At 35.4% G+C, this 70,443-nt stretch overlaps 5 protein-coding genes across 6 annotated transcripts; 4 read left to right on the top strand and 1 right to left on the bottom strand.

Annotated features, from left to right (window-relative positions):
* Window positions 1-9,737: 9,737 nt before the first annotated feature.
* LOC114357071 (uncharacterized) lies at window positions 9,738-18,093 on the top strand. Its single transcript, XM_028310518.1, has 9 exons — window positions 9,738-10,046; window positions 10,615-10,831; window positions 12,167-12,460; window positions 12,925-13,077; window positions 14,120-14,312; window positions 14,998-15,099; window positions 15,648-15,785; window positions 16,055-16,138; window positions 17,370-18,093. Exons 1-9 carry the CDS (start codon window positions 10,000-10,002, stop codon window positions 17,678-17,680), a joined length of 1,539 nt encoding a protein of 512 aa, XP_028166319.1. The 5' UTR covers window positions 9,738-9,999; the 3' UTR covers window positions 17,681-18,093.
* Window positions 18,094-20,535: 2,442 nt separating this feature from the next.
* Window positions 20,536-21,247, top strand: LOC114357029 (proline-rich proteoglycan 2-like). Its single transcript, XM_028310446.1, has 2 exons — window positions 20,536-20,709; window positions 20,880-21,247. The coding sequence occupies exon 2, from the start codon at window positions 20,881-20,883 to the stop codon at window positions 21,130-21,132; it is 252 nt and encodes an 83-aa protein (XP_028166247.1). The 5' UTR covers window positions 20,536-20,709; window position 20,880; the 3' UTR covers window positions 21,133-21,247.
* An 8,001-nt stretch (window positions 21,248-29,248) lies between these two features.
* FaMeT7 (putative proline-rich receptor-like protein kinase PERK11-like) lies at window positions 29,249-38,364 on the top strand. 2 transcript variants are annotated; one of them, XM_028310525.1, is made up of 6 exons: window positions 29,249-29,357; window positions 31,633-31,830; window positions 32,305-32,388; window positions 32,485-32,696; window positions 34,068-34,217; window positions 38,042-38,364. In XM_028310525.1, the coding sequence occupies exons 1-6, from the start codon at window positions 29,348-29,350 to the stop codon at window positions 38,132-38,134; spliced, it is 747 nt and encodes a 248-aa protein (XP_028166326.1). In that variant the 5' UTR covers window positions 29,249-29,347; the 3' UTR covers window positions 38,135-38,364. The 2 variants fall into 2 exon arrangements, with proteins under 2 accessions (XP_028166326.1, XP_028166327.1); XM_028310526.1 differs by lacking the exon at window positions 32,305-32,388.
* Window positions 38,365-47,406: 9,042 nt separating this feature from the next.
* Window positions 47,407-52,465, bottom strand: LOC114357045 (rhodopsin-like). The gene is made up of 3 exons (XM_028310473.1): window positions 52,314-52,465; window positions 49,822-50,162; window positions 47,407-47,788 (listed from the first exon to the last, which is right to left on the bottom strand). Exon 2 carries the CDS (start codon window positions 50,137-50,139, stop codon window positions 49,843-49,845), a length of 297 nt encoding a protein of 98 aa, XP_028166274.1. The 5' UTR covers window positions 50,140-50,162; window positions 52,314-52,465; the 3' UTR covers window positions 47,407-47,788; window positions 49,822-49,842.
* Window positions 52,466-63,163: 10,698 nt separating this feature from the next.
* LOC114357058 (lysozyme) lies at window positions 63,164-64,660 on the top strand. Its single transcript, XM_028310500.1, has 3 exons — window positions 63,164-63,359; window positions 63,832-63,990; window positions 64,360-64,660. The coding sequence occupies exons 1-3, from the start codon at window positions 63,227-63,229 to the stop codon at window positions 64,497-64,499; spliced, it is 432 nt and encodes a 143-aa protein (XP_028166301.1). The 5' UTR covers window positions 63,164-63,226; the 3' UTR covers window positions 64,500-64,660.
* The last annotated feature ends 5,783 nt before the right edge of the window (window positions 64,661-70,443 follow it).

The following is a 70,443-nucleotide window of genomic DNA, read 5'->3' on the forward strand; positions in this document are numbered from 1 at the left end:
AACTAACTATTATGAAGAACTGACTGATCTCTAATGTTTCTAATGTTCAATTATAGTGATTTTGTAAGAGAAAGTAAAATTTTGAGAATTATGTTGATAAAAATTTGAATTTCGTTAATTTTGATAAAGAACAATAAAAATAAATATTATACATCTAAAATTATGTTTAAAATAACCTATTATTTGTAGTATATTCTAGATTAACCCGCAAAAAATGGCTATGTCCTTTACGAATGACATTTTGATTAAATACCGTTGTCCTTTATAAAGGACATAGTGAAAAACAAGATTTTCCAATTTAATAATTTTTTATCTATTTTTTTTTATACTATCTTACCATAATGTAGTGCACTACAAAAATTTCATAACGCAACTCCAAAAAAAGTATGTCTGGTACTCAGGAGGTTAATATTATTAATAAAACTTATCAACTGTTAGTGACGCAGAATCAAAAATATTGCCAACTTTAATTTATAATTCATTTCTTAGTAATTTCTGATAGATGCCATAGAAAAATTTGTTAATGAGACTATACGGAAAAAGTCTTTTGAACATTGCTTATCAAAATCACCTAATATAGGCCGCGTATTGCTCAGCTTACTCAGCCAAATTGTTAATCAAGTGATAAGATTGCAATATCATTTCAAGACAAAGGATAAAGATAATCACATCGTTGTTACTGATCTTAACATGTCGAAACTTAGGCCTACCTTTACGTTTTCTTTTCCTTCGTTTTCTTCTTCGTCTTTGAATATTGTATCTAGGTCCTGCATCATCAGTCTTCACCGGTTCATTGTCAAAGTAGGCATTCGTAACAATTTCTATAACTTTGGCAATAACACATAGAACTAAACCTATCATTTTGAAAACACTAACTTTATCAAATTTATTATCACACAAATCCACTATATGAGTAATCAATGCATCTACGGTCTTTTCTTTCGCCTCTTTGTGTTATGTTTGCACACCTTCTTATTAATCACTTGTCTATTGTTTTTAGGTTTTATCACTTCTGGAAATATTTGCGTAACTACACATAAATTCCACATTACTTTCAGCGTGTGTTGAATGTTCACTGTTGTTGACTATAATAGACGTAAAGTCTTGATAGTGCGGTGCCTTTATCGGCGGGTTATCATCGCAAGTCAGAGTAAAGAACTTGTAGACTCAAAGGAGGCGGTCTTAAGACTGCACGACCAGCTGACACTCCGGGAGCCTTGACGTGATTTCTAAATATGGATGTAAATATACACCACGTGTAGTTAATAAGTCTAGCCTCACACATTTAAGTTTTCTATTACAATAATGAACGTCGAACGACTCTCGTCGAGTACGGACTGTCTTGTACTGAATTTAAAAATACATTGTCAAGTACAAACAATTGTAATTCAGATTTGATTAGATATATCTGGGAAAACGGGAACATCCAATATGTTTAAACGAATCGTCGATTTTCTAGCTCGTTTTCATGTTACTAGGTTCAGACGATGTAATAATACGTAACGTGGACTAGACATAACTTTACTGTATTCATAATGTACTTTTTCTTATGAGACTAACTGACTCTATCAAATGGTAAGACTAAATTGTAAATCACAAAGCAGTAAGTACAAATTAATGAGGTTTACGTTTATAGGTTGTCGTGATATATAACTGTAGTAAAAAACTAAATAGTGCACCAGCAATACAGTTAAAATACATTGAAAAATAAATTTTATATAAATATCGTTAACTCACCCAACATCCTATTGACTTCTCCTTTTTCAGTCATGGTCGTCGTCGATATCTTTCATGGTTTCCCACTGAAAATAAAAAAAATGTGGTTAAATGTTTGTTTAGAAAGACAAACGAGGATTTTCATGACAATAAATATCTTTGTTACAAAAACTACGGCAATAAATGGTAAATCTACAAAATTTCAAAATCTGTGTCCCTACGAGCCTTTAACTCGAGTTAGGGCGGATTTACTTGTACCTAATTTGAAAAAGGAACGCGAATTAAAGTACCGAGTTAAGTACGTTTGAAGTTGATGCTCATTAATTTGGGATTTTACAACATGAAAATAAATAAAAACTAGTATTACTAACTAATCTATCGGTTTACATAAACACACATTAGCTCGACCTCATAAGTAAAGATTCTCATCAGAATTATGCAACAAATCGCGACAAATTGGTATCAATAACTAATGAGTAGGTATTTCTAAACATTCTAATTAATGATTTTCCATACCTTTGTATCCCTGGCTCTTTCGCCACACCACGGTAACAAGCACAACAAATATATCACTAGGCACTGAACTAAACGACAGAAACAACAATTTGACTTTGATATGAAATTGAAAACTATTATTCACATGTTTTTTACACAGGAAAGGGAAATTACGCGGAAAATAACGGAAAATATTGTAAAGATTTTTCCGACTGTAGCGGAGGCATCTCGCCAAGGGTTGGATGGCGGACTCACGGAAATGCCCGAACCTACCCGACGAGAGCCGAATGCAAATTTCGGGCAGGGCCGGGCTCGGTGCAGTGACCTCTTTTTAAAGTACGATACTTGAAACCAGCTCAATATGTCTTTTAAATCGAATTACTTAGTATGACTTTTAGCACCTACTCATCAATTTCATAAGACCGATGAAAATGTTGTACTGTCATATAAACGTCTTCCTTAATTTTGATTTTTCTTTTTCCCATTTCGTTTTCTATTTTCATTTACTTTTCTTTTCCGATTTTCAAACACATTCTTGCACTATAACCGTTCTGTGACCAAATATTTGAATTAACGAATCAAGTCCGGGATTAGAGATTAGAGAATTATTGAGGTCAGTTCAACCCTGTAAAAACAACCACCCTGCAGTGAGGTCGTCGCCATGTTTTCTACGCATGCGCTCTAATTTTCTCGTACCGAGCAATCACTACGTCTACATGTTAGATGCGTGTGTTACCAGCATAAATTAAGGCTATTTTATATTTCCATATTCTCCTTAGTAGTACGTGTAAATTGTGTCAACTGATTTAACTGTTGTAACGTAAAAAGTTTTTAAGCTGGAGAGTTGCCGATTTTGGCGAGAAATAAGGTATTTCTTGAATGCGTGCGCATCTGTGACGTAGTAGAACCACAGCGCAATGACAGTGAACAGAGATCAATATAATGACGTCACGCCATTGAGACTGGCTGCATTTCCTGTTAGCCAGCGGTATTGCTTCGCTAAAAATAGATCTTTTCAATTTCATCGTATTTCCGATCTTACTGGCTCTTCATTAGACCAAATAAATGATCTAATGCAGTCTAGATTACTATTTGCTTGATGTATATTCTCATAAACTGATTTTTTATTTTTTTCAGTTCATCTCACTTTACTACGAAATAACGCACTCTATCTCTGTTGACGGTTTTAACATTTAATAATAATATTTTAAAGGACAAGCAAAAACATTCTATCTATAGAGATAACTGTAACAATTGATCCAATTCTAAGAAATCTTTCTTTTATAAAACCTACATTACTCCCCAAAGCAATTTTTACCAGAAACACGAATCTCGAGGGGATGATATAGTTTTATATAACTGAAACGAAATCGAACCGAGTCGCGCAACTATAAGCAGCGTCATCGCACTCTACCCTACTCGTTAAGGGGCTTTCAGACTACCCTTTGTGATATATTAGGCAGTTGAAGTGTGACTCACATATTTAATTTTGTATTCAGTTGCGTGCGTAGTTATTATCTGTGTACCTACCATGAGTTTACGATAAGTGTGCCCGCTAGCGAGTACGTCAAAAATCTCTATGAAGATTTTGTTTCTTGAAAGTAGCCGCTAGGGGCGCTGAACAATATGTCATACAAGTAATGTCATTTTTTTACGCAGTCGCTAGCGAGCACACCTAACGTAAACTCATGGTAAGCACACTGAATGATTTAGGGCCAAAACAAAATTTGTAATTACATAATATCGTGAAAAATAATATGACAAAAGACGAAATGGCTATGTCTACGTTAGAGTACTTTAAGTCACTTTATTTTATCGCCAGCTGAAAGATAATAAGGGAAAAACGTCGATGATTTGTTTGTACAAATTGAAAATTTTCTAATGGCAAAGTCTACATTTTTTAGATTCTATCAACAAAATTCTGTAAAATAGCCATTGAGTGGGCACCGTAGTCATGCTTTAATTAACGTTATTTATCATGGCAGATTATCGTAGGTGCTGTAAACGGTGCGCACCTGAAGGTCAAGAGTGTGCGCGTAGGCACACAATGCCTTATGGATGACTCTTAGGATTGATGTAATCCCAGCAGCTGTGTCATATTGAATTAATTAATAAGAATACGAAAATGTAGGGATAAATACGAATTGATGTTTTCAAAAAATGTTATAAAAGGTATTTTAATATAATTTAAACGACTCTTGTTTATAGAATTTGGGAATTTTCACGGTTCCTTAAGTTTGTCCGTCCATCACGAGCAATTTTCACAGAAACTATTCAATAGTTTAGTTTCATTTATGGATTTATACTATTTTGTTGTTTTAAGACAGCCAATTGGTTTCATGGTGCCAATAATCATCCATCAATGTCGGCCGTTTGGTGTAGTGGTTCAGAACGGACTACTATGCCGAGAGCTCCCGGGTTCGATTCCCGGCCGGGCAGAAATTGAAGTGATGAATTTTAATTTCTGTGACGGGTCTGGGTGTTCCTATGTATAATATGTATGTATTTAAAAAAAAAGTATACAAGTAGTATATCCGTTAAGCTAGCACCCATAACACAAGCATTAAGTTGCTTACTTTGGGGCTAGCTGGCGCTGTGTGAAATTGTCTAAAGATTTATTATTTATTATTATTATCAATTTAGCAGTTCTAGAGACCATTATGCTATTATAAACTAAAATCCTTTGAGACTACGACTCTACATTCGATATACTTAAGGCTCTGCCAAGGCCGGTCAGCAGACCACATATGGACAGCGTTGTCATTGAATGTTAATACAATCATTGCGATGCTCGTGCCCAGGGACTGAGCATTGTGACAATTGTTTTTTTGTCAGATATGTTGTGTACAGTTTTCTGTAGAGTTTTTTTAAGTTTAAAATCAGAAAAAAAGACCACATTTGCAAACTTTGAGCCATGTTTGAACACTCGTAGCTTTCTAGAGCACATAAATCAAGGTATTATGATTCAGAAGGCTAAATTAATGAGTCTAGTGGTTCGATCGTAATTATTTTGTTAGATACGATTAGTAACCAATGCAAAACTAATTTGAACATAATCATTAAGATGGATTCGTCTGAGACTTAGACTTGAGTAATATTTCTTTTCAAACCACACCCCAGATATTTCAGGTCAAGAAGATTTTGCTGAGCAGGGTCTGACACATATCGAATGTATCCATCAGTGGGATGTGGGGTAGATTTGCAATTGTATTCTGTCGTCGTAAATCATCGTTTTGTCTGTAGAAAGATATAATATTGGACTCTACCCATTTGATATTCTGCTTAGGAAAAGGGAAAGAGGTCACGCAGTTCCTAAAAGTATATTTAAAAATTCATGGTATTTATTTTTAAATTCCATGCCCTTTCCCTCACGTTCTACTTATCTACCAAAACCTTTTATTTACAGCTTTGCACGACAGGAGTCCTTTTAATAAAATATTACAGTAAGTATAAGTGATCATTTCAAAGAATCTTTTGAAAATCTACGTGGTTGAACGTTTCTGAAAAAACCTATGTACTGATTTTTAGATTTTACATGGTTGAAAATGTTGTTAAATGTGAAAATTTTAACTAGGGCGAATTACAGTGTAATCGTTAACTTGAAACTAGAATATTCATGGCTCATGCTATTGTTCATTCACCGGTATTATAAATAATTTATGCATTTTATTCAAATAAACATTTAGGTCTTCATCGTTTAATTCATTGGACTTTGTATCCGGACAATTTTTTATCAAGATTAATTTTGTATCATCAAACAACAACCATCGTTACCTAAATTTAGTTTTATTCGTAGATTTTAATACATTCTTTATATGTACAATAATGACGTTTCTATCCTTTACTTAGATCTACGGATACGAATGAAATAGTGAAGTAGAAGAGGTAATAGTTATTGTTACATTGCCTTAATTTGTCTGTCTTATATTATGTGGATCGTATTTCACAATTTATCATCACTTTAAAGATTTTCACAATTCACCTAAGTTTCACACTTTGTACACTTAAAAACTTTTTGAGGCATGTACCGCCTGTAACAGAGTACTCTGTGCCAACTGAACCGATTAAGGTCGTTTTGTAAGACTGAATTCAGCACTCTATCTGTAAAAAACGACTCTTAAAACATACAAGTTTAAGGTTTACTTTCGCTTGCAGATGAACTTCCGCCTGAAACGTGGGTGATTTCAAACTAGTTTTGCAGATAGCATTGTCTAATTAACGCCACTGATTAGTCATTATGGACATGCTGAACATAAACCAGGTAGAGTCAGTCTGTCGAAGAGCTGAATAAGTTAAAATGATGTCAAAATTACCAATTAATTAAACAATTGATTTTAATGACGCTTTTATTGGCCTCCAAATTATGTACAACAGTCTTTTCCTTTGAAAAGACTATTTTTCACAAAAAAATATTGTCAAAAATTAAGTCCTGTAGCTTTATCAACATTTCGAGACTATTATAAGTATAGAAACTGTTAGACTTGATATTTTTGGCAAAGACTTGCTATCGAGCTGCTCTATACAAACCACTTTATGTATTTCTTTTATTCATTTAATCACTCATTTCATGAGTTAAGCAAGTATGTTTTTAAATATATACCGTAGCGTGCCATCCTACTGAAAAAAAGATATTCCGCCGTCAAGTTCGTATTACCTAATACTAGTTACGATTACGAACAAATCAATTTATTGCTCTAGAAAATGTAATAAACGAAAACGCGAATTGCCGCGCAGTAATATTTTAACTTGTTTCACACCCAGTTGATCAATTCAACGAATAATTTAAACAGCTGCAATTGACGTATATTTTTCCATCATAATATTATTATTTATACTTTTTTTAAATTGTTTTGTTTTATTTTTGGTACGTCACTACTTTTTAATTGTTTCACATGAGCTAAGTTGTGTTTTCTTTTTGAATCAAAACTTAAAAAACAATTGAAGAACAACGTTCCATTTTAAAAACAGAATTTGAATTTCTAAATTGTCCGAATATTTCAGATGTCACTTGTTTTTTAGAAGCACTGTTTACGTAGTGTTGTATCCAAACTATGTGATCTAATTAATACGCAATGATTACGTGCAAACGCGTTACGCGAATTGTACGCGTGTAGACGGCCAAACGAGATACTCAACTGTTTTATTTTAGACCTACCAGTACGCTCGGCCGTGAAAATATTGCAACGCCTGTACACCAGAGTACTCGTAAAGACAATGTCGTTCATTGACTGCAAATGATGCCTTGTCACTCTGTCCAGGTATTATAAATCGCTACAATTATCTTCAAATGAAGACAAAGGAACCGTGAAACCAATTTTCAGGCCCATTTTGGGTTTAGAGAATAGAAAGTTGGAATATTAAGCAACGGAACGCATTTATTACGTTCCGTGTCAGTGCAAGCTGTAAAGTTTTGTAATTAAAACAAAAATTATATGAATGCAATATCCAGGTTAACTCAACACAGTATTTTTATTTGTTTTTAAAAAACTGAAAAAACATATGTTTAGTTTATAATATTTATCATTTAGGATTAAATCTGGTCGACTGGTCGTGTTCAGGTGAATGTAATTCTTAAACGCAAAGGTGAACATAAATGATTTTTTACCTGTTTCTAGAGAAGAATTAAGGTATCTACCCAATTTTGTCAAATTTTTGTGTCACTCATAACTTTTTGAACACCCCTCGTATATTACTGTTATAACGTAAATAAGTTATTTCGTTATTTCATGATCAGTCATTTGTTCTTTTCGAAAGCTTTTGATTGCAGAAATTCAATGGAAATGAAAAACCATGAGCCATTTTTACGCACATTTAATTCAAATCTAAGTCCTTTACCTCCTATACATAAAATACTTTCCTTCCTATACATAAAATACCTAGTTACTTTCCTATTTTACGTATAATGAGGTAAGGGACTAAGAGGATGCTGATTTATCTCTATAAATAAATGATTACATTATTGTCTTATCTGTCACACGGTCCATTTAATCAGTTTAAACCACTGACTAACTCTACTTTTTAAATACAAGTTGGTAAGGTAGATACATGTTATCTTAATAATTTTTCAGATATTATTGGATCTAACAAACAACTATTTTACAACAGTTTTACGGCAGTTTTCTTTTCATGTTTATTAAGATTAAACTATAAATCAAAATATGCATTTCTAGTCTTCCTAGAACCAGTGAATTTGGCAGACTTTGGTCCGTTCCAGATCGTTAGATAGGGTGGAGTAAGGCTGAGTTGCACCACCTAACTTTGACCGTAACTTTGACAATAACCGGTCATTTTGTATGAAGTTTATGATGGTGCAACCCAGCCTAAGTGATAGATGGCACAGACTGTAACTTGATAAATAAACCACACCCAAACTCCTGAGTCATACTCGTTTTGTACATTTGAACCCTCATATTATCGTATTAAAATAATAACAAAAAGTCATCGCCATGATAAACATGTTTTGTGTTTAAACAAGCAGATCCCCAGAGCATCTGAATCTGTGCAAAGGTTTTTCCGTATTTTCACTCACCATGTGGTCCCTATATTATAGCTTTCATTTATTCTTGTCTTTGCGTAAAAGGGATAAATACCTATTCCTGAAAATGCAGAAGTCGATGCCATGTTTTAAACCTAAGGCGTCTCACACCAGTGTGACACCAGTACCCGAAGACAAAACTAAGTATGACATTGATGGAAACTGATAACTAAGCACATTAATAATTTATTGTCCATTGTGTAGCACTTATTTGTCTACAATGATCTACATTGTATTATACAAACCAAGGGTTGTGAACCCAGTTTAACAAACACACATGACTGCAGAATTTCTTTCTCTTTTATTCTTCAGGCCTGAAACATTTCTGCGAAAATCGGCTCCAAAGTCTCTATTGTTGAATATTTAATTGTTAAGATGATGGAGGGTTTTCTGGTCCAGCTTTTGGTCTTTTTTAGCCCAAGGCAAGCTACAAAAAAATAAATAATAATAATATGAACCTCGCTAAATATTCTGAGTTCTCTGAATTCCTTCAGCATTTTTTGCATGCGTGAATTAGTAAAGTATTTTCGTCGTCGCCGGGTGGTTTGACGAGCGCGGCGCCCGCGCTGTGTATGTGATTTCCATCACGTAGCGACCGACTATGACTCGGGTAAAAGATTAATATAATGGCTAATATTTTAAAATTAGTCTCATTGTGAATACAAATGAGATTTCAATAAACAAATTAGTAGTTAGATTTTATTTACAAGTAAAAAAATCGTTAGTCTTATAATTAGGTACCATCACTTTAACGAGTTGGTTGAAATTACTATGTAATCAATATTAAAATGTCGGTGTGTATGTTAATTTCACTGTCTAGGTTATCTTTACCCTACCTAAATAACGCGTTTTGTATTTATTTCCACCAAATACCTATCTTTCATTACAAACTAACTAACAAATAGCAAAGGATTCAGTTTACACCACTTTTATCTTGTGTCCTTTCTACACTGATAACAAACCCACTATCATGTCACCGAATCATTTAAAATTGCCTGGAGTGGAGTGAACTTTAACATCGTCGGTCCAGTGTCGTTATCGGGTGCAGGGTATAAGCATGTGCGTCCACAGATCACCATTAGTGCATTTTATCTGTAGCGGCAGTCATCACTGTGTTGGATGTAGATAAATATCTAATTCGCAAATATATCTTATCAGGCTATTAGTAAAAGTAGTCCATCGCGAGACACACGTGTTGAACGGTCGTGTTGTGATGTAGCTTTTGTTTTGTTTCACTGTTTTTAACTGTTACCATGACTGAGGGATCGGTTTTGGTTTTACATGAGCTGGAAAAACTGAGGTACGTATTTTTTACTTATTCATTTTTTCAATTAATTGTACGTTTGAATTATTTTAACTGTAAGTAGAATTATTTCTGAATTGTTTAATCAATATTCAAACAATGTACCCACCTATGCTTTTTTAATAAGTATTTCATACAAAATAAGAAATATTTCATACATGTTAAGAAGGAAAACATGTGAATTTTCATAATTAATAACTTGTTTGTGTAACTTCAAGGTAAACACTGAAGTACACTTAATTGTAGTGCGATTCTTAAACTATACTTAGTAGTTGTAATAGATAGTTACAATTCCTTAAAGGCTCTCCAAGCCATTATTTACTTTTCGTCGTTATTTTATTATTTACTTAAAACTATTAACATCGCAAGTAAAACTGTGAAAATTTTCAGATAAAAAATCAATAGGATATTTAGAAAGTTCTGTAGCTTTCAGAGTTTTCACTAATCTCACCAAATCTTAACCAACGTAACTTACTTACTATGGACGTAACTTACCATGGATTAATTTGTGCTAAAGCAAACTAAAGCAAACACTAATTTAATTTAATATCATTAACAATTCCAGCCCAGACTCCCCAAAGGATACCGAGCCCCGAAAGGAGGAGGATAATCAAAAATGGCAGATCATTCTAGAGCCTGTGTTTTTGGGCTCCATGATGGCCATCACTCTAGGTCAGACCTCGCTACAGAACTTCTACCTGAGGACGGCGTGCACGGTCGACTTGGGGAAGAACCACAGCATCTGCGACCGAGGGGTTGGAGATGAATTCCGTGCCGCTGAGGTTGGTGGCCCTGGTTGGCCCTGTATTTTCTTGATCAACTTGATGAGAAAGGCCCGCTCTATACGTTGGCCCCAACATTGATCCCAACTCAACGGTGCTCGTATTTTCTTGACCAAATATAATCTGTAAGGCCGGCTCTACACATCGGCCCCATCAAAAATTTCAATGCCAGCACTAGTTCAACGTGTGGATCTAGAAAATATTATTGGCACTAACGGACATCTTTACGTTGGTGACAGTTCACGAAATTAACTAACCAACGTTGGTACGAGCGTTAGCGGCATACGTGTGGCACCGGTGTACCCAGTAAATAAAGGTGCTCTCTCACTTGCAGCTTTTGCCAGTAAAGTAACGTCAGAGAGTCGCGCTGTGAAGGAGGCGAACCGAGCATTACAGTGCACATCCTGTAATTTTACAGATTCGAGCATTACAAGAGGAAATATTAAGTTTGAAGCTTTTCACTTCACATGAATTTTAGTCATAAAAGTTTGTTCATTACAAAAAAATACATGAAATATTATCACCCGGAAATAAGTAAGTAGAGATTTAGGTTTTATTTTATGAGTAGGTGGGTGTTATCTCATCATTACATTCAAATAAGACTGCTTTTATTAGATAGAGCAAACATGACAATTAACTATTTAATTAATATAATACGACATTGTAGCATAAGCAGCATGCAAATATTTTACTATTTATCTTATACTTACAGTATACACGTACTGAATTGTCAGACATTTTTTAAATTGTTTTAAAATTAAATTGGTTCAAGTGAACAAACTTTATCCTCTAAATTGAGTTTACAAAAGTTTAATATAAAACTTTTACTCTTACCTTGTTTTGTATTATTTGTATTCCGTTGAGACAATTTTAAGAGTTTTAATGCTTCTTACTTATAGCAAACTTTTTCCCCTTAAATATACAATGTCTGGTGTATTGTTGAGTACAAATGTTCAAACTTTCGGGTTCCGTTCTCTAACGGTATCTAGGACATCACCATCACATTATTACCTACGAAGGAACTTCATATGCACCTACTTTGTTTTTTGTCGCGGAGAAAATGCTTTGCGCACCGTCATCATTGCCGGGGGATATTGATGATAAGATTGTGTGTTACTGTATCATCATTTTCTATTTCGTAAGGGCAACCAGAAAATAATCTTCAATAAAACGATTTTTACTTCTATGTATTCAAACAAACTCTATCTTTCTTCACTGAACCTCAATTTAATTTATTTAGTAACATGTATGTACTTACCATTACCATAATGTAATGTGTACCATAAAATATGCATATGTATAAAGATTCATAACCCAGAATGTATAACGTTACAGGCAGCAAGTCAAGAAATAGTGGCGGGTTACAACGTAAGCAGAACTTTCGTGGGGTGTTTCATCTCCACGGTGGTGCTGATGTTCGTTGGCCCTTGGAGCGACTGCAGCGGGCGTCGGAAGCCGTTGCTCATCATGTCTTTGGTCGGCATGAACGTCATGACGCTGACCATCCTCCTGCTACTGACGTTCCCTGGAGCGCCCACTTGGGTGGTGCTGTATGCCGTGCAGCTGCCTTTATCGATGGGGGGAAATTTTGGTCTGCTGTCAGCAGCATCGTTTAGTTATATTGGAGATGTGAGTATGATGAGTTCTTTTTACCGACTTCAACAAAATGAAGAGGTTCTCATTATAACTTAGCATTACCTCTAAGCTAAATATGTGCACGCAAGGAGTGGATTCTCTTAATAAAATATTATCTTTATTATAATTACAAAAATTATTTATCTCATTTGTAAATTCTGTAGCTTCTCTAACCTTCTGACTTTGTTAAGTCAGTTGTATTGCTGTTGCTATTCAGCATTCTTATGCTTACGTGGTTTTGAGAAGGTCCTCCTTTTCAAAATCACGTCACTGCGCGACTGTAAGTCATTCGCTTAGTGCAGAGACCATTAATCTAAAACTATCTCACAACACCTCTCATAAATGAAATACCCAAAATAATCATTACTCATCAGTTTTTATGTGACTTGGTCCAGCTTCGTAGATCCCATAATATGACAGGAACCTAACTAAAACAAAGATTTTGTGTATATCTCCAGGTGTGCCACTCCACAAAGCGTGACGTGACACGCACCATGGGCGTGCACCGTGCCACACTGCAAGTGGCCCAGGTGGTGGGCTCGGTGAGCGGGCCGCGCCTCTACCGGCACCTCGGATTCTACGGTGTGTTTCCCCTTGTTTTAACACTGCAGGTACACGCTCTGATTACTCGTTCGTTCTGTTACAGGTAGCCCTCGCACCCTTTATTGCACACTATCCCATTCACCTTTTGCCCCACTCATCACTTTCCACCCATAGCCTGCGTCCCTCGCATCCAGTCACCAGTCTCATCTTACCATCTGAACTAGACGACTGTCTCAATCTTATTATCGAATTCCATTTGTTTAAAAATCTAATCCTATTCAGACTCATAACAATTCGTTTCAGCCAAATGACGTCCAATGCTAGACAAATCCTCCCCCAAGGAGTTCCTGCCCACACTTCGTCTTCGTTTATTTAGCAGAAACAACTTGAAAAAAAAAATAGAAATCGGAACCTATTATAATGAAAAACTGATACTAAGAAAGTGTGTCAAAAAGATAGCTAGATGATCGAGTTCTAGTAGACCGAGCAAGTCATAAATTAGCAAATTGAACTTCTGTACATCAATCTTGCAATTCTAATTCAATTAACTACAATATCTAAAGGAACAATAATTGAGCGAGAGGTTAAGGTTCTATTCTCAATTGAACCAATTTACAAAACCAAATTGGATAGAGCTTGAAGACTGTTTTTTACTCAAATTTCTTTGTAGTCTCTTACTACACAAAATAAAAATCATAATATTTTTATATTCTTTGTGGATGTATTTTTAATATTTTTTTTTTTTTTTTTTTATCCACTACGAGGAAGCTCTTGGCCTGTATCTCACCTGATGGTAAGTGACGATCAGGCCGAAGGTGGAAGCGAGCTTCACCCGGAATCCTCAACCACGGAGGAACTGGCTATCTTACCTCTAACTGCCGGAACACAACAATGCTGTTAACATTGTTGTTATGGCGACAGACTTAGGTAAGATGGTGGTAGCTAGCCAGGCGGACTTAGAACAAGCCCTACCACCAACCAAACCGAACAGAAAAATCTGCCCCCACTGGGAATCGAACCCGGGACCTCTGCGTCTGAAGCAGGTGGTCTTACCACTAGACCACAGAGGCGGTTAAATTTCTATCTTAAATTCTTATTTAAAACTTTCAGTTCCTGTCTCTAGTGTACGTCATATGGGTGGTCAAGGATGTGAAGGTTAACAAGGAAAATTCGGTTTCTGTGCTGGACTGGAGACTCCCCATCAACGCAGTCAAGTGTCTGGTGCGGAAAAGAGAAGGGTATAGGAGAACCATCATAATATTCATGATGATCGTCGCATTGTGTGACAGAATGTATATTTCTGGTAAGTTTTATTCGCAACGTAATTTGAAATAATGCAAAGTTGATCCCTATTGGCCCTAGTAACTTAATAATAACCTTACTATACGATTAAATATTTTTTCGTGACATTTCATTGATTTTTAGAATACCTTTATTTTTATTCATTATTTTGTCGCCCAAAATCGATAATAAAGTCACAAAAAATGTTTTAAGTGTTGTTTGCTAGCCCGGCTGTTGCCGACTTAGAAGTACCGATATAATCATGCCGATTAAATGATAGATTGGTCTGTGATACATAAACAAGCCGCTTTACACTAGGAAAATGATAATGAGATGATTGCTAACAAGTGGTAGTCAACACAGCCATTTAAAATGTTATATTTTATGAGCTTGTATGGCAACAAATTCATCGTGACCACTCTGACAAGAGTGTACTGACTGAGAAGAAGAATGGCAACAAAAACATACCACATCATGTCATGACTTAGACTTATTCGCATATCTTTTGAGTCTCAAATACCTACTATATTACAAAGTTAAACTAAAATAAAAGATTTCGCAGGGCGAACATGTTGAAGCCAACTACAACCTCGGAATTAATGTATCATTTCGAATTAAATCGTGTTTAAGCCACCCAATTACTATTAGATACAGTTTGAAGCATCAAAATTGTAACATAGTAATAATACTATCCATTATTTTTCCAGCGGACACGTTGCTCGGCTACATGTACTTTAGGTACAAGTTCCATATGGATGATATCCTATATGGTTCTTATTTGGCCTACAAGAACGTCATTTGTTTTATCGGTAAGTAACACACTACTACTATCAATAACAACAAACTACATTGTATTTTCAAATATTTACCTACTTATTTACTCACGAAGACAATACCTGCAAAAGAGACATGTGCAGCTTAAATCTAACCAGCTCTGTTGACATGTGAATTGTGAATTTATGCATCAATAAGATTTATAAGCACGCAGACAATGTAACGAATATAATAAGTACATTATTTATATTCCTAAGTATTATAAAATCGTTTGCATTTGAATTTATTATTTGATTTACTATCCTAGATTCCGTCTACAGTAGTTTATTGTTTTGTCTTATTAACAGTCAATGCATTATACCTACTCGTAACACAAGTTTACCTGGTGAACAGGACTAATTAATAATTTGTTTTTACCAATTATTTATATTTTACCAAAAACCGTGATTTGAATCCGACTACACGCAGTAGCAGCAGGCGTCTTAGCGTGCATTTCTGCGTGCGGTCCGTCGTCTGCTGCTGCTACGTAGAGTCAGCTACAAATTAATATCTTTAATAAAAACTACTTATGGTTTGCTTTTAGGTACTCTCCTGATTTTGACGGTGTTAAAGCGGCGGCTCCGGCTGTCAGACGAAGTGGTTGGAGCCCTAAGTTGCATATCTCTTATTATCTCCCAATTTGGGCTTATTATAGCATCATCAATAATCTTCGCATTTGCAAGTAAGTATCAATATACTTAGACTAGGCGCAGACCACCGTTTTGTCGATCTATCGGCCTACTAAAAGTCGGTGGTCTGCGCCTAAGTATTTATTATTTTCCGCCTATTGATTTTCCGACCGAATTTCTCTGTTTTTTTTTATTACTGTAATTCAATTAATTAAAGTAAATCTAACCTAATATGTATCGTCTTGTTACATTTGACTTACTTTTTAGATTTTGTCTCTTTTCTCAAAAATACTATAATAATACTTTACTTTGTTTTCTACAGTTCCTTTGGTGGGAATTATATCCCAGGGATCGCTAGTAGTGCACAGGCCTATAATCAACAAGCAAATCCTGCCAACAGAACAAGGTATGTACCAATAATAACACCACATATTGTAAAACATAATAATATAGGTAAAACAAAGTACTCCTTCCAATAACTACTGAACGAATTTTCATGCGATTTTCATCAGTAAATAGAGTGACTTTAAAAAGTTTATTTATACCTACTACAATTTGTCAAAGAGATTTTATCCCGGTTTTGAAAAAGCGACATGCACGATATACTTACGACTTTCTGTGACATACCGATAAGTATTCACGCGGGTGAAGCTGTGAGTAAAAGCTAGTACCTATGTATGTAGAGTAACTGCAGGCTTCTTCCAACAAAGTTATTAGTGGTTTAGAATGTTGCCATGCCTTTCCTGCACAGCGAAATGAAGAAAGGTAGTGACAGAGAAAATGTAAACTCTTTAAAAGTCGTTAAGAAGTAGCTCTACTGTATCAAACACATTTTCCTTGTAGACTTTTTATATTTTGAATAAAATTTTCTTTTGGAATCGATACTGACAATTAATTGACTCTTATCGGAATTAATTCATTCTAGGAAAGTGATCTTTCATATTAATTAAAATATAGGTCACCATACGAACATTATAGGTGAAGAAATGTTGGCAGTTGGTAAAAAAAAGTTTAAATATTTGGATTACACACACACATCACACCAATTGTTTATTCTGAATTAAAATTGTTAAAACCTTTGATTTTATACGAAACATGCTTAGAAACTAACTGTTGATATGGCATTACATTATCTTATCAATTAGAAAATAGCGATTAACATTTCATAGTAACTGGCGCATCTTTTATAGACATGAATTTATGATGTGAGAAGTCACGACGATCACATAGGTACGTATCATATAGGTAAGTCCTATATTATAGGACAATGCAAAAAAAATCATATTACATTTTTAGAAAATAACGATAATTTAAACCTGCTATACAATTTTGTTCTAGACCAACTATAAAGGAAATAATAGCACAAAGTGATTTTTCATTTCTTTAATGTACCTAGATATTGGGAATTTAAGCTCACCAACGTTTATACCACACGCCTAGTTGTTTTATTTCTGAGTCATATCAGTACGAATTATTATGTTATAAACACGTGACTGATGACATCACAATCCATTTCACAATTATTTAAAAACAAGTGGTTGTAAACAAAACAGTCACAATTGAGAACGCTTATCTAATCACTGATTTTAATAAATGTACCGCGATAAAGATTAAAATCATCATGTTTTTTGTTTCAGGGAAAATTTTCGGTATTCTTGGCGCGCTGGAGTCAGGGACACAAACATTGTCTTCCCCGTCGTTTTCATACTTGTACAGCAGAACTGTCTCGACTATGCCAGATGCGTGGCTGATACCAGCAATCGCTATGAGTTCACTACAAGTGGGCGCTTATATGTTAAGCAAAAAGCTGCGGCTCAAGATGACTCAAAACACCGAAGAAGTCCCCAAGAAAGAGGTGCCTTTGAAAAATTTTAACCAAAACGACGCTGAAAAACCGTTGAAAGAAAACCAAGATTTCAGTCTAAATGGCACAGAAGTCAAAAGTTGAACTGTTTTGGCTCTAGGTATCTAAATTTTAGCAATTTTGTAATTAATAACTTAACTTATTCGACGTGTTCTGTTGCTGGATCGGCCTGGAAAAAAAATATTTTTTTGCCAATTCCAGCTGGTGATAGACGATCGCATGTATTTTCATAATTTAGTTTTTTATCAAATGATCAATTGTGACTCTATCTTATATTTTTCTAGCTGACATTAGTCCAAATAATTAGTTTTGGTCGGAGAAGAGTTTTGTAACATACTTTTGAGAATCTGCCAAAGTTTGTGCCTATTTGTAATTGCTATTGAGCCACTATAGATCTGGGCATGTAACTAAAGAAAATAATTAAGAGGCATATAGCCACTTGTATGTATCCCGAATACTTACACCAATTACTTAGAATAATCTTTTTTATACAAATAAAGATATTTTTCACAAAAAAATGTTTTATTTTACGATGAAAGTGTAATGTTGCTGAACTTTTATTAATCGTCGTCATAAAACAGAATTATTACAAATAGGACATATGTACATGGATCTAAGGTTCAATAATAACTGTTACAATGCGTAGAAGAAAATGCATTGTGAAATTTAATGACGTCATCTGTTAATAGGTACTTCTAAATGTAGGGCATCGTTGTTATCATCAGAAAATTTCCTTCTTGAAATTGTAATTTTTTTAAATCATTTTTTCCGTTTTACTTACCCTTGGACCTTTATTGTTAGGTTAGTGTTTTTGTAGAGGATTAAATACAGCATCGAGCGAGTAGTGTTGTGGCAAAAAAAGATTAATTATCACTTAGGTATTTTTCCATTTGTTGCGTTTATTTCGCAAAACATTGATTGAATCTAGACTACTTCCTTTGATAATGGCAATACAAAGATAAAAAACTAATTAATGTTACATCACTATGCGTCAAAAAGCGACATTAACCTAATACGTAGTATTGCAGATAAGGCATATGCGTTCGAAGGTTCCGGAAAATTCACCACAGACAGATACATTACATAATATGGAGTAAGAGTAGCTAATATACTTGATATTTATTTTTTCTTAAAGATTAGTAATTTGTTATTGCACAAATTACTAATACTCCCGTTAGCCCCTCGTACTAAGCTAAATATGCTTGTATCTCGAGTGAGCTCACCACAATAGTCGAGCATCGGCGGGGACCAAACCCGCGTTCCCCGGATCACAGTCTGCTTAATAGCTTGTTAACGACATCCACGGATAACGGAAGAAGGTCTCTTTTCTATTCTGCCAAAACCACAGAATTACGGCCATTTATTTATTTCTTTTTCTTTAAAAGCTTTTATTCGTTCATGGTTTTGTTTCGCACTAATCTTAAATCTGGGTCACTAACCAGGAGACTGGATACCATCCATTGTTGTTATTTAGATTTACAAACAAGATAAGATTGATAAATGGATAATACTGAAAGAAAACTAGGTTTTTGTATCCTAATCAATCGCTGAACTTTTAAGCTATTAATCATGACATGACACGAATTTCTCAATATTAATTTATTTGAATATTTCTACATTCATATTCCTATATTACATACCTACCTACATATTCGAATGACAAGAGGTAATGCACTCAACTCCTCATATTAAAATCATAGGCGCAGTGCGCAATCTCTTAGACAGCTTTATTAGGACAAAAAATTACACATGTAAAGACCTCTTTAGCTTACATGCGTGGAATAACTTCACCATAACCATCACAAAAGTATCCCGAATAATAAGCAGACGAAACTACTACACAAAACCTAGTCCCCCAACTACCACTAGTGTCTTCAGTACTGTGTACATAGTAGGTACGCGAGTTTGCACTTTGCAGTGTAAAGATTTATTACTGAACTGGCAGCATACAAACATCGCTACCTTCTTTTTGTTTACTTACAATTAATGTTATACCCGACACCTCTTCCTTGCTTTTCCTATTAACACACGATTTGTTTTCCACCGATCTCTTTAAAGTGTTTTATCGACCACATGATTTTTGCATGACTAAAGATTGTATCAACTATGATAACTAATCAATACAAAGAAGTATGATATGTTTAGATCCTGTCTTCAGTGCACAAGTAGATACAAGGTTATCGTTCGGTGGTACTTGTAATTTATTCATTTACGATTTACCGCAGCGTTTATGGTCTCAAATGACAATAAAAATTACATGATAACTTACACATCTACTCACTACAATAACAATTGATGTAATAAAATAAAGTATCATTATAATAATTACAACTAAATAAAGACTTTTGTTGTGACACTTGTATGGAGTATATTTGAAAAAACAATCATAAATTTCAGCCGCAGGACGTGCACTACTAAACATAAGCCTCCCCAATGATTTTCAAATTGACCGGTTGGCCAGCGGATGCTACCTTTATGAGGTCGTCTGTCCTCTGTCATTGAAACAACAACTTAGGCACAACTTAGGAAGCAAAGAACACATTTTAGTCCAAAATAGCATAAAGTCTTCTTCAGTTACATAATTCTGCAGTGTGGAATAAAAAAAAATATTCCTTCCTCATTAAATAGGATTCATTTTCAAAACTAAATTAGTTTACTATAACATTTTTAATAAAATAAAAGTTTCCATCACGTAAAAATCACGCTTATCCGAGTCCACTGGTACAAATTCAAAATGTTTTAATAGGTAATAATGGCCTAAATGTTTTCCATTTAAACTCCAATAAAATAATGTCACTGGCAAAAATAGCTCATGAGGACTTTATCTCGGCAATAACTTATCACGAATATCGAAATCTATTTATAAATGCTGTAAAAATGTCTATTTTTAGTTTATTGCCTACAATAATTCTGCTGTGCGCAACGAAAGCCTGTGATGATAGAAACGATCTGATCTAACTGATAGTTTATAATCCGATAAAGTGTTCGTATAAATGCTTGCCGACACCTGTATCTGATATATTCAGTGCCTGAATACACCAAGACTCAGTCAACGGTGCATATTAAACTTTTTTTGAATACCTATTTACTCCATTTTCTGATCAAACTCCAAGGTAAGTGTCTCTTTCAAAGATTTTTGATCATAAGAACCAACTTTTAAAGTGGCGCGGGCGTAGTAACTATTGTATCTATCCCTCGTTAGTCATACTACAATTTCAAGTAACTCCACATTTATAAATAATACCATTTTCTAATTCTAATTGTATGACCTTTTTTCCTTCAGAATGCAGCGATTCCCAGGCTACAACCCCAACGCACCCGGCGCTCCCATGCAGCCCGGATACCCTCAGCCAGGCTTTGGCCCCCACCCCGGCATGGGAGGTCCACAGAGGCCCCCCAACCAAGCCGGGCCGTGCTTCGGCATGGGCCCCATGCAGGCCCCCCCACAACAACCCGGCTGCTTCATGCCCGCGGCCACCATCCGAAAGATCAGCAACACGACACCACCAGCGCAGTTCTTCCCGCCACCCAATTAGTTTGGGAATCGGATCGGCAGACGAAATGGAATCTCGAGCCAGTTGTTTTGATTTGATGATATGCTGGTAGTTTTAAGTAATTTTAAGGTTTAGTAATAAATATTTTAATAATTTACGCATTTTTTAACTATTTTACACTAGCTCCTGCCAGTGGTTTCACTTGGATTTAGATAGTTAACTGCACGATACTGGACATTTCAAAACATTTAATAGGTTGAGGTTACCTACATACCTACCCCTAATCCATAAACAAACTTACTTTCTAACTTTTAAACTCTGTGGTTGAGGATTCCGGGTGAAGCTCGTCTCGGCCTGATCGGTTCTTCTCCGTTGAGGATGAAAAAAAACTAATTATGAACATGCTATTGCCTCTATGGGATAGTCATAATAAACATTATTTATACTGGTAAACTTACGAAAATTCAGTAGGTGCTACTCGTACCTATAAAATAACATAAAAATGCAATCTTGATAACAACATTGAAAACGCATACACATTGTTAGTGCATATTTATCGGCGCCTTAAAAGCAATCTTCAGTGACATAAATTGAGATTAAATATACATAAAGATATGATAGTACAAAGAACAGTTGGTAATCTAGACGGACGGCTGTAAAACTAAGTTTTCAGGCACGAGTAATCATATTATTATCAGCAAAGGCAGGCAAGTAGATGTTCATTTGTATGCAATAACTTCCATCTATATTCACTTTATTAGAATTACAGTTAAATAAAAAAATGTCTTAATAATTCCAATTTTCGGTGATGACGAGATCATTGAAATGTAATTTTCATTGAAAAAAACTGTAGGTACCTACTAAGTGCGCTCACGATTGGACTATTGATACAAATCTTAATACCGAAAAGGTGCAATCAAAAAACCATTATCGAATTCGTCACATCATTACTTTGCTGTACATAAGGTAATGAAATAAATTGAAGAAAATAAAGTAAACAATACAGCATACGGCTAATAAGTACTTGTAGTTGCAGCTTGAAACAAAGTCAATTAAAGCTTTTTCCACTGATACCATTGAATTAATTAAAATGACACTTTCCTACTGGGTACCGCGCTAGTTTACCGATCCTGCGAAGGTGCGTAGCGTTAAACGCGCTAATATAAAATCGCATCGTAAAATCCATTCATTGGTTACCTAAATGTATGACTTTGAAGCTTTATTGTTAAGTAGTAGGTTAATAATATTTTTTTAAAAGTGGTATGTAAGAGATCGCCACCTTCTATTCAAAAACAAATCGTCATCATCATCATCATCATATCAGCCATAGGACGTCCACTGCTGAACATAGGCCTCCCCCAATTAATTTGATTTGTGACATTGTATGTTAAATAATAATCTGACTGATAAAATATTTGTATGTCTGCTTGCAGGCTGAATACATGGGAATCATATTAGCTATAAGATCTGCTTTGTAAAACGAGCATGTAATTATGTATTCTAGCAAATAAATTATTGAATTTGAATTTGAATTTGAATTTGAATTTGAATTTGAATTTGAATTTGAATTTGAATTTGAATTTGAATTTGAATTTGAATTTTCCATGTTGCCTGGTTGGTAGCGGCCTGCCTGCATTTTGAAAAACAAAACCTAGTCGTCGCCACTCGTCGTCACCGGGGTTTCTTTTATCAGATAGATAAGCTGAAAATCTAATAGACTCATCAGAAGTCAGTCCAGTTGATAACAATTCTATCTGTCCAGTTGATAATGGTCACTGTATGATTTTTTACCAACGACGACGTATGGTGTATTCAATCACAATATTGTACTTAAACAAAATCAAATTGAATCTTGGAGGTTTTTTTATTTTATAAAATTTGTAATAATTTTAAGTCCTACATTCGTCACCAGCTTAAAGACTAACTAATAATCAAAATACCCCCCTCCGACCACAGTTGGGTAACAAAACTTATGAAAGCCATAAAATCTAAAAAAAATCACTGCCCTGCAATTGGAGTACTTCCCAAAAACTCATTCCAATAGTACTTACTTAAAAAAATATGAAACTAAGTTATTAGTTACTCGTACATACCTAAATAATATTTATTTAGCTCTAGGTTTTGTAACAAATAGGTTTATTTGTCTATCTGAAAAACGTTGCGGTACCAATATGAGCAGTAGTATTATTTTTTTTATAATTGATATAAGCTGAATAGCTGTAAGCTCAAAGAAAATGAAGTGAAGACAGTTTGATGCCCTGTTATGATCTGCCTAAAGCTGATTATGAGTTCTACTTATATTTACAAACGTACTGATACTGAAACAAACAGTTTCATTCACTCTACTAGAGATTAGAGCTATCAAGATGATTTGCAATAAGAAAAACCCCTGAAGACAATGACTGATCTGATACGTGCATCACATTATTACGATAGCTGTCAAAATTTTTGGGTAAAGGGAAAATCCATGAGCGATAATTGAAAAACAGATCCGTAGCTTAACTTATTAAGTAAAAATAAACTTATTTCAATATTTGTAACTTTAACTATACCTATTAATATTTTTTGAGCAGTGGCTGAAAAATACGACCACTGAAACTCTGGCAAGTACTCGTATACGTCAGAGAAATGTATGATTTTTTGTCCACAACATACAGTCGCCGATAAGGCAGATGCTACGACATTAAATAAATATAAAGCAGCAGATAGAATAAATAGTTGATTGTAATTTTTTTCTGTGGTTATAATAATAAAAAAATCATTATTTCGTATTTGGTAAAAAAGTAAACTAACTTTAAAAACAAAAACAACAATATGACACCAATTTTTACTATATGTGTAACTTAGAGAATATAGATTAAAGGATAAATTAAATGACATAGCATCTTAACTTACTTCTTAACATTACACTGGGTTAAGCAATTTACAGGCGTAAAATACGCATATTAAAAGTTGGCCGCAAGATGGATCGGAATCTTGAAATTTAGGAAATCCCAAAATGAAGACACTTCCGAAGATATCTGGCCAGACTATCAAGATAAAAATTACGCATCTATCATTGGAAATTATTTAAAGGGACTACATCTCAACACCACACCAGTCACCGTGGGATTTCTGGTTCAAAAGGAACGTCTGCTGATTCCTGATCATTTTCTGGAAACAATTCGTCAATTATTGCAGGTAATATGACAATTTTAAAATACCATACAGCTTTTTACTCTCTTGTTAAAAAAATTTAACTTACTTTTTTTGACCACGTTGTGTTTCTTAACTTTAAACGACTTGAAAATAGGAGTTCATAGTTCTTTTATGTAGCCTTTTTATAGCGCACATCTTGAGTGCTCGGGCAGACGATTGCGATGGTTTTTGGTATTATACCAGTAAAAACTAAATATCAAAAAAGTTCTACGCATGTTTTGTTGTGCATGTACAATTAGGTCTATGATTCTCATTGCCTTTTTCCGTCAAATGTCAATGAGTTGCTCACTATTTTTGCAGTCGATAAAGTTTGTTATGTGAATACGACATATTTATACATTTAGTCTTGTTTTGAAATATTTTTTTCTATGAAACATCTCAAGTTATTCTAATTAGATTAAAGCCATTTTTATTTTTCAAAGAGTCTCCTAATTTTATGAATTTGATAGTGCACAGTGTTGCAAATATCACTTTTAGGAGTAATACGAGGTGTGTTCAAAAAGTAAGGTGACTTTTCAAATTTCGCGGGCAACGTACTTTCGATTATCGATTTTTTTGTTTTGTTATGTTGGTACACTCTTCCCGAACATCTGTACCAATTTTCAAGTGTATAGCATTTTTTTTTTGGTTGTGAGAGGCGTAAAGGTTATTACTTATAACCTTTACGTATATATATATATACTTATAACTTATAAGTGTTTTGCGTTCTCGGCGATTTTTTGCTATCGAAAAATATGGATCAAAGGATTTGCATCAAATTTTGTGTAAAAAAAATTAAATTTAGTGCTCCGAAACACTTGAAATGTTGACAGTGGCATACGGTGAAACTGTTCTGAGTAAAAAAAAATGTTTCAAACTCTTCCAAGATGGCCGGGAAGATGCCAATGACGAGCCTAGCTCTGGACGCCCAAGCACGTTAACAACTGATGAAAACGAGCAAGCAGTGAAGAAAATTGTTTTGGAAAATCGTCGAATCACTAACAGAGAAGTTGCTGAGGATATCGGCATATCGCTTGGCTCATGCCATGAATTTTTTTCTAACGTTTTGGAAAAACAATTCATGGCTTTTGCATCACGATAATGCCCCTGCTCACTCATCTTTGCTTGTGAGAGATTTTTTGGCTAAAAACAACACCACAATCATGCCTCAGCCACCATATTCACCTGATTTGGCCCCATGTGAATTTTTCTTGTTCCCAAAATTAAAGAGACCTATGAAAGGACGGAGATTTGCAACGATTGAGGAGATAAAGAGTATAAAGACTGCATCGCTGGAAGAGCTAAAGGCTATACCGAAAAGTGCTTATGAGAAGTGCTTTGAGGATTGGAAAAACCGTTTGCATAAGTGTATTGTATCTGAGGGGGATTACTTTGAAGGGGACAACATAAATATTAATAAATAAATAAATATTTTTTCTTAAAAATACAAAGTCACCTTACTTTTTGAACACACCTCGTATAACACCAAAAACCTTAAATAATTTTTCTTTTTTGTTGTTAGAAATGTCTGGAGGACCGTATGACAAGAAAGATGAGAAGCCATGGCGTCCACCTTCGCATGAGCGTCCTCACCCTCCACCAGACACTACCAGGGAACGCCCCAGATACTGATGACTTGAAATATCAAGTCATTAAATGTAACCAAAGTAGAAACACTAATAAGTAGCTACTGGTATGTGTAACCAAAGAAGCCCAACTGGGTTTTGTTTTGTCCCTTGTTAATACAAGAAAAGAAGAAATAACAATAATTTCAAATTATTGTCCTTATTTTGTAAGGCAACTATTTATAATAATTGTGTTAGATTTATGATTTATAGTCATAGGGTTAAGTAGACTAGTAAGATTAATATAATAATTATCGAATTTAAAATTGTACAAAATGTATTCGTAAGTATGAGTTGTAAATTAATGATTCGTTAGTAGAAGTAGAATCTCACTAATAAAATATGTATATTGTTTAAATTTTATTACTGTTTTTATTTGCACCAACTGTCTCGAATTTTACCTAAAATTACACACGAAAACCCACTTTAACCTCACAATATTCACATAATTTGAAATAAAAAACTTAGTGCCTGGCGCTAAACGCAAAGCAATTTTACTGTGTGTGTGATATTTAAAGTATTTTTACGACAGAACAGAAAACACCGCTAACTTTATAATTGATACAGACAAAGTCAAAAAACAAAAAATACAATTTCAGGACGAATGATAGAATTTATATCCCAAAATGCCTACTACAGCTATCACCAGGCATTTTTGTATTCTCATTACTTACTCATCAGCAGTTGTATCAGTATGATACTGTACGTCACAATGTGTAGGATGGTCCCTACAATCAACGAATAGTTCAACTCGAACAGACTGTATGCAGTAAACTTCAGGCGCTCCGTGCCCACCAGCTGTTTGAAACTTTGTAACATCGACTTTCTAGGTTGATCTGAAAAGTCAAAGTCAAAATTTCTTTATTTGTTTGGACTAATAAATAGTTCTTACAAATCGTCATTTTGCTCTTAAGGAGCCTCTACATGTCTCATAATCTTTTTACCCTACCAGCGCTTCGAGACCAACATTTGGCAAGTGCTGAGAAGAAGCGCCGCAACAAACTCAGTCACCACTGTCTGCCGGTTAATATAAATAAATATAGTAGTAGTAGGTACATTCGATTCAGGAGCAGTTCACTGAATTTACCATGCATTCTTGTATGGTGTATCTTATAAGAATGGGTATACAAGATTGCGTGGTATATTAAACAAGGTAGTGACGTGCTAATATCTAGACTTACATATTAAGATACTAGTAGAAATGACTCGCATACATAAATTTGAATAGCTTGGATTGACCAGTCCCCGAAAGCAGCGCCTGTTCACAGACATGACGAGTGAACCAGCCATCGCTTCACTCGACCATATTAGAGGGAATGTAACGACCCGCCTCACTACGCCACCACCCCAGAGACATTTTAGTAGTTTAGTAGTGAGAATGACAATTCCAAGTTATCTCTTTTAAATAAAAAACTAATAATAAAGCTAAGTAACAGTCCAGATTGAGAAGAAAACATAAATTGTGTATCAGCAACTGTAAACATTTTATCGGCAAAAGATGTAAACTAGTGTAGAGTATGCAAAAAAGCTAATATTATGGCGCTTTGAACAGGAAAAAATTGACAGGCAAGAATTATGGGAGTTCGTACTGAGTTTAGTGTTTATAAACCAGTTAGGTACTTTACACTACTGGGCCATCGAACAGTGTAAAGTGTTCACAAATTAACCATAAACTGTAAAATTGATAATATTCTAGTTTATTTTTTCCCGAAAGTAATCTTACCGCATCTGAAGTCAATGAGATGCTTGATTAGTTGATTGTCGGTTTTTTCAACCTCTGTGCGCATTTCATCCTGCACATAGCATCCCATGATGAACCATAGGAACGGCAAGCATGCGTTACTGATGACCTCACTTGGGTACTCAGCCTGAAAATGAGGATCAAGAAGTAGAGCAATCAATTGAGCATTTTTTAAATTATAATGAAATATTTCTTTAAAATGGGTCTACGGCAATATTCTATTCTTCCGCCTGAATATCATCGCCACAGATAATATAATACTAGATACAAACATTTTCTTTCTTACCTGCTTAGATACAGTCAATGATATTCCAGTGACAGCATTGGAAAAAATCAGCCATATTGCCAGCAGGATCTGCAATGTGGAAAGGATTAATGTCATATTTTTTATACTTTGTTAATTTTTTAATTCGCATTAGTAGGTATAACAACCTGCAGTCCGTGATACTTTTCCAGTAGTTTCATACAAGAACTGATGTCATCGTAAACTCTAAATATATTTTTCAAGTCCAAACGTTGATTTACTTGGTTGTTATCTAAAAAACTTTCATTGATATCCAACAGGTATAATATTAGCGGCCTAACTTTACCCGATGCATCAGCAATTTTAAGATCGTCACAGAACATTAACGTGATCGACAAACAACGGTTCACTAACTTTAATATAGATAATATTAAATACAAATGAACTACTAAGTGGCATACTGTAAGAAACAATGGTACCTATTTGTGACAACAGAAGATAGGGCATTTCCTGACGTATCTTTGCCTCCCAAATGATTGCTCCTAAGTAAATAATTATCGGTATGGACATCCAGAAATACATTTTAAAAGCAATATTCTTTATGTTTCTATTGCTTACTTCAAAAGTTTTGAAACATTTCCTAACAGTTTGGTACAACAAAAAGCAAACATTTTCGCTGTTTGATATTTCAGCTAACATTATTCCCACGTTACATGCAACTTGGTTCAAAACAGCAAGCTGGTACAAATTGGTTTTGATGTCGAAGACATAACTTTTGTTTGTTAAAAGAAAGCATATCGAAGTGCACAAAATAATAAACACTGGCCACAATTTACGTCCAAGAACCAAGAACACATTTTTTGAAGGTTTTTTAAAAGGTTTCCAAAAACCGAAGGCGGCACAAAGCCAACTAAAAAATATGAAGTGCTGATAGAACATTTTCCACGCGTCCGTAGAACAACGAAGTGCGGCAAATGAATGGCAATCCATTAGTGCGATGAAAGGTATTACTTTTTTAACTACTACTTAATTTCATTCTACTTCAAATTATTACCTGTTACCCCAAACAATAATATTAGGTACAAGTTTTACTACTTACAAAAACAATCGACAATTAGTTATAAGGTTAACTAGACTTAATTATTTCAAAAAAACTACTTAAATAATTAAAAAGTGTTAAAACCGCAGTTAAAATACCTAGTTAGTTAATACGAGTATTATAAGAGGCCATTGTCTATTTCAATTAGATTGTCATCGCGTAGCATAAAAGTAGCTACGTAATATATTTTCAGAAATAACACAAGTACCTATTCTCCAAGCATTATTTTATCTTATCTCGTATGTCGAATAGATATGATATGTTCCGATATTAATACAAAACGTAAGTTATCGATTTCTATACAACACCTGAGTGATCATCGAAGTTGCAGCGTATTGTTTTTGTATTTTTGTGTCATCAAATTCTTCAACATGTCTCACCGTAAGTACTTTTATTAATATTATGCCATTGTTTACAAGCACGTTTTGTCGCGTGGTTTAGGCAGAGTAGAATAGGACCACCCACAGCACCCACTCTTCCCATGGATGTCGTATAAGGCAACTATTTATGGGAAAAATCAGTAAGCGAATATCAAGCCTCCCCAATCCATCTGGCTAGCGTGGGGAGTGTACCTCTAGTAGAAAAAACTTTCGAGTTCGTTTCGTTGCGTATTCAAAGTGTCATCGAAAAATTTTGTATGAAAAATTAAACAGCGCCCCCTATATTATAGCCGCCCTAGGGGGCGCTGTTTAATTTTTCATACAAAATTTTTCGATGACACTTTGAATACGCAACGAAACGAACTCGAAAGTTTTTCGTACTAGAGGTACTGATCTTCCATTTGTGTTTGGTATATTAGTGGGGGTCGTGCACTTGCCGTGGATACTAGAAGACGTGATAGACGTGATGATGATGAAGATCGGCGACTCATCAGACCTTACTATCAAATTACCATTTGTGTCCGCATATAAATTTTAAAACCAAAACAGAGTTTAGAACTGAATAAAGCCTTTACGTAGGTATACAACCGTGAACCATGAGTGGGGGATTTTCTTTACGAGGAACTATGCCATATAGTTTAGTGTCCGCATATAAATTTTAAAACCAAAACAGAGTTTAGAACTTAGTCAAAATGATGTTAATGTTTTTGACGCTGAATAAAGCCTTTACGTAGGTATACAACCGTGAACCATGAGTGGGGGATTTTCTTTACGAGGAACTATGCCATATAGTTTAGTGTCCGCATATAAATTTTAAAACCAAAACAGAGTTTAGAACTTAGTCAAAATGATGTTAATGTTTTTTTTTAACGCTGAATAAAGAATTTACGTAGGTATACAACCGTGAACCATGAGTGGGGGATTTTCTTTACGAGGAACTATGCCATACACCGAAGCTCTACTGTGGGGTTCGCCTGCAAAATGATAAAGGGCAAAGTTCTTTACCTGAATAGAAAAAAAAAATTGAGAAAAATGGGCTTGTTTATTCTATGCGTATTTTTTAAAATATTATAGTAGTGAGAGTAATTTGTTATAGCACAGATTACTAATACCGGGAGTATTAGTAATTTGGCCCCTCGTACTAAGCTAAACATGCTTGTGTCACAAATGAGCTCACCACAATAGTCGAGTGGCGGCGGGGACCAAACCCGCGTTCCCTTGCCTGATAAATCAAAGGTCGCTAAAAAAATACACGTAAAATGATTGCGCAAAACAGACAAGGTATTGACCTTTTTGTTGCAAAATAGCACGTATCACAGCTACATAAAACGCTCGTTCAATATTTTTGTTTATTGAACTACATCAGTACAAAATATTATCTAGAAAAACAGAACATTCTTGGTACCTACCGATCGGTCATTCATATCAGTGAATCATATTGATAAACAATTTAAATACAATGTACATAATCAATATGCAATTGAATCATGGACCGAATTATTAAGAACAATAAATTCGAATTCAATTTGTTGTGAAATAGCGACCATTATATCATAACAATAAGGATGCTAACATGCGCTGTCGACTCCACATATTATTATCACATAATCAGGGTCTTGGAATTCTGAAAGGCTCTGAATAGCTTCAAAGTAAAATAATTCCAAGGTTTAGTTTATTTAATATTCTTCATAAAATTTTTTGGAAGGAAAAACGGAAAAATAGAAACAGGTATGGTAAAACATACTTATGAAAAAGTAGATGTCAAAACGTAACGGAGAGGTGAAGGTGATGACAGTGTCCAAGGATGAAAGTCATATTTTATAACGGCGCTATATTCCTGAATTTCGTAGCTCAGCTCTTTTGTAGCTTCGTAGCTCAGCTCTTTCGTAGTTGCGTAGCTCAGCTCTTTCTTAGCTACGTAGCTCAGCTCTTTCTTAGCTACGTAGCTCAGCTCTTTCGTAGCTATATAGTAGGCAGTAGCAGGCGCCCGGCATGCGAAAGATGGGTTCAATTCCCACGTGGTGCGACAATCGATTCTTTACAAGTTTTAAAAAATAATTCTGTTTCAATTTTTCCGGCCGGGCAGAAATTGAAATGTTGAATTGTAATTTCTGTGACGGGTCTGGGTGTTTTCTATGTATAATATGTATGTATTTACAAAAAAAAAGTATTTAAGTATGTTTATATCCATTGTCTAGTACCCATAGTACAAGCTTTGCTTAGTTTGGGGCTAGAAGCGCAGTGTAAAATGTCCAAGGATATTTATTCAATTCCAGAGCCACCTCACGGTCCCCCTCCCCCGTACGGGTACCCCACCCCGCCTGGCGTCGCCTACGTGCCCGCGCCCGTGATGATGCCGGTGTATCCGCCCGCGCCCGCGCCGCCCCCGCCGCAGCCCACTTACGTCACCAACTACTACTACCCGCCGGAGCAGGCGCAGCCGCAGCCGCAGCCAATGCCAATGCCCGTTGAACGTAAGATCTTTTGTGAAGCCTCAATGTAACCTTGTTGGTGTTCAAATAAATAAATAAATAAATAATAAACGTCAACAAGTGCTGTCCCCCCAACATGACTTATTTTGAATGTTATCCAGGAAGGACAATCCTTGTCTTAAGATTCAAATAAGTATTAAGTTTACTTATTGAAATATTATTTAAGCAAAATTCTACAATCCTTAAACTTCCCCTATTTTATAAGTGACAGTAAAGTGCAATCCGAATCCAAAGATACTTCAAATTTAGCCGCAGCATAAAGTATCAAATTAAATCCGTTGTGACAAAAACAGAAAGAGAGTAAGTCTAATGCAAAAATGGAATCGCTCAAAGCAAAGTACTGCCGTGCCACATTACCCATTTTACAAGTATCTCTGGTATTAGCTCTAAATCAAATCAAATAAATCTAGAATCTTACTTGATGCAGATTTTTACATCCTATCGTCCTTTACACAGGTCCACTACAACGACCGTTCTCGTATTCGAAAATCGAAAAAGCGGCTCGCGCTCTCTGCGCAGCACAAAGAAAATTTACAAAACGTAAGCATCAAAATACTTCGCAAATGTTTCCAATACCTACTACTAGAATTCAGTTTTCTTCAGATGGTTTTAGTGCCAATTACTGTACTATTACAGCCGATATTGACTGGGTGAGTGCGACGACAGCGACAGCCGCCTCATACAGTGGTAGAGCATACGTGGCTGGCAGGGAAGGCTGGGACGGCAGCCCACTTTGGGTCATCAGAGCCCACCACAACGGCGAATTCATCCCGGGGAAACTGGCCCCCAGGCACAAGGCAGCGTATGTCGCTCATGCTGGGAAGGAGGTCCCAGTTCACAGTTTTGAAGTAAGTAATACATACTGTACCATTTTACATCATCGTCATTTCAGCTATAGGACGTCCAGTGCTGAACATTTACCATTTTACATATTCCATAAAAAACGTACATTGCCATGATCAGCTTTTAAATAGTCAAGCTGACAACCCAAGTAACATTTTACTCCATTTAATAAGAGTTCACATTTAGTTCCAATGTGTACTTAAAGCATTAGTACAGTTCACTCGTGATGTATAAGCTGTATTATTGCAATTAATTACACCTATACCTGTCTAAGGGACTTATAGGAGTGTAGACTAGTGTAGAGTTATACTTTTATACGATTGTTGGTGTTATAATACTCTAACAACTATCCTTTAGTAAGCCGTCTGACTAAGAGCATTATAGGAGGGTAGAGATACGGCAACTGCTGTTTAACGGCCTACTTGTACGATGTTATAGAGCTAGCATTTTAATAGAACACACGTGGTCATTTAAAATATGACACATTATGTTAAAAGACCTAACTAAATCTCGAGCACAGTATATGGGCGTATTTGCGTTAAAACGTAAAACGGTACATTAAACGACTTTTTCTAACTGATTTATTATTGATATTAGCACATGATAACAATTAAAATAATTACATGCATAAATAAAGAGAGTAATCGCTTAAAATATTATATTTACGTTGTCATTTAAGTCTCTTTACGTTGAACAATATACATGAAATTATAGAAATATGCCGACGTAAAAGGGCAATGCGTAAAATCTCAAAATATATAAGAAAAATATAAAAATTGATAACAGCAGTAGCAAAAGCATTACATGTTAAGGCTAAATGTGAAATTTTATTAAATTCGTTTTAGTAGGTCAGAAGATATGACCCCAAAATATGGTTCTGGCCACTAAAATGGCTCTCCTGTAAAATTTACTTTTTTCACTTACGCCAGTATACGTAGGAGCCATCGAAATGGAGGAAAATGTTACTTGGGAAATCTCGTAAAATCCGCTCCACACAGCGGACTACTAAAGTAAGTAAATAAATAAATAAATAAATAAAGTCCTATTGTAGTTGTAGCTGTCTGCTTTGCTCCACATGTCAGCCCACCTAGACAAAACGCACTTTTTGATCGAATCGAAAATTGAATCCGTCAAAACTCCATTCAAAAAAGGGGCTTTTCGACCACTTATCGACTGGTTTGCGATTATAATTTGCACTTTGTCTAGATCCACAGGGGTATTTAGAATCCCACAGCGAGATGGATTAATTTTATTGGGATTCATTGAGTGTTTTAAGGAAGCCCTAAACTACAACTAGAGAGTAAGGCCCAAATAGTCTTCGTTTGAAAAATGTTTGACTCGTCAAATAAACATCTGTCAATCTCTTCATGTTTCAGATTCTCCTAGCCAAACCGTACGCTGTACACTGGGTGGCCAGCAACTACGGCCAGGTTCCTCCGGGCGCGATCGCTGCTGGCAACACTCACGCTGGCGAACCGTTGTATATCGCGAGAGTTAGCCACCAGAACTCCATCACACCAGGGAAGGTTAGTTTGGAACTCTTCATACCTACTTTGTGAACCTGCCCCCCTAGACAAGTAGACTTTTGTGCAGTATCTTCAGGGAGCGAAGTAACGAAAGCCTTTCGAAATTACAACTGTCAAGTTTTGCCACTTGTCAAGCGAGGGCTCCTGTTATCTGATGGGTCGGTGTTATTGAGTGTGTATTGAACGGTTCTATATTGGCTCACATAAAATTCTAAATCCTATTCTTTGTCTTACTACCGATTTGTGTTCATAATAATCTCTCTTCATAATTTTATTTTTCATACTTTTTTTATTCATACATTTTTATTACTACCATCGGAGCTCATAACAGTTAGTAATCATAATTTTTTTATCAATACTGTTACTACCAAGAACCATTTAAAATACATAATTTTTATTTTCAGATCTTTTTTCTTCATAACATTCATTGATCATATTGTTTTAATTAATAATGTTGTTACTAAGAACATACTTCAACTCATAATGTTGTTGTTCAGAATTATTTACTTTATAACAGACATACTCGTATCTTTAAAAAAATCATATATAATTTAATAGAGTAGATAAGCATGCAGAGCATGCAGCATGAAAGCAAGCATGCAGCATGCATTGGTATCTCCTCGTCTCCGGCGCTGCGGGATGTGCAGCCCTTCCGCCCTTGCGTAACGAGGCTCAGGCACCCACGCTTGCTTCCGCAGCTTCGGCTTTTTGGATCGCCATCGGCGCCTTCGGCGCCTCGGCGACCAGCCTCAGCCGCTCCAGCTCACCCGGGCGCCTGAGCCTCGTTACAGCGGGCGAGGGCTGCCCTCCCTCCGCGCCTCCGGCTTTTAAATTACACTCTAGGGGTAGGGCAGACAAGACTACGTGGAGTCGGTTTTGCAGCGATTCGTTTCTGTCACGTTAGTTTTGTGGCACAAAATATTGCCTGTTTTGGACCATTTCAAATTAATTTAATGTTAAAATACGATTTAATACGAATATAGACATCATGATTTTCAATAATATGGATAAATACACTTATGAGTAATAAATTTATGAAAACAAATATTAGGATACATCACATTTATGAATATTATAGTTATTTATTCGAATGATTATGAGTTTCGATCATTAGTATAGAAAAATATATGAAAACAAATATTAGTAAAAACTAAGTGTATGATTAGTGATATTATGAATATCAATGATTATGATTTTAAATATGTAGGTTTTAAATTTTTTATGAAGAATGATTATTATGATATCAAATTGTATGAGAAATATTTTCGGACCTCCAATGTTAGGAATTGAAAAGTTATGTAAGAAAATGCGCTACCGTATTGAACTTTATTTTCAACCGACTTCAAAAAAGGAGGAGGTTCTCAATTCGACCCGTATGTTTTTAGGGTTCCGTAGCCAAAATGGCAAAAACGGAACCCTTATAGTTTCGTCATGTCCGTCTGTCCGTCTGTCCGTCTGTCCGTCTGTCCGTCTGTCCGTCTGTCCGTCTGTCCGTCTGTCACAGCCGATTTACTCGGAAACTATAAGTACTACAGTGATGAAATTTGATGGGAATATGTGTTGTATGAACCGCTACAAAATTATGACACTAAATAGTAAAAAAAAGAATTGGGGGTGGGGCCCCCCATACATGTAACTGAGGGATGAAAATTTTTTTTTCGATGTACATACCCGTGTGGGGTATCAATGGAAAGGTCTTTTAAAATGATATAAAGTTTTCTAAAAAACATTTTTCTTAAAGTGAACGGTTTTTGAGATATCAGCTCTCAAAGTCGTAAAAAGTATGTCCCCCCCCCTCTATTTTTATAACTACGGGGTATAAAATTCTAAAAAAAATAGAGGTGATGCATGCTAATTAACTCTTTCAACGATTTTTGGTTTGATCAAAGTATCTCTTATAGTTTTTGAGATAGGTTGATTTAACTGTAATTTTGGTTAAGTTATTGTGCTTACACTGAAAACGATGGCTGAACCTTATAAGATAGATCAAAAAATATACTACAGTATTGTACACCTTTTAAAATCCGCGATGATATAAAATCTTTATAATGTAGGTACTTTTTACGAGAAATATTAGCTTATTCAAGCAATACGCCATTAATCCTTATCCAGTAATGTACCTTAAATACATTGTGCATTTGATAAAGTTTAATATTACAAATGTGATTGTTGAGTAATAATAGGTTAAACATATCCATCGAACCAATATTTTTAAAACGCGTTAATCCTATAGATTATTATTACATCGATTCAAGAAGATCGGTCGCTCGCTGCGCTGCAGCGCGTGAGTTGCGGGGCGTGGTCTCGCGCGGGAGCGGGGATAAGATAGCTAACCGCGTCGACCCGAACGGGCAGACACGTGAGGGCAGACGTCGTTGTCACTTGTGCGCGCTAAGAGAATTTCATCGTTCCCATTTACTTCTTTCGCAAGTCGAATTTGGCGTTGAGACTTTTTAATATTGAATTGTACCTATTATAAAAAATAAGTAAGTAGGTATACTGGTTTAATAGGTGCTATTAAACCGGTCACGTACTAATAAATCCCCCAATAATATAAATTCCTTTGTTTTTGGTGCAAATTTTAGTGTTTCGTAGCAGGTTTTTAAAATTTCTAAAGCTTATTGTATATCATCTAACAATGGATACTTTAGATAATACGTTTTCCTACATTCTGAATTATAATAACTATATCGAAGATGATGTGGTTCGCGCATTTCATGAAAAGTTACTTCGGTGCACATCATTTAGACCGCGTGAGCTAGAATTATTTCAACACCCTGAACTGATTGAACCTGTACCTAAAAATGAGACGCACCTTCAAGTAATTTATGACGGTGACGTGGGATTAGTGGGGCACTGGAGTTGTATTTATTACATTAATGGAATACTGCGTGTGTACGATAGTCTTGTTGGTGTTCTAGGAAAATCGCAAAAAATATATGTAAAAGCCTTGTTTCCGTATCTATCGGAGTCATGTATTCAGTTTCCAAGTGTTCAGCGACAACCGAATACTATTGATTGTGGTTTGTTTGCCATTGCTTTTGCCACCTCTTTAGCTCGGAATATTTATAAATACATATATAAAATTAATATTCATACATAAAAGTACAAGGCAAAATATCGGGAGAGTTTAGGCTCCATTCACCAGGTGTATAAATTGACATAATAAGTTTATTATATTTGCTGCTACGGAACCCTTTGTGCGCGAGCCCGACTCGCACTTGGCCGGTTTTTTTTTCTATGTTTGTTACGCGATAACTCCGCCAATTATGAACCGATTTGAACAAATCTTTTTTCAGCGTATAGGTAATACCTCAAGGGTGGTCCCATTTAAATTTAATAATAGAAAAAACAACCCCCAAGGGTGGAAAATTGGGGATGAAATTTTTTATACGCAATATCTCCGCTGATTATAAATCAATTTGAACGATTTTTTTTTGTTGAATAGGTATTATCAAAAGGGTGGTTTCATGCGAATTTGAAGAAAATATTTCACCCCCAAAGGTGGAAAATTGGGGATGAACTTTTTTATACGGAATATTTTTAATTTTTAGTTTTTTTTTTTGTGTTCACGCATTTGAAGTCGGTTTTATTTTTTTAAAAAGTTAATTATCTACAAGTAATATCTCTTGGACTGTGCTTTCCGTTTATTTTAAAATGTCCTCTAACTCACGTCTCGTAACTTACGTCTCGTAACTCACGTCTCGTAACTTACCTACCCATTTTTTTATAACTCTTTTTCATTATCTTTTCAATAAGTTGCATGTAATAAACTATTATTATTTATTGTTGTTTTCTAAATCGTTAACCTTTTTTTATTCCAGGTCCACCCTAGCCACCAATGTGCCTACATCTCCTTCAGCGGCAGCGAACTCTCCTTCAAACACTATGACGTCCTCTGCAAGGTCGGCGGCTAATGAATTCATTATTATAATATTCTGCCCACTTATTTTAATTAAGATTTCAGTAACCATATGGCATTACCTGAGTAAACGACATTAGTTACAAAATTATATCTTTTTATAAAAAAAATCTTATAAAAATGTGTTATAAGCTAATCAATGAGTTTTAAATTCAAATATGTATTTTTTTCCTTATTATTTATAACGATAAGACCACCTAATATTATTGTGTCTTCTTTTATGTATGTTTCTTTCTTTCTTCTCATTTCTTCTGTGGTGTGTACCTACATCAAAGTGTGTTCTATATGTTACGGCTAAAGATAGTTGTGAACATAATCTTAAGATTAGCCGGCTAAACTTAAGTTTATCTTCGAGATGCAGCTAAAGTTCGATAACATGTTAATTTGCGTCGTGATATTCCATCTTTAGCCGGCTAATGTGCACATTAGCCAAAACGAAACGGCTAAAAATGTTTTCGACTAGCGGCCGCCCGCAACTTCGTACGCGTGGATCCCGTTTTACCCCCTTCATCTATCTTACGCGGTTTAAATTTTTTCATACAAATGTTTTTTCCCGCTAACTCCCGTTTCCGTGGAATTTTTGCAATATCCTGTTGTAATTAAGCTTTAAGTTTACTAAGGTACCTGCATGCCTTTCAAGCTAACTTAAGCGGTTTAGATTTTTCATACAAAAGGATTTTCCCGATAATTCCCGTTCCCATGGGAGTTTCGGGAATTCCTTTCTTAGTGCACCTCTACGGTACCTAAGCTACATCCCTTCCAAATTTCAAGTGCCTACGTGTAATGAAAGTGATTATCGAAATATATAAAAGGAGAAACTGACTGACTTAGTGACAGATCAACGCACAGCCTAAACGGCTAAACGAAGGCACTTGAAATTTGGAAGGGACGTAGCTTAGGTACCGTAGAGGTGCACTAAGAAAGGAATTCCCGAAATTCCCACGGGAACGGGAATTAGCGGGAAAATCCTTTTGCGGACGGAACTCGCGCTACAACAAAACTGTGACGCAAAATTTTGGCGTTTGTCTATTGTGTGAGTGAATTTAGGGATGCCATGTTAGCCAAAACATTTTACCCATTTATCTTAAGAAAAACATCGATGGGCAGATATGTTATTTGGAAATGTAGACGGAATTATATCGTGTCATTTGAAAAGGATGAAAGATGAATGCGTTGAGGTAGACGCGAAATTTTCAAATTTTCTTACTTTGTTTGCAAGTCAGTGTCAGGTTATATGTTGATCAAAATATGATTCACGCAGTTACAAATTATCAATCTTGTGAACCTACGTAATCATAATCTTATGTATCATCAATATTATTATCTCAGATAAGTAGATTTTAACATACAACCTGACACTGACTTTCAAAAATATAAGAAAATTTGAATTTCGCAGTTCCACGCCCTTGGGAAGGAATCTGCCTACGAAAATATATCCCATTAAAACACAGTTATTATGATAAATTATTTAATTTCTATAGTATGCGTAATAAACACCTAAAAAGTCTTAAACTTATAGATTTCCCACTTTTCGGGTAATTTTCCCACGTAAATAACTAAGAACACTGGCCTTTGACGTATTATTTTGTCGGGTGATTGACGTTTGATTTTAATATTTTAATGTTTATAAAATCGGGGAAATAAGTGATTAGATTATTAGTTTACCTGTGAAATGTGATTCCTTGATTTTTGTTCGTTCGATCAGAACAGTTTTTACACAATTTCACCACGCAAGACATGTCGTATTTGTGTTTTTTTTCGCCGCGTAAATGTGTCAACTGTGTGAAGTTTGCACTCGAAGTGGTGTATCAGGGTATGAATGTGTGCGTGCCGGCCTGTACGTACAGGCGAGCTGGTATATCCTAATGTCACAGTATTTTGTTGATGAGAATCCGTCCGACTTTTTTTATAGGTCCATGGTATGGAGAACGAACATTGTCCTTTGTAGAGTCATCAATCAATACCCAACCTAAAAGTATTTTAGATTAGATAGGTATAAGTATAATATTTAGAAAAAAATAATTAAGTTCAACAAAGATTATAAAAAAAAAACATTCGATAAGGTAAATAATTATTATCAACTACGTCTGTCACCTTCCTCCGGCTTTGCACGGTTAATAAGTACAAGAAACAAGGAGTTAAAAAACTAATGAAGCTTGGTGAATTGGGAATTCAAATAGATGAGCAGCTTCATCTATAGATTGAACCTTCGAAGATTCTGGGTACTTCCAGAAAGATTTGATGATCTATGAGATCAATTTTCTTAACTTTTTTTTTTTTTTTGAGCGTAAGTATGTATTTACGTTCTTGTAATTTTCTTAACATGAGACACTTGTATTGGGAATAACTCGCTACTTCCCATTAGGATATCTTTAATTAATTCTAGGAGTATTAGTTCACTAAGTAAGCATTTACTTTGGCATGTAAGAAAATTTACAGCAGTAAGTTGTAATAAGTTATGGTAGATTACTGACTCTCTTTCATTGACATAGAAAGATTTACGCTTACTGATAGTATATTAAAAAACAAAAATAGGATAAGTAACTTGCTATAATATTTAATGTATCAGCAAATCCCAAATTAGGTACCTTTTCAGTTTTATCTTATCGACATTGTCGATTCATGCAAATACTCTTATCGGAAAATCGTTTCCAAAGAATTTTCTCGTCCGATTTAGTGAATCGGACGAGAAAATTCTTTGGAAGCTTTATTACTCACAGTTACTTTTCCATATTTCACGAATTACTAAATCGAATTCAGATTTCGGGGCTAAGTAATTTGACCAAGATGTTTATTTTAACAAAGATAAAAGAGTAGAAACAAAAACACTCTACATTAACATAAATAACGTTTAATCAGACTAAGTAATTTCAAACACACATTTCATATCATATTATGTACATTGTATATCAACAAGGGCATAACAAGCTACTGTGGCATTTACGTAGTTGGAATAGGTGCGATTTTGCACCAAACTTATAGAACACTGATATGCCGAAGACTGTACATAATCAACAAATAATTAAGGGAACAAAAGTCACTCACGCGTTTTAAATATTCACTTTAGATCACTTAGTCTCGGAAAATATTGACATAAAATTATCTCCAACCGGGTCCATGGTGTGGACCGTGGTGTGGCCCATGGTGTGGACCATGGTGTGGGCCATGGTGTGGGCCGTGGTGATGTGGAGGCCCATGGTGATGCGGAGGACCATGATGGTGATGAGGCGGAAAATGGGGTGGAGGAGGAGGCCCAAAGCAGCAAGAGAAAAATATACCCATCCTGAAAAATGAACACACCTATTATAGTAGTAGACAATAGTTAGCACCTAACAGTCGTCTATGTTAGGCTAGTTACAGTTTTCAGGGAATCATTTGGCCCCTGTAGGAATTGAAGCCGCAACTTCTGGCATTATTGAAATCTCAGTGCGCTACTACCAAGCTGGAGATCGTTAAAACTAGGTTTTAAAATAATATAATTATCGACTCACCTACGTTTTACGATTTAAGTGTACGATTCCAACGATACTCATAGATAGACTGATAGAATATAAGTGCGGCTAAACAATTCGATAATAACAATATAAATCATGAGTGTAGGTAATAAAGCATTTAGTAAGTTGGTAGTCTTTTGTTTTTTCACCGATAATAAACCTAAACCGACCTACTAAGATATTATGAAGCCTTAACAATAAACAACAAACAGAAATATCCAGAAGTAACAAAGACGTTTGCACCTAAACAAACAGAAAGCCTAATCTACGAGTAAAGATTGGTTCGTAGGTCCTGTTCATTGGCGTTTTGGGCAATAGGTACCACACCTCAATAAGGAAAAAAAAATAACATGAAATGTACATTATTGTAAGCTTCTAATAAAATTCCACTGGTTTTAATATTGGTCTTAGGTCTATGCTTCATTAATTTAATGCTTAGTAACTTTTATTACTTACTCTTACTTCACTTTGATTCTCACAAACTTAGTTGGATAGACTTTGAAAGGTTCTAATTTTTCAGTTCAGTTGTACGTTAAGTGCTAACCTACAATACATATCTACATAACTACTTAACTCGTTTATGGTTTGTAATAAAACCCACACTCTAAACTATCAGGAGTCGCCATCTTTTTCTTTGTAAGGCGGCGGCTTATCTGAAGTTGTGGGCATCGTGGAGTACGCTGGTGGTGGTTCCTGGCGCTTGTCTCGGTCTCTCAATCTTGGCTGCTGGTAGATCGGTTCAGGGGTGAATTCCGGCTTGGGAGCGCAAGTGCATTCGCAGCATAAGCAGGGTATGCAGCAGCAGCAGAACGGCTTGACGATCACTGTGATACCCATTCTGGAAAGTTACATTTGTTAATTATTATTTGTAGTAAAAACTTCTTCTCTTCTCTTCGTCAATGTCACGGAAGCATCTGCAGACAGCGCAGGAGCGATGGTTGTAAAAACCCTTGGGTATTTTGGCTCAGTCGAACGAAAGGTGGTTGTAGTGGAAGAAACAATGCCTTTAGAATTAATAATAATAATAGAACAATTAACTTCCTATAGAAATAAGTAGATAGTACTAACACTGAGGTGCAAAATTTTTGGTTGTTGATTATTGAACTAACATAAAAAACAGTATTAAGTGGGACTTGAACCTCATCCTTTTACTTGTCAAGCAGTCAGAACAATCGCTGATAGACAGGAATCGGCGCTAAGGACGTTTTATCTACAAGGGAAAAGTACTGGAAATTATGATATTTTACATAGGTTCATAAAATAGGAATTTGTTTCTGAACTTCGCAGTCATCAACAAAAAAATGATAAGAAGTGCGTTGGCAGATCATCGGGCCGTTAGTCTGGTGTAAATAATCTATGGTCAGGTGATTATTGTGAGGGTAATATAGGAGAAAACTAACAACGTACCTACTGTAAAAAGCGACGCAGTAGATACGAGGCCAATATCCAATAGTAAGTAACTCTGAGCTCACTGCTCTACAAAGAAAACGTTTCCCTCACAAAGGCCAAACAAACAAATCAAGATAAAATCCGCAAAAAATACGTTTTTATCTGAATGATACAAAAAATGCATTTAAAGTATTCGGCCTTAAGCACCGTATTGTTTGAGGCAAGTCTGTTATCAAGACGAGATAAAGAAGTACCACTCAAAACAAATATTGCAGCCTGCTAAGAATAAACGATGTCACCATGTAAGTAGGTAAATTATGTTTGTTTGTACTTAGTGGATTTTGTGAGTGAAAATAAAAACTAAGAACTTGTTGTTGCTCTTTGAAATATGTCATGAGACTGGCATACCTATTGAAAGCTATAGCAGCTATACGGTATCTCTGACAAAACTTTTGAAACAGTTATTGAACTAGTATTTCAGACAGGTAAATCATTTAATAAAACTATCCTTAGATCACGGTAACGCAGGAGTAGCAGCGGTAGGAACGAGATATAGAAAAGATACTTCACTCTACCCCAAACTACTCGAAATACTCAATACATAAATACACATAATATTCAGTAACTAATTATAGTAAGTACTTTACAAGACTATGAAGGCTGATTTAATACCAGCAAGCATTGTCTACCACTCAACTAATAAAAAAAATGTAAACATTGAAGTAGAGGCCTTTACAAAATATCTTCCAGTAATAAAATCTCGTGGAAAGCATTAGGGGAGGCCTATGTTCAGCAGTGGACGTCCTATGGCTGAAATGATGATGATGATGATGATGATGAATAAAATCTCAAAATTGGTTAATTGAAAGAAGTTTCTTAATACTGACCTACCGCATTAATAATATGTTGTCATCACCAACTGCACTTCAATATATGCCTATTAAGCAATAGGAACACTTGATTGTATTTTGTTGATCACCAATCGCAGCATAATATGTGTACCTACTGACACAGAACCGATAGCTAGCAACCTCGTTGTATAACTGCGCGTGCGCCACTTGTGCATTGAGTTTATTTTTCATAACGTGTTTCAAAAGTTGCTAATCTATAATGACCCACCTCAGTCGAAATCGACTTTGTGAAACTTAATTATATGGAAAATTAACATTCATTGTTCTGTGTAATGATGTACAGATTAATTCACAGTTATCTGCTCTTATTGTGTTCATTTATGACGTTTTTTCAATAGTTACGCTTATTATTTTAATTTTAAAACAAAGAAAATAACACAGATCACGTGATATTATTATAATTATTTATTCCTAATTATTATTATTTGTCGAGGTTTAGATTTAACTACCCAATAACAAAACGCCTGTTAAGTTTAGGTAATAATTCAGTACTTATTTAAAAAATAATTTTGAATAACACGATATGATTCTAATAATTGACTTCGTGTATTCTAATATGCTGATATTAGTTTAACGTATTATATTTCACCTGTGTAAAAATTCTCATCTTTAAGACAATTTCACACTCCATAATTTGCTGTAACATTTTGTAATCAGGCATTATTGAGGTAGGATAGGTTTTGGGTTTAAAAAATCCAAAAATTAAAATAGAACGATGCATTAAATTACGGAAAAAGTATGTATATTCTCGTACTTTGTTACAAATAATTCATTTTTCTTATAAATAAGAGAATGGTTAAAACAAGTTACATTTTGGTTTGTAAAATCTGTCAAAATAAAGTTAAAATACAACCCAAAAACACAACTCAAATTAATGGAGGAACCAGTAAAATGACTAAAATATAAGTATATATAAATTTCCTTAAAAATATAACAAGATGATCAGTTAAATCTAAAGAAAATTTAGGTTTTCTTGTGACTTAAACCTGCTTTGGTTCGATGTTATTATAAATACTATTCTTTAATAGAAATGGAAGGTATATTGTGTTCAGCAAGATACAACAAAGGCTAAAATTACATTCCTTTTCAATCAGGAATATAAATTAACGAAAAACATACCAAACCTTACACTTTATCACTATCGTCTGTTAATATTAACCTTAGTTATCTATATAAATATAATAATGTGCATAATTATGTAAATAAACATGCTTACAGCTACAAACTTAGAACTTCATACAATATTTTACACATAATATTTATTTTCATGATAATCTTAAACCTGACGTTGCATTTTTTTTTTGACATACATAAATGGCATAGAGAAATACTATGCCTTTTTCCCGGCATTGGAATAATAAAGTAGCTAGCTTTTATAAAAACAATTTCAATTAGAACATAAATAATGTAGGTATTAGGTACTTGTAATTAACATCATGTACAACAGTGCAGTAAATATTGTTTGTTTAACCAATAAAAAATAAACTTAAGTTTATTTAAAAAATTGCTGCGGCCGCACTGCGTATCTAACCTTGTATAGTTAATTGATAAGAACTTATCATCGCGTGTATTTAATCACACAAACTCAATATGATTAAATTGATAAATAACAACTAGATACCTATTGGATTTCTTGGAATATACATTTTCATAATTATCATGTCTTCAAAAGTTTATCAGATATTTTAGTGTGCAGGGGTCAAATTTATCACAGTAGCTTGTAAAATTATATACTGTACTTATATTTACAAGTATATGACAATCTGTGTAGCCCCCACGGGCTCTATATTTTTTTTTAATTATTTTCCGTCGATTTCTTATAACGTTATCAAACCAACGTTTAATTAATTCATAGAATTTGAGGGCAACTTTTAAAAATGTGACCAACAATTAATGGTCTTGCAAGTCAAGGTATGATCCGTGAATCGGAATTCACGCTTTACCATGTTTATTCACTTCAAAATAAGATGCAAAGAATACTGTTGTAGTAAAACTAAACATTATCGACATACCCAATGAATGAGCTGATCGCCTTAGATGTAGGGGGAGTCCGGGAGAGTTTACCCGCCTTCCACTAAAATGCTCATAAATATTTCTATACTTACAAATCGCTATTTTTTATTAATTGTATGTTAAGCTACATTATTTAGCTATATTTTCTTCTAAGAAAGTTTAATACATCATTATTAGTTTAAGAGTAATTAACAATTTTAACCAAAGTGATATTTGGCTAATATCTCCCGCCTGGGTGGGAGACTTTACCCCCCAAGTAGGGAGCCTTTACCCGGGTTTAAAAATAAGCAAAATAATCACTAAAAATTATAATACTATAAAGAAATTTAATCTTCTTGAATGAAAATGTGTAACAATTTAATTCTTTGAGGTTTTGAAAAAAATCAGCAACGTTTTTTCTATTAAAACTGGTTGATCTGGATAAACTAGTTTCTACTGGGGCAACACCTCTAATTTTCCTTTATCAATGTTACATACCCATAGCATTTCTTATTACTGACAGATCTAAATGGTTCCTATTTCTAGATGTTCCTTTTTATATTGGAAAGGCATTTTGGATGATTATCTGCAATAAAAGTACCAGATTACCCTGGGTAAAGTCTCCTCCCGATGCCAGGCTAATGTCTCCCACCCCAGGTCAAGCTGTCCATTATTACATTTTTATAAAAAACTATAACACTTAAGTAAAAACTGTCTACCGTAAATGGAACTAGGATAATTACATTTACTATGTATATAAATGACATGCTGGAATCTATTCATAGTAAACAACTGAAATCAAATATCGAAAATTGAAAAAAGTTACTTTTTGGGCTCGAAAATGTGTTATCACTTGTCACTCCTAAACCAAACTACCAATCGCAACGGCAATGCGTGAGCGAGGTGGGACGCACCTAAGGAGTCTAAGAAGTGTGGCTACGTCGCAATATTTAGTTCCATAAAAATTCTATGAGCAGTGGCTATTGTCTCCCACCTGCTAAACTGTCCCGGACTCCCCCTAGAGCTTGGAAACCTAAACTGAATTACAATAATATACTGCTTAAACCTATAAAAGGTATATTGTAAAAAAAACCTGACGCGTCCGAATCCGTCAAATAATAAAAAAATACTGACTTTATACAAGTTTTTGCAAACATTATACTTAATTGCGTTAAATTAGTAGATCTCCACATGAAGAGATAATGACAAGTTTCCATGGTCAAGGTAAAATTTTTGCAACTGTGTACGGCAACAACGATAGTTAAATGTCGTTAGTAAGGTGAAATAAGATTGCATACTTATACTTTGGTAAGGAATCATAAAAAAATTACCTTGATGGAAAATATTATTACCTAGAGTCGCTTAAATTCTAAAACCGCGCAAAAATTTTCGATCTTTTGAGACTAATTGATAGAGAAAAGAAATAGTAACGATTTAAAATAAAACAACTGAAGCTCAAAAGAAACTGAGCATCAGAAACCTTCGGCGAATAAACCTTTATTCGATAATAACATTTATTCGTCCAAGTGCTCGGGAACTTAAACGGTGATAATGCTGACAACACACGATTTGAGAGTCTTTTTTCTGTTAAATGATGGGTTCTCCGCCATAGTTAGGTTATTGAAATCCTTTGGAGGCATTTATCCGGCAGTGGACGTCCATTAGTTGAAACGAACGGGTTATCTTCTATATGGAGGTGGCGCATGCACTGCTGGTTGACTGACAACAATGGTGGTGTGAGGTGGTGGTGCTGCTTGTGTGACGTGGACCACCGTGCGCTGCCTTGGTTCCCCGCAGCAGTCGCAGCAGCAGCAGGGGATGCAGCAGCAGCAGCAAGGGCGGCAGGAGATGTTGCAACCCATCCTGGAACGTAACAGTCCATGATTAGTTTACTTTGTAATGGAGCGTATCTGCGACTTTGAGACTGAGATTAGCAAGCTGAAATGGCAATGGACAGGGCACATAGTACGCAGAACTGACGGCCGATGGGGCAGCAAGGTTCTGGAGTGGAAGCCACGTACCGGGAAGCGCTGCGTGCGATGTCCACCCACAAGGTGCGCCGCGACCTTTTAAAGGTCATGTTGGAAATCAGGCCTATGTACAGCGGTGGACATCCTATGGCTGAAATGATGACGTCCTATGGAGACTCACTGGTTTTGTCAATGCCAAGACGTGTTGGACGTGAATTTTCCGGGTGACAAAATGTAACTTGGTAATGCATCTTGGTTCTAAACTAATAAAAAACGTTTTTGTATTTGTTTTAATCATTCAAAAAGCAAACAAATCGAGTTATAAGTAGTAATCGGATGTTTAAACACACGAAACAGAACTGAAATTTGTAGAGACTTACGTAAAAATCAGGAAAACGTAGAAGAAATAAATCTATTCACATGAGTCAACAAATGTGTGGTTACATGAATCGTTTGGAAAAACTATGAGTCACACACATACACTATCTAGTGCGATGCGGTGAGAAATGTAAACTGTGAAACAAACATCCTTTTATATTATATCTGATGATTGTATTATCAATTCTTTATCAATTTAGTAATTACCTTACGGAATTGTAGCTTATTTTTTTGTTCATAAAGATCAGAATCAATATGATAGCTCGAAAAGGATTACTGGTAAGGAGTAGCTTTCTTGCGAATAGCTAGATCATACCTACTAATAATTATACTTATAGGCAAGTATAAATTACTCAAGTCCAATAGGTATGAATGACCTACGTTGTCGACATCGCAAACAAAAAAATTGAGAAGTACCTAAATGAAAGCCAAGTTGTGAACTTACAAGGAAATCCTAATTAAATTAGTATATTCCTTATGTTGGTGCAATACGAAGCAAGGACTTATGATTCAACGGCTTTTATTTCAGCAGTGTCAGACATTTTAGAGATCCGTATCACATTCACTCTAACGGACGAAAGACAGTATGTCATGCTAAGTAAATACTGTAGAGTCCTACCTATGTTAATTATTCCTAGTAGGTGTGATTTTCAAAAAAAAAGTCATATTATGTTGGCGCCTGTTTGTTTCAGCCAAATGACGTCCAATTTCTAAGTAACTGTTTATCCCTGTGTACTTACCTACGTACACGTATCTTTTGTATTTCTCGATTATGTAGTTTTTCAGTCATCAAAAGTCAGTCTATTCCTGGCTTTTATAAAGTAAGTAGGTGTTATTCCTGATAATGTTAAAAAATCTTTAAAAACTTAGAAATTAAGAATTTCCTACTGGCTTCGTGAGCAAATCCACGTGCCAATGCTGTATCTTATATGTCTGCTTATGCCATTTTTCAAGGCAAAGACAACGTACTTACCTACCAAAAAACAAGGCGAACTACATTTACATGCCGGACAAATTCAGTAAACATCCAAAGTTACTTAGAGAAATACACCGTTAATAAGTTTAAACGTTTTAAAAACCTTTAAAACGACGACACAATAATATAGGTTGGTACCTCTATATAGCAAGTTATGTCCAATGGTATGTAGTTTGCATTAATTAATGAATATTAATGATACACCAGAGATTAGTTTAGTTACAATAAATAGGAACAAGTAATTAGGTTTACGTGGCATGGGCATCATGCATTGTAAATTGGTTAAATTAGAGTATGTTGGCAACATGCTATGTTAATTAACTATTTACAATAAACATAAACGGGGCCTATTTCAATCGCCACCTTGTAAACAATATCTTTTCTTTGCCAAATCATTCTCATTGAAAGAAACCTTGTTAGTATTGCAATAAGTGAACAGCAAGTATTAGGTATTTCACGAAGTTTTTGATGCAGATTTAGAGATTTTTGAGTTGTGCTGCCCTTTATCTAGGTGTGCGTTGTGTGGATTAAATATAATCACGTGCAAGCAGTCGTCCACTGTGCGAACTCACCTTGATTAGATTAGCCCCTTCTCATCGGTGCTGAGGGCCGTAGGGATCGTACGGTTGCGGGTGTGGGTACGGGGGATAGTGCTGCGGAGGGGGGTGCGGGTACGGGTATCCCCCAGGGGGCGGTGGAGGGTACTGCTGGTCGACGACAACCGGCGGCTGCTGCACTATGATGGTCTGTGGCGGCTGCTGCTGCTGCTGCTGCCCGCAAGCGTTGGGGCACAAGCACGGGATCAGGCAGCAAGCGCTCAGCGCCAAACAGCAGGGGTTGCAGCCACAATCCCCGCAGTCTCCACAGTCGAACGAGAAGCACAGGCCCATCCTCGATTACGGTCCACTCTTCACTAAAATCGATACATTCAATGATTCACTTTTTATCACAACGCAGACTACGAACTGTAACGCACACCGAAATAGCACTAAACTCAACAATTTAAGTTTCAGAATTGTGCGACTCCCACACATATAATGGTGGACTGTTATCATGAGATAATATGTGATATTGTTATTACAGTATTTGTTCGCAATGAGGTGTTAGCACGCAATACCAAATTTAGAAATGGCGACAGGATAACAGTATCAATATCATCAAAGTTAGTTATCATAATGACAAAATTCTTAGACTTCGCCTTACTAGGAAGCTAGTTCGATTCAAGGAATATGTTATCAAACACACTTCCAATCTTGATAGTTAAATGAGCCTATATTACATATGATATTAGGTTAAAGGAACTGAGTATTCCGAGTCGACTCATATCTTTGGGGAGAAATATAATTATTACCACAGCAGCCTGAAACAGTGAGTTTTGCCACCTACATTTGACCGTAACTACTTATAACGATAACCGGTGTTTTTTGTATGGAGTTTGACAGATTTTTGACACTTGTCAAAGTTAAAGTAAGATGGTGCAACCCAGCTTTAGCATCAATTGCTTCAGGCTACGAGTTAAAAATGCTCCGGGCAGTCTGCTGATGTCTCTGGTCATTATTTACCTACCTACTTTATCTCTTCAGTCTATAGCAGTCCATTGCTGGATATCAACCTTCCCCTACACTCTGTATTTAACCTGCCTTCGACTTGTGACATCTTTACTTTTTTTCTTTTACTAACCAAAAATTACAGACAATTAATTAAACTTAACTAGGTATCTACTAGGATAAAAAAGAGAGAACTATTAAATGTCATGATGAGCGTACAAGCGGAGCGAATAAAGCGTATTTAAAAGAATTTCATTGAATTTTAGCGTACCTAGGTATTTCTACTTGGTTGAAACTTATTTTCATGATATAAAACTAAACAACCAATGAGATCATTTCTCATCAAATATCTACGTAATTAAGTGTATTTATTTAATCAACAACAACAATATTTTGTTGAATTTTTCCGGTTTGACGCTTAAGACTCTACCGATATTGTATTACCTATTTAGCCTTAATTTAAATTAGGTATTGAACTTTAAATTGTGGCTTGTTTTCATTATATTTTGTTGCTCCTACGAGCAACTACCACGCAGCTGAGCATCTAATGTCTTGTTAAGTAAGTTCAGAAACACTCCGAATATTACTTTCCCTATAGATTTACCTCTAGTAGACTGCGGAAAGGTATTAAAAATGCGAGAAAACTAATTATTTTCAAAACTCAACAAAATTGTAATGTTTGACGTCGCTTGATCGCTATTTCAATTTACTAACTGTGTAGGTATCTAAATAATGTTACAGCAATTAAACATTGGGTTTACTTTTATCTAAAAACGAATTACCTACCTAGCTAAAAGAACTAAATGGGTGCATTGATAAAGAAAGAGTTACATCTGTGTGCGGTTTATGTCTTTTCATTGTTTGACTCTACAATTCATTCAATGTCTGTTTTAAAATACTTAATTGTAATTTAAAACAGAGCTAAGTACCCACTTAAAATGCATTTTCAAGGTTATCGCCATTATTCGTTTAACTAAGTTAGTTACCCATTCTGGGTGTTCCTGAACTACTTAACAAGATTGATTGCAAAACATTTTAAGGCTTTTAAAGTTACCTAAAACCCAATTACTAAATCCACATTTTATGATCCACCCATCAACCAGTAAAAAATAACAATTATATTTATTTGTTGAAAATACGACACCTAATAAAAAGCATCAGATTATGTATGTACTTGGCTGTCTCAATTAAATATAAAATATAGAGTAACGATAACATGTAAATATTACACAAGTGGGGTATTTTATTACGTAGACAAATGTCGAAGAAAAATTGATGGAAATGCTATAAAATTATTTATATTAATTTGCTCTACCAACTGGATAATAGATTAGACAAATATGAATATTTTTTTACGTTGCACACACATTCGCAAGAGTTTAGTGACATCACAAAACAAATAAACACACACTCCTGCAACTTATCACATGACACCTTTTGTTTTCACTGCTTTGTTGCGTGGACGACCAATTTGTTAGTAGAAGCAAAGCAAAAGTTATAGAAAAATTAGAGCCTACCTTACTGGATATACAGCATTTGTTAATTACACTAATAAATGACGTACGAGTCGCGTTTAAAAGACCAATTTACAGCGAGGCAAGCGCACCTGTGGCGTGACACTCAGTGAGTAAAAGGAAAATTGTTATGACGAGGCAACCGCCTGCGCTTACAGCTCTATCGCTCTTTGCAACGGTTAGTCTAAGAGCCTGATACCACACATTTTGACTCATCCTAGAATCGGTAAAACCCACCTCAAGACCGGGTGTAGGACTTAGTTGATATACATTAAATAAATAATATAATTTTCAATTACATTCTTAGTGGAAATCCTGACGATTTTTTATTTTATTCTCATGAAATTACTAATTTAAACTCCATTAAACTAGATTAGACAGGAGCTATATTGGCTCATTTTCAGAATGATAAAGATAACAGATTTGTCAAAAATAAATAAATAATTCGATAAATTAATGTTAATAATGTAACATTTACGTCCTTACTACAACATCACTGAGCTTTTTATTTTGGGTCTGTTGCAAAATAAAAAATAAAATTTTACAGTGCGATACAAACTGTATATTTAGAACTAAATTCACATTCTAATTTGTAAAATGCCAGTATTTTCAAACCGTTAACGTATTTCGTTGACGAGGAAAATATTAAAATTAAGAGTTTATTGCACTTTTATTAGGGTTTGAATTAATGTGTACCATAAAATATGGTTTTTATTCGATTCAAACGATCTTGAACCGTATCGTATATTATCCTGCTTTCGCCTCCGAGATTTATTTTACCATGTAGTACCCCTGTACGACAACCCAATCCGCACACAATATTCAGCGTAGTAGTAGTAAAAAACAAAAGAGCGGGCAACCCCACCCCTACCACGCTGTGGGCTCGGTGTCCGAGCGGTCTCATTTTTTAACCAGTAGCGTTAATACGAGATATTAACCAGCAGCCACTTTATGTTCGGTTATTTTTTAACCAGTAGCCGTTTTTTGCTCTAGCGAGTAAAAACGAGATATTAACTACCGAGATAGCCAGGTATTGTAATATTATTCACTTTTACGAGCTCATACAGAAAAATGTTGCGTTTGTACGAAACTACCCACATTAAGAGCTTGCCTTCTTGGCCTTACACCTTATGAACCATCAACCGTCTTGGAGCCTGATGACCCGGCGCCGCGGACGCACTCGCCCCAGTCGAGCCTCCGCCTGCTTTTATAACTAGTATCTAAAGCTAATAAAATAATGGGATTTATTTTTAGGACCATTAAACCTTTTAGACAGTCAAGAAGCATACTAACACTATTCTACGCCTTGGTCAGAAGTGTTTTGGAATACTGCTCGGTGGTGTGGTCACCATATTATGATGTCCACATAGATAGAATAGAGGCTGTGCAGAGACGTTTCCTCCGTTGTCTGAGTGCAAAATTCGGTCTGAGGCGTAGGCTGGGTACCTACGAGTCCAGACTCGACTTTTTTAGGGTGAGCACCCTTCAATCTAGGAGAGGCATTGCTGGCATGGCTACGCTCTATAAGATCTTGAATTCCGAATGTGACTGCAGTGAACTGTTGAGCCATTTTTCACTTAAGATAGGTGGTAGTAAAAGAACGCAAAAACTTTTTTCCCTGCCAAAATGTCAGAATAATGTAACGTACAACAATCCAGTGTTCCGAATGTGTAGAGCTTACAATGAAATTAGCAAGGATCTAGATGTTTTCTCACTTTCTCGTGCATCTTTTCTTAAATTGTGTAGATGCAAATTGTAAACTAACATGCATGTATTTATTAGAATTATTACTGTATCACTTAAATCAAAGCTAGACTAAAACGAATGTTGTGTTCAGCTACAATCGGAGTGCAAATTAATTGTTAATTTTTGTTCAATGTACTTTATTTTTAAGCCATGATTTGCAATCTGTTGCTGTACCTTAATAAATAAATAAATAAATAAATTAGAACTTTCATGCTACAAGAATGCGTGGTAAATTCAGATTTATTTTCCTGAAACAGTAATTAATATGGGTGACTGAGTTTGTTGCTGCGTTTCCTTCCAGAACTTGCCTATCTTTACAATGATTGTAGGGAAAAATCTCTGAGACTCCTACTTATAATCCTACTTAATATTATAAATGCGAAAGTTTGTGTGGATGTCTGGATGTTTGGATATCTAGATGTTTGTTACTCTTTCACGCAAAAACTGCTGAAAGGATTTTGTTGAAACTTTACAGTATTATTGTTTATAACCCAGATTAACATACAGGTTATAATTTATGACGATATGTGACAAACTAAATTTCACGCGGGTGAAGCCGCGGGAAAAAAACATACGGGTCGAATTGAGAACCTCCTCCTTTTTTGAAGTCGGTTGATAATAAGCAATTCTTTGCATTTAAGGATTAACTATTTTTTATTTACAAAGTAATGTCGATTTGTATGTAGATAAGTCGTCTAACTCTAAACAAATAAAGACATCTCTAATAGTCTGCCCGCGACCATGACTCGTGCAACCGAGTCGAAGCGTCGGGAAAGGTTTCACCTTTTTAAAGCTTTATTTTTGTGTTGCCAAATCCCGTAATAGTGAGAATTTAGTCAAAAATGCACTATGAAAGTTTAAAAATACTAAATAAAACATTTTTAATTTGGACTTTGACCAAATTCGCGATTTCAGTTCGTTTGTGATTACAACTCGAGCAACGGTGCCAAACTTGCTACTTTCAGATGTAATTGCTATGACACGGGCTATGGATTATTGCGTGGATTCCTGTTATAATGTGTGAGTGAAGGAATGGTGTATGCGAGGCGAATGGGTTCTCGGATGACGCTATCGAAAGGGAGCTAGTAGAATCCTTCAATATAAACTGGATGGATATTTTACAAGTTCTTAATTCCAGTTAGTTTAGGCTTTAAAATAAACTGCCTTGTTTGTTTTTAAGCCTAAACTCTTGTGATCTTTATTACGCACGGCGACAAGAAGATAGATGACCAAACTCCGTCACACCTAGCCAATAAAGATGTCGACTTGGTCATTCATATTGTACCACCTGTAAAAGTTGTGGTTTTCTTGATTCTGTCAGATTGTAGAGTGGCTAGATGTACGAGTGTATACTCACTTATTCTCTGACATTGCTCACTGATTGAGTTGGAATAAAGAGATTAATCTCTGTCCCTAAGTTTGTTTGGACTTGAAATATATTTCACATACAAAAATAGTAAGAAACATAAAAGAATAAAATAATGAATTGCTCAAATCGAAATACGAATAACAAGTCAAGTTTCAGAACCCCAAAATATTACAAAAGAGCGTTCGGAACGTCAACAGTATTATGTACCTACCCACAACATCTACCTATAGCATCTCCTTTGTTAGTTTAGTTTGTGTTCACCTGTTTTCTTTCCATTAGAAGATTGCGTGGAATACAGAAATACAATAACATCGATGCTTTGTACGAGTCCTACACTAATACAATGTTTCATAAACTTTATTGGTTAATACAGAGAGCTAACCCGTTATAGTAGTATTCGCTCTGCATTAATTTATTATACCTAGGTTACATAAGACATATTTTATGTATACGAGTATTACAATGACAAGCTGTTCTTGTTACAAAGCTAATTCTTTTCTGTTCAAAAGTTTAGTCTCTATTACGCGTTATTTGTTTATTACCTTGATCTTTTCAGAAAAAAAAGGCTTTACTAACTAGACTTATGTTTTTGATAGTAATTTTCCTCTAATATTAAAATTATATGCAGTGTATTTTGTTATTCGAAGTTATTTCGCTCCCTATAGCAATTTCCAAATGAACACTGTCATGACAGTTGCTTTATTTAGGTCCACTTGTGAAATAACATCGATCGTTTGTTCGTTCGTTTCAGCCAAATGACGTCCACTGCAGCTGGACAAAGGCCTCCCCCAAGGATTTTCCACAACTTCCGATCCTGCATCGCCCGCATCCAGGCACCTCCCGCGACCCTCACCAAATCGTCGGTCCACTAGTTTAAAATGGCATAGTACAGTGGAAAACAATGTTGTTTAACTAAGCTTAAAGTACAGAAATCGACTCTACCAAAACTCAAACTCATTCGACCGATCCAAACACGATCCGAAACTTAAACTTAACCCTCAAGGTGTTGGGCTCTACTGTTGACTCAGTTCGTTAGTAGACAAGCGATCGGGGACAATTAGTTAATGGCGTCTATTGTCACTGTATTGGAACTTGCAATTGAATGTTCCTGAAAAGATGTAATGGATCATTTCACGCCTGTAAATCGCTATAAACTTGGTCTCTTGATCTCAGGGTTTACAATTTCTAAATAATAAATTCGAAGTTGTTTTTTATATAGGTATTTATTTATTCTGTAACAACAAAATGTTGAAAAAATTGAGCTTTCGTAATAAGACTAGCATTTCCTTAACAATAGGCATTTTTTTTATTTATTTATAATGTAAGAGCATTTAAAATTGAAATAGCTTTATCTTTGCAAAAATAAATTACTTTTACACAATAAGGTCGAGTTGCTTCACCTCAACTGTAACCGTAACTATAACTGGACCGGTGTCGTTGTGTGGACTTGACAAACTTTTGACGTTTGTTACAGTAATAGTAAGATTGTGAAACCCAGGGTTAAACTAATGTACCTACGAGTAGAGTTTTCTTTTTACGTAACAAGTACTAGTAACTGCAGATTGCACCGCAGCGCATCGAGTTGCATCGATATTGGATACGGATCACTTTCGATTGCCGGGACCATCGCACAGTAGAGGAGAAGGGGCACTTTAGCACGAGGGAAGGTTTGAATTTGTTGATTGGTGAACAGCGCTCAAGTTAGAGGTTTGAGTTCTAAATTCTAAAATTCAAACTCAAGAATAGATTGAAGCACTCTAGATTTTTATTTAAGCGTCACTGGAAAAAACACACTTAATTTAATAATGCCTGTAAGCGCCTAGTCACTCTCGCCTTGAAAAGGCCCGCATTATAGTGTTCAGGAAAGACTGCAGCAAGTTCCAGTCCGTAGCTGTTCACATTATAAAAGAGTTATCGAAAAGCTTAGTGCGATAATGTAAAAAAGTTACCCCTTCGACTTTTAGTCTGCTGTATTAGTAACTAGCTTTTGCCCGCGGCTTCACCCGCGTAAAATTTAGTGTCACAGATCGGCATAAATTATAGCCTATGTGTTAATCTGGGTTACAAACAATAACACAGTAAAGTTTCAACAAAATCCGTTCAGTAGTTTTTGCGTGAAAGAGTAACAAACATCCAGACATCCAGACATCAAAACTTTCGCATTTATAATATTAGTAGGATTACCAAAGGGGATAGTAAGATGGATGGTGTCTCAACAGATATGATCGATAACTAAGCAATTATTTCATAGAAAAAGGCCCAATGACATCACAAAGCTTGGCCTTGACTAAGCTCCCATTGGCAGCCGTTCGCTATTACAAACGTAAAGGAATTTAAATACCCTCGTAAACTCAGAACGGCTCTGATTATGACGCTTTATAGGTTTNATCTCTTTTCTAAATATAATGAGACCGCTCGGACACCGAGCCCACAGCGTGGTAGGGGTGGGGTTGCCCGCTCTTTTGTTTTTTACTACTACTACGCTGAATATTGTGTGCGGATTGGGTTGTCGTACAGGGGTACTACATGGTAAAATAAATCTCTTCGGCGAAAACAGGATAATTTAGATCGAACTTCACTTGGTAAGTTCGTTTGATCATTCAAATATAATTTATAAAATGAACCCTGGCAAAATTTTGAGTTTCGATTAAATTTATTTAATTTCCATTGATTGTCTTTATGTGAAGTACAGTAAATTGTATCTGATATCTATTTATCTAGTTGTTTGGATCACAGCTCTTTGCCTTTTGTTCACTGTATGAAAAGGACGGAATGTCGTGCCCGATAACCGCTGGCTGGTTGCAACTTCGTCATACTGGAAAATGAGAGCGAAGTCAGCCAACCTTGCGACTATCACGCCATTGGCAGCGCCTTTTAGAGAAAAACTTGAGGCCATGCATTTAATTTATACTGTCGAGCTGGTTAGCGTGCAATCACAATAATAGAGTTAGTCCTACCTACCTTTAAGGGTACGCACCCTATGCATCTATGTTCATACATTCCCTTATCACCAAACGTATTAAACTAGAGTCTGCCTACAACGACGAAGGTTAATGTACTGTTTCTTCAGCACAAGCAGACTTACGTCATTTATAAATCATAGCATACATAGCGTAGGTACTCGTATTGTGATCATGTGGCTAAGTCATGAATTAAGGATACAGACCAAAATCTTCTTAAAATACTGTTTATCTAGTAATGCAAGTATTGAATAATTTTAACCAGATAATACAACAAACTATTTAAATTGGCAGAGCACAAGGAGTTTTCAAGCTGGCTACGAGATGTGTGCTACGAGAAATATAATGTAGAATCGCAAAACAGACATGGTTGAAGATTTACATAATGTTGAGTCACAAAACAGACACCTTTGTAGATTTACATAATAGGAACCTACCTACTTAATACATGATTTATACTTACCTACATACACGTATTATAATAATATGTATTTGTCATACAAGACTCAGCATAAAATAGATTAGAGTATGAAAAGAAATTAATACCTTGTGCCAATCTAGGGATGCAGAAAAACAACATTATCCCTGAAAATATCGAAGTTGGTCATCTAGTTATGTTTGGTACATAGTTAAGCTTACCTACAAGCACTGCACGCATTCAATTCTACGACTAGATAAGTAAGTATGTAGTAATGTACAATCGGTAGGATTGCGTGAATAAAAGCAATCCCACATCTTTTGGGAATTATGCTACTCTATTTAATTCTTTGGTCCCAAAAGAGGGTCCCAACTCTCATGTGTGTGATGAAATATGACGGAGTAAAGGAAGCATTGGCCTAAGTAGGTGCAGTGTTTTGTAACAAATACTTACCTAAGTACAAAGTACTTAACAGGGGACCATTCCGAAGTGAACATAGACGGAAGATATCTCAACAGGCCTCACGGTTAATGCACACAAGGCCACAATCGAATTTGTTTTGCCTTTTTTACTGCTTTTATCAATCTTTCATAGACATGTCTGCATTGCCTGCCTGTTTTGTACCTATTGGTAAACTTCTACGGGTTGTTAGATAAAATTTAAATATTAAGATTTGTACCTATGTATTATTTACAAATAGGTACATAAATATTATTGGACATAAAGTAAATAAGCCGGATAATCTTTTTAACGATAAGATATAGATTTCCCAAAAAAAAAAACACGTTAAAACTGCTAATCATTTCTTATGTGTTTCGCCTTTACTAAGTACTTTATCTTTCCTGTTTGAAATAATGTTAGTCTTAACATTTTAATTTTACCTATTTTTCCTTATCATGCAACTCGCAGAGTAGTAAAATACAGTGGTAAATACTCCAAAGGCGCTACACTCAAGCAACATCATTACAATTCGTTAATTACGTCGTAAGCAAAAAAGTTTATCAATGTCCCACCTAAATCACTTCCGTTGATCATACTTTATCCAGTCTAAATCACGCAGATAAAATTTGTGATCACAGCCGCAGTATCTTATCTATCACACGTCAAGACCACGGTCAATCAATGCCAGACCCAGAGCTTGCCGTATAGTGTTCGACGCAGGTCGCTCCCTAGCGCTGAAGATGTGAAAAAGTAATGAGTGAACAGGACTATCCATTACTTCCCGCGGGGGAATCATCAAAGGGATTCACCAAATCAGCGTCATATTCTAGTCCACCTAGATATGGAAAGACAAAGAAAGAAGAGGAGCCCAGCGATTCCCGAACAAAGTTAAAAAGGTCCTCAAGCTTCCAATCAGGTTTGAGGCCAAGATTCGGGAGACTGCGCACTAGTTTCCGAAAACTGAATTGCTTCAAAACCGAAAAAGAAGAAGAAATCCCCATGATGGACGTACCAAGGCACAGAAGCATCGACATTGGTGTTGGGTTGGCACGTAAAATGTCGCTCTTTATATTCACAAAAAAGACGGTAAGTTTACACCCTTACCACCCGTACACTCCCAGTCAAACGACGAGGAAAATATACATATTCTCGGAGGATAAACATTAAAATGCAATGTGTGTGATTAAAAAGATGACCAATTACCTACTGTAAATACAGATGTTAGTGTCAACTTAATTGTGACACGGGTTTTTCAACTTGGGAAAAATATTTGTACCTAGATCAATAAGTTACATAACTCACCATGGCAGAGGACAGGAAGGATGGTAAACATTTTGTTTAATACCTGCCAAAGTGAAAAATAATGAAAGCCTGAAAATATATAAAGTTATGAGAGTGGCTAACAGTCAAAAGCCCTTTGAAATACAAAAATAGAATAATCTGTCGCGATGCTCAAAAATGGCAAGAAGTTTGATCGAGCTCCTAATTATGTTTGGCAGAAAGTTGGATACTGTGAAAGCTCTCTGACTTGAGCTTAATTTCTCAATAGACTTATTTATGTTAAAAATATGGTAGTGAAATGTGATAACCCTTACCTATGTAACGAGGTTTGATACGACTTGTTAACTACTTACATTAAACAATGTTTTGTACTCCGTTGTTTTCATTTATTTCTTTCTAATTATATCCTACCTATCTACTAAATATAGTCCTACTTCCTATTATTAGGAAAAGCAAAGTTAAGTGACGTTATTAAAACTTTCGTAGATATTAAATGAAAAGTTTGAAATAATGTTTCATAATTTGAATTAATACACATTATTTTAAAACAAGTATTTTACACGTGATTATTTACGACTCTATCTTATAATTAAATCGACGTAATCCCTAATTTATCATGATGTTATCTACTAATCGAAACATAATCAGTTAGATTTAGTTGCGAAATGCTTGCGTTTTACATTTTGTTTATAGGTAGGGTACCTAGGTAATATACAGTAGGTAGTAGGTAGGTACATAATAAGTACTTATACACATAATACGAATAATATCTGATTGATGAATGTTGATTGAGATTCGCGCCCCTTTTAATGATGATAATTGCATTACAGTTTTGACGGTGTCAGTTTATGTAAGCCATGTTTTGTTTTTAGTTAAAGTTATACAAATACATAAATAAAATGCTTCTGCTATTTTACACAGCACCTATAATTATAGGTACACTCCCAAACTAAGCAACTATAATAGAACCTTGTCTCACCAGATCCATACCTACTAACTTTATATTGTACGGGGTGGAAATTGAATCCGCGACACTTGGCGTGCGTGTGAATGGTTTTTGCATCTTTTATGATAATGGCCACGCATACCTAATTAAGTAATCTATAATATATAAAGCTCGTCTGTATCTATAAAACCGAAAGGTCACTGATTGACTGACTGACTCACTCATTCATCACGAAATCTCAGAAACTACAAGTGCTAGGAGTCTCAAATTTTGCATGGGGGGTTCCTTTTAGAACGTAGTTGCTCACTAAGACGAGATTTTGCAAAATTTATCTCCTAAGGGGGTAAAACGGGATGCACGCGTACGAAGTCGCGGGCGGGTTTAAGATAACTTTAGTTAGACTCATCATAAGAAATGTAGAGTCGTTGTCGACGGGACAAATCTTACTGAACTAATGAATTGCGGAATAAAAATAAGTCAACCTTGTGAATTTTAAGATTGGATTTTTGTATTTCAACAGGAAATTATTCACCTAGCTGTTAAAATTTATCAGACCCACGGTAAAATTTTCTGTATTTTCCACAAGTTTCCACATTATCTTCTTTCCTCAGGATAAACCTCACCTAAATGGGGAAAAGTCGCTCTTTGTCATAATGTTGTGATGATTATGACACGTTGATTTGATGTTGTGAACTACTTACTGAGCAAAATATTTACAAACTAACTTTTGCCCGCGGCTTCACCCGCATGAAATTTAGTTTGTCACATATCGTCATAAATTATAGCCTTTATGTTATTCTGGGTTATAAAAAATAATAAGTAATGTAAAGTTTCAACAAAATCCGTTCAGTAGTTTTTACGTGAAAGAGTAACAAACATCCAGACATCCAAACTTTCGCATTTATAATATTAGTAGTATGCAAAACTTCACCAACGGAAATTTTTAATTGCTTTTCGAAATAAAAGAAAATACTTGGTGGGAAAGATAATACCTAATACAAGTTACTACCTAAGTATTAGGCACATGTAAATGCAGTAGGAACCAACTTATTAAGTACTATCTTGAAATGTTCGTTCGTTTGTTCGTTCGTTTCAGCCAAATTATGTCCACTGCTGGACAAAGACCTCTCCCAAGGATTTCCACAATTTCTTGAAATGTTTTATGATGAATGATCGAATAGAAAATCAAACTCAAAACCTTTTGGGCCCAAGAATTCTGGATCTTGTGAAGATTACGTACGTGTGTGAGTTATAAGTTAGCCTACATAGTCCAAAAAGTGACTTTTAAAAATATGATTGCTAAGTAAGTAATTTTAAAAAGCTGTTCAAGTCCTAAGTTTTGTTAATTAAAATACAGTAACGTGTGTCTGTCAGTCAGTGTAATTTTTTATTTATTATTATATATTATTATTTATAAGGTGATGTGTAAGACAAACAGGTCTTTTTAAGCCGAAATCTGCTTTCAAAAGTACTTGTGAAAATATTTTAAATAACACAAAGGCAAATCCACCCTAGGCTTTGAACAATATTGTAAACACAAAAAAACAAACTTCCTTTCCTCAAAGTTCTCAAGTTAAGGAAATTCCGAGCCGCTAACAAACCTTTGATATTCAATAATTGGCTTTATTAACAGGTTTTTAAAATCCATTCGTCATATACATGCGTCCCGACCACCATATAAAAACGCATCGCGATCCTTGACACACATAACCTGACTGGACACCTTGAGTTGTAGTCGCAAAGTTGTTCGAAAAGATGGCTCGTTTCGTGTTGTTCGCTACGGTTCAGTTGTGCGTGATCCTGCTATGCCAGGGGAGGACCATGGACCGCTGCCAGATAGCTCGTGAGCTCAATAACCATGGGTTCCCGCGGCATCAATTGGCTGATTGTGAGTCTGAAATTTTTTATTCTACCAAATCGCTGCCTTCAAATTTTTAATCATACTTTGTTACCTGATAATTTTCAAATGTCTCAAAGTTTATTTATTTTATTTAACTAGTTAAAAAAAATTCAAATGTCTCAAAATTATTTTATATTGTTTTTATTTAGGGAAAAAATATTTAGTCCTTTTTAGCAATAGCTTTTCTGTGTTCAGTGAATACAACCATACTGGAATGTAGAATCGACATTCACTTTTACCATTTGTCATCTTAATACACAAAAATTCTAAGAACAGGTTTAAACCAAGTCTAACAAATCTAGGATTGAAACGGTACCATAAAGCTAATATTCCTACGAAATGGTATATTAACTGACCGGTACCAAGTTCAATAGGTCTGAAAAAAACAAGACAACTTGAAAATCAGAAAGACAAAGATCATTGAGTTGAAGTAGAAGATATTAACTTAACGTATTTTCAGGGGTGTGCCTAGTAGAGGCGGAGAGTTCAGGACGCACCGAGGTGGTCGGTGGGCCTAACACGGACGGCTCGCACGACCACGGCCTGTTCCAGATCAACGACCGCTACTGGTGCGAGAATGGCCCCAACCCTGGCAAGGAGTGCAACGTGAGGTGCAGTGGTACGTATATTTTGCATTCATTTTTCCATTTGGTAATTATCACCCCTGCTGACTTAGGTAGAGCAAAGATACAGCACCAACAGCTCAAGTAACTTTTTCAACAGTTACAATGATTTCCAAGCGCCAAATCATATAAAGCCACGATTTCGGGTATAAATGCAAGTGTTCTTCGCACTTAGTACTTCCCCCGTTGTAGATTTTTATTTATAAAGAGAGAATAAGAATATTCTATAACAGACACCAATCAATAATCTCAAGGATTATTAGAGCTTTAACTGTTACTAGCTACTTACGCTACTTTAACACAGTCTAGAGAACTACAACTTTTATATTTCACATGGTTAAATATCAATTCCCTTTTCTTCCCAGATATCACGCAAGACGACATCAGCGCAGCAGTGGGATGCGCCAAGAAGATCTTTGGGCAGCGCGGCTTCCAAGCGTGGGTGGCGTGGGTCAACAAGTGCCAGGGCAAAGCCCTACCCGACCTGGGCTCATGCGGCTTGTAAATACCCGCCATTCTGTCCATAGAGTCACACAGTTTGCAAGAAAGGATTTTTTCCTGGCGGCTTGGTGACTGGAATTGAACCGTCACCGGTACAGACTGAGACGATGGTGAATTGTCTGCACGTGAAAAAGAGGTTGTCCGGCTTGCAGAAATTTATATAAGTACCGTTCCTTGTGTGAAATTAAAAAATTTAAATAAAACAGCTCCCTCTCAATTGACACAATTTATTTTTATCTCGTTAGCTCATGTACAGGTAACAATTACGATATTATAACTACTGTAATAGATAGTGCCAATCTCAAGGGATTCAGGGTCGTTAATTAGGTTCGGTTTGGTGAATATTATTGCCACTACAAATTTCTTAAAACTCAGCCTAAATATTAAAAGACTCTACTAGTTAAGATAACTGCACGATGTCAGGACGGAAAGACTCCTACTTGAAGGATGGAAAAGTGGGTACCTTGGAAGCCATGCGGTTATAAGCCGTTACCCTGAACGTTCCTCTCTTCTTCCGGGGTCCAACGGGTCTCGCACACTTTTAGGCTACAAGCAGCGTCCTCCACGGCCTCAAGCGCACAGTGCCAGATGAAACTCTTGCATCTCCTCGGCAGGAAAGCGTTCACACTCTTGCAGAGACAGAGGTTTGATGACAAGGAGGAAATGCGAAGAGATCAGCAGTTATATGAGTTTTAAGTTTTACTTTGTGATATTAAATTAAACACAGTTTTTACGATCTTACGAAGGCAATCGCCGCCATTCTTTTATTTTCAATAGACCACACAGAAACTTCAAAATATATTTTTAATCATAAAAACGTTAAGGCATTGGAACAGCGATTACCAGCCAGATACAATAATCGATAACACCACCTCTTAATTGCTGTCCAATTATGCATTAAGGTTTTCTTACAAATATTGAGTTAAACTAATTTTATAACTAAACTAATTACTTTATTATTTATTTATTTAACTAATTTTAAACAAATCTATGACTCTAAATTAACAAACATAAGCCATACTTTCAATTAGGATAATCATAAAATTGCTAAGCAATTATTTTAGTGCATATGTTATTAAACTTTTCAGAACATAAACTTTTAGTCATAATATCAGCAAGGTTATTGTTAGAGTTTACATATTGAATTGATATGATGTTTTTACTTATGATATCTTTTAAGAAATGGTATTTGATGTCAATATGTTTGGCTCGTTTTGAATTTTCAAAACTTTTTGACATCAGTATTGCACTTTGATTGTCAACAAATAGTTTTACATCATTCAGACAACCCAAATTACTTGCCACTCCGATGAGGTTCAGCAGCTCTTGTGTAGTTGCAGCAGCGGCCACATATTCCGCTTCTGCTGTTGAGAGCGCCACGCAGCCTTGTTTTTTGGAGAACCAAGTAACTGGATTGCAACCATGCAATATGATTCCTCCGCTTACACTTTTTCTGTCCTTGTCATCTCCTGCCCAATCTGCATCTGAAAAAGCATGTAAGTCATATGTACTTCCTTTCCTGAAAATCAACCCTTTTCCTTTTGTAGCTTTCAGATATCTCAGTATTCTTTTAGCAGCTTTCCATGTACTCTCATTTGCTTTATCTAGATACCGGCTTAAATAGCTCACTGAGTATGCAATGTCTGGTCTTGTAGTCGTAGCTAGATAAAGTAGACTTCCCATTAGTTCTCTGTATCTCTCTTTAATTTCATCTTTACTTTCCTCTTCGTGTAGTATCTTGAAGTTTATTTCCATTGGAGTTTTCATATCTTTACATTCATTCATATTATATTTATCTAATAATTTTTCTATCATTTTTGTTTGTGTAATTTCAATAGAGTCCTCTTTTCTTGTAAATTCTACTCCCAAAAATGTCTTGATTTTTCCCAGCTCTTTTGCTTTAAACTCCTCCTTTAGTTTGATTATAATTTCTTCATAATTCCCTATTAAAATTATGTCATCCACATATAATATTATCCAGCAATCATTTTTATAGTATAAACAGGTATCATACTTTGATCTTTGGAAATTATTTTCTTCAAAAAATTGATTTATTCGTTCATTCCAGCATTTGGGTGACTCTTTCAATCCGTATAGCGATCTCTCCAATTTTAATACTGTATTATTTTCCTTTGTTATATAACCTTCTGGTGGTTTTATGTATATTTCAGACTTCACTTTACCATTGAGAAAAGCAGTTGGTATGTCTAATTGTTTGATATCTAATTGTTCATTTATTGCTTTCGATATTAGTAAACGGACGGTAGAAGCTCTAGCAACAGGTGAGTATACTGTTTCTAATTCACTTTCTTGCNTTTATATTTATTATTTGCTCTTTTTCTTCTTCTTCTTCTTCAATTATTATTTCTTGAGAGTTGTCGAAAACAAATTTTGTTTGTTGGTCATCTTGTTTTACTTCTCGTATTTCTGGTTTCTTGAATATAACATCACGTCGGATTACAATTTTTCTNTTTCTTTCTTTTGTTGAAATCCACGTGCAACTAGTCTTGCTTTCTTTGTACCATCATCTTTTACTTTAAATACCCATTTCGTATCAATTGTTTTCTTATTTTCAGGTAATTTTACTTCTTTCCAGGTTTCATTGCTCTCCAGCGCTCGTAATTCTTTGTTTATGGCTTGTATCCAATCTTCTTGTTCAATGGCTTCTTTATATGTCATGGATGCTTCTTCTTTTCTTTCTTCTTCACTTGCCAATAGTGAGTAGTCTTCTAAGTAATTAGGTTTCTTTAAGGTTCTTCCATAACGTGATTTAGAATTTTGTGTACTTTGTCTTGTTTCTTCTGAACTTCTCATAGGGATTCTTTCTTCTTCATTGAGTGTTTGTTCTGATATTTCTTCAGTTCTTGTTTGGCCTTTTCCTTCTTCTTCTTCTTCATTAAGTATTTGTTCTGATGTTTCTTCGGTTCTTATTCAGATCAGTACTCACATCAGTACTCTCCTCCTCATTCGATGGCTATTCTAGAGATCGATGAAAGGGAGGTACAAGACATTGTTATGAGCCTCAGGAATGACTGTGCAGTGGGATGGGACGGATTGTCAGCCAGAATCTTCAAGTCCTGTCCAGTTCTTATACCCGTCATTACCCACTTATGTAACCTAACAGTGAAANATTTTTCTAGTGTTTGGATTCCATAGTCTATATCCTGTTGGTGCATATCCAACCATTATAAGCTGTTCATTTCTTTCATCCAATTTTTTAAGCGCTACGAGTCGTTTCGCATATGCTTCTGACCCAAACGTTACCACATTTTTGACATTAGGTCGTTTCCCTGTCCACTTTTCAATGGGGGTTTTAGTATCTTTAGGAATTCTATTTATAATATAAGTCGCTGAACATACTGCTTCACCCCACATGTCTTTTTCGAGACCTGACTGAAACAGCATAGCTCTCACTTTTTCCATCAGTGTGCGGTTAAAGCGTTCTGCTTTCCCGTTTTGTTGTGGAGTGTATGCGATAGTATAGTCCAGTTTTATTCCTTTATCGTTACACCACTCTGTCAGTTCAGTGCTTGTATATTCTCCTCCATTATCACACCTTATTTTGCTGACTTTCAACTCAAACTCTCGTTCAACTTTTAGTATGTATCTTTTTAGGTACGTTGAAACCTCGGATTTATACTTGAGTAAATAAGTTTCGGTGTAGTCTGTAAAATCATCTATTATTGACAACACATATCTTTTTCAGTCATAGGACACAGGGGTAACTNATAATGAAGTAATTTTTAGAAGCGGGTCCAAATAATAAAGAAAAATACAACAAGTGCGTTTCTTTGTCTAGTTTGAAACAGTTAACTGAGATTATGTAGGTTCATAGTTGCCTCTTTGGAGTTATTCGTAAAGAATTTCATAGCTTTACATGTCTTTTTATAAATAAATCTCTTCAGCGATTGATAGAGCACGCTTGATACATTCCGGGCATTTTGACATACCCACCTATTTTAGGACATACTAACACTAAGTTGCACCATCTTACTTTAACTTTGACAAACGTCAAATATCTGTCAAACTCCATACAAAAAAACACCGGTCATCGTTAAGTTATGGTCAAAGTAAGACGGTGCAACCCAGCCTAATAGAAAAAAAAATCCTACTAGAGTCGTTCACAATTTGGTTTCGAAATTCGAATACTAATGGACGTTATAAATACAAAAAACTAAATAGGTACCCTTAAAACGTTTGGGCTTTGCATTCAAACTGTATCCGAGTGAATATTGATTTTGTTCTCGTCCGGAAATAGTGAGTACGAAACGGTATTCTGGAATACAGAATACGGAATACGGATCTGCGGCTGCTCTAAAGCCGTAACAGTATTTTTGGATCTATCAACCCCTTTTGCCTAAAGTAGAATGTAGAGTAAAAGGGATAGAAGACCCGAAAGATAGGGAGTGGTGCAAAATAATAGAATCGGGTTGAATATAAGATCCTATATTGATGGGAAAGCGACGTTTTACTTATAATTAGTAGAGTAAGTTGTTAATTTCCATATTTGGACAGTGGTTGTTAATTTCAATATTTCAACATTAATGTAAAAAATCTTCTTTGATAATTTTAAGTTTTTAAATGTTGAACTTTGCCAAGTTCCAAATGAAACTTAATTAGAAGTAACTATAGTTAGTCAATCTTATTATAATTTATACAATTTTATTTTTAAGGAAAAACAAACATTCACCGTGTGTTTCGGACCAACCACCGCCATTTTATTTATGGCGGGAAAACTATAAGTTAACCTCAAAATGTTTGTTGACGTATCTATCTCGCACGACGCCATCAATTCTAATAATAACAAACTTTTATTCCAAACGGAACACGTAATATACATTTCCGTCGTGCATTCCTTTTGCATTGCGACTTTATTTTTAGGGATCCATTTTAATCAGCAAAACCCATACTTTTACTAAAAATAATACTAGTTATGTAATTTACTTTTGTTAATCAATAAATCGGTATTGAATGGTGGTGTGTGACATTTAAATTCCATTATGTAGATTAAAAGTGTACATTATATTTTATGATACAATATGTTTTAATTTGTATCTGTTCAAATATATTTGATCTACATAAGACCGACCAATAAGACACTAATTTGTATTCAATTTCTTTAATGAATAACTAAGAATTAATCAAAAAATACATTTTCCCAACAGGAATTTTCCATTTTTTTTATCAAGAACTCAAGAAAATCAAACGAAGTTATCTACTCAGAACCCTCAAGGCATTTATCTATCTTTTCCAACACAGAAGCGAAGTTCCTTTGTAAATTCGAGTTCGCAATTTTATCTCAAAAGCGTAAAATTCTTTTTTAATTTTATTTTCGCGGCAAAAGTAACACTGGCAATATTGGAAGAAAATTAAAAAGGAACAGCCTGAATGGAGGTTGCGTAATACGGCTATTTTCGGTTGTCCACGCGGATCAATGAAGCGCGCTACAGCGCCATCGCGCGGCGGGGCGACGACCTCGCGACGTACGAGCGACCTCCTACAATTTATGACGCCCTGGTACTTCGAGCGGCGATGCTGATTAAAATACTCATTAGTCGCGATTGTTTTATGTTTTTTATTATTATTTAGGTTTCTTTTGTTTTTTATGAATCTGGAAATTAATTTCACAATGACATTAGTACAAATTATGGACTTGTAGATTTTAATAAGATTTTCATCCCGTTTGTAGTAATAAATTGAATTCCATTGATGAAAAGCCTGATGAATTCGTTTCTACTGTAAACTCAGTTTCAATCAGTACAAAATAAAGCAGATAAAAACCATTCACTTTGATTTACAGAGTGAAAATTCGTACGAATTTAAAAGCCGTAGTAGACAAAATCCGTATCGGCGATTGTATTTAAAAAGAGGTAATATTTTCGTAGTTACTACGAAGGTAAAAGCCCGATATTTTCGTAGCACTGTAAATTCGTAGCACTCACATCTCA

The sequence above is a fragment of the Ostrinia furnacalis genome, unplaced genomic scaffold (assembly GCF_004193835.3).
Source record: "Ostrinia furnacalis isolate ACB-3 unplaced genomic scaffold, ASM419383v2 OfSCF3022, whole genome shotgun sequence".
NCBI classification, from domain to species: domain Eukaryota; kingdom Metazoa; phylum Arthropoda; class Insecta; order Lepidoptera; family Crambidae; genus Ostrinia; species Ostrinia furnacalis.

What these genes read in the sequence shown, in the direction of transcription:
- LOC114357071 (XM_028310518.1), top strand. Translation starts at nt 10,000, where the DNA reads ATGACTGAGGGATCGGTTTTGGTTTTACATGAGCTGGAAAAACTGAG. An exon ending in CGTTTAGTTATATTGGAGAT is followed by an intron (nt 12,461 to 12,924) that starts GTGAGTATGATG and finishes GTATATCTCCAG; the next exon opens with GTGTGCCACTCCACAAAGCG. An exon ending in TGACAGAATGTATATTTCTG is followed by an intron (nt 14,313 to 14,997) that starts GTAAGTTTTATT and finishes TTATTTTTCCAG; the next exon opens with CGGACACGTTGCTCGGCTAC.
- LOC114357029 (XM_028310446.1), top strand. Translation starts at nt 20,881, where the DNA reads ATGCAGCGATTCCCAGGCTACAACCCCAACGCACCCGGCGCTCCCATG.
- FaMeT7 (XM_028310525.1), top strand. An exon ending in TCCCAGTTCACAGTTTTGAA is followed by an intron (nt 32,697 to 34,067) that starts GTAAGTAATACA and finishes TTCATGTTTCAG; the next exon opens with ATTCTCCTAGCCAAACCGTA. An exon ending in ACTCCATCACACCAGGGAAG is followed by an intron (nt 34,218 to 38,041) that starts GTTAGTTTGGAA and finishes TTTTTATTCCAG; the next exon opens with GTCCACCCTAGCCACCAATG.
- LOC114357045 (XM_028310473.1), bottom strand. Translation starts at nt 50,139, where the DNA reads ATGGGCCTGTGCTTCTCGTTCGACTGTGGAGACTGCGGGGATTGTGGC.
- LOC114357058 (XM_028310500.1), top strand. Translation starts at nt 63,227, where the DNA reads ATGGCTCGTTTCGTGTTGTTCGCTACGGTTCAGTTGTGCGTGATCCTG. An exon ending in GCGGCATCAATTGGCTGATT is followed by an intron (nt 63,360 to 63,831) that starts GTGAGTCTGAAA and finishes ACGTATTTTCAG; the next exon opens with GGGTGTGCCTAGTAGAGGCG. An exon ending in GTGCAACGTGAGGTGCAGTG is followed by an intron (nt 63,991 to 64,359) that starts GTACGTATATTT and finishes TTTTCTTCCCAG; the next exon opens with ATATCACGCAAGACGACATC.